Below are 60,948 nucleotides of genomic sequence, written 5' to 3' on the forward strand. Positions count from 1 at the left end.
ATGCATGCATGTATGCAAGCATAATCGTTATGGTATAGATGGATATGACTCCCCCAAAGTCAAATCTCTGGTTTCTCCACTATCTTCCAAGCCAAAGAACGGTTAAATAGCAGTTTTAACTTTATAATTCCTCCTAGTTGAAGTTGTAATTTCTATCAAATATTTGATAGCGTTCGACTACCACAAGCTTGGTGGAGTTCTATAAGAAAGTCCGTTGGTCTAGGAAGAATGACAAATTCGTGACATCGACGACATAAGATCTTTATGTGAGAATATTAATAAAAACATGATCCCTTCTTTAGTCTTCAGAACTGTAGTAATGTTTCTGTCCAACTGAATACACTCTCATTGTGCTAAATAGGAAGTTTTTGTGCAGATGCAAATGGTTGGCAAGATGGATGTAATAGAACTCGAGCAACGTAATGAAATGACAGCAGCTTCTGTATTTTGGGAGGTCTAGGACATAGAGTAGGGTGTTTCTGGGCATGGTAACTTTTTTGGGAGATGAAACAGGATGTTTAAAGCAGTGCATGAAGTAGTTATAATGTACAGTATGTGGTTGTGTGTAACATATTTCTATAGGTGGTTACGTGAATCTGTGCAATTCTGTTGGTGTTTGGAGTTGTCTGAAAAATTACATGATCACATTAAACATTGGTAACATATACTGCAAACCACATATGGTCGGACTACCCTTGTAGGTAATGATGCCAGTCATATCTATTATTTTCATAGTTTAGAAATATCTGTACCTCTTATTTACTAACACTCATTGCATCGATGTTTGGTATCCACCTTACAGGTTGAAGCAGTTTCTTAGTGTTTATGTGGACAACTCTGAGAATAGCCACTTGTTGACACAACATGCTGTTTGGGATGAGGGTCGAGACAAGGTTCTGGCTTTAGCTTACTTAACGTAGGTTTCAGTTAGTTTAGGACTAAAAAGTGCACCATATTTTCCTTCTAGTCCTTGCTCAAAAATCTATATGATCTTTGCTTATTTTTGGACTATTAGCTACTGCATGATCATTACAATTTTTGTTTGTACTAACGGCATGAGCTTATATAGGGGAAAGTACGGGTGGCAGAGAATGAGATTTGGTTTTTGATTTATGTTAGTGTAGCTACATGCATTGATGAAAAATATATGTACGTTTAGATAAGGTTTAAGTGGGTTAGAACAGATTACGGGTTTCTAGTTGATATTTGTGATGCATGCTGATGTGTATGTCGAATGGGTTTTCCCTCTTGCTCTTTAGTTAAAGTCTGTGGCAGTGTGTTAGTTATAAGACAAAGGCGTATGGTCGTGTGTTTATTCCATAGGGCTTGTAATGCCCATCCTTGTGGTGAGATTTTTTATAAAATATTTTTATAAAGGACGACGTGAATTACTGTTCGATTTAAAACTTTTTACTTGCATACCTAAGGTACAAGACTCTACATTTATAACATAAAAATATGTTTTTAGAATAAAAGAGGTTTACAGCGAAAAACATTAATCTTACAATAAAATGGTCTCTCGTACGATTAAAACTCGTGCCTAGACTTCTGTGCTCTTCCCTATGGGCCTTGTCCGTCCTGATCATTCAGTTCCTCTGAGAGGGAGGGATATGCATAAAAACTAAAATGAGTTGATGACTCGTAAGCATTACTTCATATAGTTAAAATATAACAACATAGGTTTTCATTCATACATTCATCATTCATACATACTATATGTACATGCGTACATGCATACGTGTGTTCATTTGAAAACATCACTAGATGAGATTTTCTTTTAAAAGGGGCTTTCTTTTCGTAAAACATATCCCCCGTCAGTGCCTTCATTTCTTAAAAGTCCGTGCGTTCATGCATACGTGCGTTCATACATTATTTCTTATCACTTTCATAGGCCAGTACACAATGTTACGCCCCGTGTATTGGGGTTAGCGGTCTTCCTTTGGACCCAAACTTCGCCCGTAGCCACGGGTTGGTAATCCAATTTCAGTCAGGGGGCAACACTGGGTTCACTTCCAGTACTACTTACCCGGCATTGCAATATGCCCATTCATTGATACCCTTTTTATTCATTCATGTGGCCATTACGTATCTTCATATATTTCATGCTTTCATGTCTTTCTTTGCTTTTCATTCATTCATGCCAGCTCTAAAGAGCTGAAGCTTTCATTCTTTTCTTTTCTTTCATTTAACATTCATTTCATGAGAAAACTTCATTTTCATGAGAAAAACATCGTTTGGGACGTAAGCCCAAAAATCGTCTTTCTTTTTTCAATTCATTTCAGTTCTATCCTTCATTTAACAGTCCATTCATGGAAAACGTCATTTTAAAACATACATGGGCTTAAACGTCAACTTTCATGGCATCCATAAGCGTCACCTTAAACGTCATCTTTCACGGCATCCATGAGCATCACCTTATGGCACGCATGAAAGCGTCGGTTCGTAGGATCCATAACAGCGTCCGTTTTCATGCCTTTCATGCAGTTCATGGATTTTCTTAGAAAATACATACAATAGATATAACGTATAGTCATCTATTCACATGCGTACAATTAATACTTTCGTTGCGTAAAATGGGGCTGCCAAGGAGGGTCGTACATACGTATACCTTTGAACACTTAGCATTTTATACCTTTGAACACTTAGCATTTTCTTTCGTAAAACGTCTTTTGCGTCTTTTCGTAAGGCATCGTGAGGAAAAACGTTTCTTTTCGTTTCTTTATATTTTAAGAAGACTCTAGAAGAGTATGAACGTAACACTTACCTAGACTCCATGCTACTTGCATATCATGCAGTCCATTCATGTGCATGTCAGATGGAAACCTACATGCATACACATAACCTTAACGTCATTCTCTGTCTAATGCATAAGTAACTTAAACTAGAAATAGAGCTACACATCACTTGGAACACTATCCTTCTATCTCATGCTCTTACGTGCCCTTTATTATGTTAAACCCTTCAGAGACCACTTACGGTCACCACATCTTCCAACTCATGGTCTTGCCTCGAGTGCTCATCCACTAAAGTGAACCCATGATTTACCTTAGGATTAAGACACTAAGACCTTTGTTTTACTTTTCTTACTAACCACATTCGACGCATGATTCCAACCAATGGAATCACGCGTCCCAATCCTAACAATACACCCGTCACTACCTTCATGCACCTTAGCCCACACTAAATCCTCATTCCCATCCATACAAGTCATACGGCTCTAAGCCAACTCTAAGGCTTAAGCACTATGTAACTGTGCTCAGGACAGATTACCCATTAGATACGGTGAATCCATCCGGCATATGTGTCTAGTCAGATTACACATGTACCTTACCCCTTTATCACCTGAGACCAACATATAACATGTTGATCACCTAGTCGTAGGGACAAGGACTATAATCCAATACCAATCTTCTCTTAACCCGGCTAGCATGACTCTTCATGCTACCCGTCCCTTTTGACAGTTCATCCCAACACTTAACACGATAAGACTTCATTTACAACCACGCCTTATGTCATGTCATATAGCTCGAGACTACACCCAAGCTACACCGTGACCTTGTCTCGTCACCTGACATCCCGTTACATCATTTCTACGCCAACTCCTAACTCATCACTAGTACGGTTCCTTACGTACTCCTGTCATATCGTGACATCTCGTCACGTTCTTGCTACATCATTTCTATACTAACTCCTCACCCATCATATGTAACACCCCATATTTTAGTGTATTTTCACTGAAAGATTATTTTTAATAATTTAAAATTTTATTCTCTTATTTTATAATTATCGGATATTTTAAATGGGTTATTTTATGATCTTTAAATTGTGAAAATCAAATTGTTATGTTTTCTTAATATTTATTTATTGTTGTACATTTAAATTGTTCTTCTTTTAAATTAATTGATTGTTGGATTTAATTATTTTATTTTCATTTTATCATTACTTTTAAATTATTTTAATTGATTTGCTATTTTAAAATCATTTTCGTTGGATCATTTTTGTGACCTAAGAGGTGAGGATTGGACCTCATTTCTTTTCCCCACTTTTCTTTTTCTCTTTTTCTTTTCTTTTTTCTTCTCTTTTCTGCTGCATCCCCTTTCCCTCCCCCGCGCGACACCCTTCTCTCCCTCTCTCCCCGTGCGTTGCTTCTTCCTCACCCAACCTACCGCCGTCGCGCCGCCGTGCGCGACACCTCCCCTCCCATCAGCTTCCCCACCGGCCGGCAACCACCACCCTTCAATCTCAGCCCCTATCTCGCCGCTATTAGCCTCCACGAGCCCTCCAAGCCGTTGCGCATCTTGAGCTCCAGCGCCGCCGTCGCGCCACCACCGGCCACCATATCTTCACCACTTCATGCTTGACCTCCTAGCAACCCAATGGACCCAACCCCAGCTCCGATCCATCACCGGTGAAACACATCCAACCCCATTTCCGATTTGGATATTTTTGGCCTAAAACCATCATTTACACCGCCACCCACGGCAAACCACTACCACCATTGGCTTCACCGACCTCTCTATGCCCTACCCTATCAATTTCGGGTCTTAGTTTGTCTCCATTGAAAATGAGTTTTTGAGACCCACGGCCACAGTGTATTTTACACTGTTACGTTGCTAAGTCACCACTTCTTGCACCACCGTGATCCTTCAAAAATCATATAATAGCGTTGTAAGTATTTTTCCAAATAACTATCGTGATTTAAATATATTATTGCACTAACCCATATTATTGTGAACTGGTTGGACATGCCGGACTGAGTCCGAGGAGTTCGGGAGTCGGATAGATTGTGGACGGAGTTGTGTGTTTGGTTAGTATTGTGAATTGTTGGTTGTTGGTTTTGGTGTTGTTCTTGTACATGGCATATTGCACACATGATCATGTTTGTAAAGGAAACTGGATTTTCGTGTACATGCATTCATGTTCAAGTGTTTCATGAAAACTGGGTTTTCCTGTGTTAAAGGATTTTGGATGCGTGTGTATCACGACCTCAAGCCGAGATGGGGCATTATCTCGGTGGAGCTCCTCTGGTCACTCGGGAGCGGAATATACTGAGTGACGTCCCCTGGATTGTCGCTGGGCGACGATGGGATCTGATGAGATGGTGTCGTGTCGACTCCATGGCCCCTCTGCTGGCGGGGGCTAGAGGATGCTTGGCCACGAACGCGCTAGTCGCAGAACTGGGCATCGCTCATTGGGTAGTGGGTGCTTGGCCACGAACGCGCTGGGCAGGGAACTGAGCATCGGTACGAAGCCAGGACGTGCGGATGATCCCTAGGGGAGATCATGGTGCATTGGTTAATGGAATAATGAGCTGTTTTATGAGAAAATAGCGTGTGTTGATTAAAAGGATTTTTATGTGATTCATTTTCTGGAAAAATGATGGAGTATTCTTTTTGGGCCAAATGGGATTTTGGCGTGTGTTGGAAAATATCTATTTTCTGAAAAAATAGTATTTTTGGATTTATTGCATATTTCATCATATGCATGCATGTTGGTCACATTAATGTATTTTTATCTCGTAGTTGTTTAGTTTATACTTACCTGCGGTACCGTTCTATGGTAACGCAGATTTCGATACAGATGATGCTGAGGGTGAGCCTGAGGAGTCGGCTTCGCCCGAGGAGTGATTGGATCACTCGCATTCTGGTTTGGGACTTGTAAAATATTTATTTCGGTTGACTGTATAATATTTAAACCTTTTTACTGATTGTTTAAATTGTATTAACAATTCTGGTACTTAGTTGTATTAATTATCCGCTACGTTGTTTATTGTACACTGTTGCATGTACACACACTTGGCACTAACGTTGGGATGTGTGACCCTGTTGTTATCATCCCGGCGTCTCGATTCCCGTGTCTCCTTACATGGGGGTCGTGGGCGCCCATTTCTTTTCCCCACTTTTCTTTTTCCTTTTTTCTTTCCTTTTGTCTTCTCTTTTCCGCTGCGTCCCCTTTCCCTCCCCCGCGCGACACCCTTCTCTCCCTCTCTCCCTGTGCGTTGCTTCTTCCTCACCCAACCTACCGCCGTCGCTCAGCCGTGCGCGACACCACCCTTCCCATCAGTTTCTCCACCGGTCGGCGACCACCACCCTTCTATCTCAGCCCCTATCTCGCCGCCGTTAGCCTCCACGAGCCCTCCAAGCCGCGGCGCATCTTGAGCTCCAGCGCCGCCATCGCGCCACCCCCGGCCACCATTTCTTCACCACTTCATCCTTGACTTCCTAGCAACCCAATGGACCCAACCCCAGCTCTAATCCGTCACCAGTGAAACACATCCAACCTCATTTCCGATTTGGGTATTTTCGGCCTAAAACCACCATTTGCGCCGCCACCCACGGCAAACCACCACCACCATTGGCTTCACCGACCTCTCTAGGCCCTACCCTATCAATTTCGGGTCTTAGTTTGTCTCCATTGAAAGTGAGTTTTTGAGACCCACGGCCACAGTGTATTTTGCACTGTTACGTTGCTGAGTCACCACTTCTTGCACCACCGTAATCCTTCGAAAATCATATTATAGCACTGTAAGTATTTTTCCAAATAACTATCGTGATTTAAATATATTTTTGCACTAATCCATATTATTGTGAACTGGTTAGACATGTCAGACTGAGTCCGAGGAGTTCGGGGGTCTGATGGATTGTGGACGGAGTTGTGTGTTTGGTTGGTATTGTGAATTGTTGGTTGTTGGTTTTGGTGTTGTTCATGTACATGGCATATTGCACACATGATCATGTTTGTAAAGGAAACTGGGTTTTCGTGTACATGCATTCATGTTCATGTGTTTCATGAAAACTGGGTTTTCATGTGTTAAAAGATTTTGGGTGCGTGTGTATCACGACCCCAAGCCGAGATGAGGCATTATCTCGGTGATGCTCCTCTGGTCAGTCGGGAGTGGAATATACTGAGTGACGTCCCCTGGATTGTCGCTGGGTGACGATGGGATCGGACGAGATGATCTCGTGCTGACTCCGTGGCCCCCTCTACTGGCAGGGGCTAGAGGATGCTTGGCCATGAACGCGATGGGCGCGGAACTGGGCATCGCTCGTTGCGTAGTGGGTGCTTGGCCATGAACGTGCTGGGTGCGAAACTGAGCATCGCTACGAAGCCAGGACGTGCGGATGATCCCTAGGGGAGATTATGGTTGCATTGGTTAATGGAATAATGAGTTGTTTTCTGGGAAAATAGCGTGTATTGATTAAAAGGATTTTTATGTGATTCATTTTCTGGGAAAATGAGGTTTTATTGATTTGGGTTATTTTCTGGGAAAATGATGGAGTATTCTTTTTGGGCCAAATGAGATTTTGGCGTGTGTTGGAAAATATCTATTTTCGGAGAAAATAGTATTTTTGGATTTAATGCATATTTCATCATATGCATGCATGTTGGTTGTATTAATGTATTTTTATTTTGTAGTTGTTTGGTTTATACTTACCTGCGGTACCGTTCTATGGTAATGCAGATTTCGATACAGATGAGGCTGAGGGTGAGCCTGAGGAGTCGGCTCCACCCGAGGAGTGATTGGATCACTCGCATTCTGGTTTGGGACTTGTAAAATATTTATTTTGGATGACTGTATAATATTTAAACCTTTTTACTGATTGTTTAAATTGTATTAACAATTCTGGTACTTAGTTGTATTAATTATCCGCTGCGTTGTTTATTGTATACTGTTGCATGTACACACACTTGGCACTAACGTTGGGATGTGTGACCCTATTGTCATCATCCTGGCGTCTCGATTCTCGTGTCTCTTTACATGGGGGTCATGGGCGCCACATCATAAGCATGACTGTCAGTAACCATGTCACTTAATGACGTTGCCCAGTCATGCTTCCGCTGCGTGCTCTTACACTTGTCCTGCTACTTCATGCATACTCCTAGCCATAAGTCCATCACAGTGACACTTGTCACCTCAGACTACAGGCTACGCCATAACTATTTCGGGACACTGTCTCACCATTCCCGATACTACTCATCATGTTTCACGCCTATCAATTGCAGAATCATCCTTACCTCTGCGACATGCCACACGGAATGTCGCTGCCTCGTGGAGTACACTCCATGTATACTCCATTTTCACACGCTACGACCCATCACCATTATGGCATATGCACTGCATGGTGCATTGCTCCATTACATGGAGTACACTTCTCGTGTACTCCCTTCACACACGTTATGCTACATCACCATTATGGTATATCCGCCATATGGTGCATCACTCCATCACATGGAGTACACTCCGCGTGTACTCCCTTCACACACACACTACGCCACATCACCATTATGACATACCAACCATATGGTGCATCACTCCACCACATGGAGTACACTTTGCGTGTACTCCCTTCATACACACTATGCCACATCACTATTATAGCATACCCGCCATATGGTACATCACTCCCCCACATTGAGTACACTCCTCGTGTACTCCCTTTAGACACACTAGGCCACGTCAGCATTATGGCATACCCGTCATACGCTGCATCACTCCACCACATGGAGTACACTCCCCGTGCACTCCATTCGTACACTACGCCACATCACTATTATGGCATACCCACCATATGGTGCATCACTCCACCATATGGAATACACTCCTCGTGTACTCCCTTTAGACACATTACGCCACGTCATCATTATGGCATACTCGCCATACGATGCATCACTCCACCACATGGAGTACACTCCTTGTGCACTCCCTTCATACACTACGCCACGTCACCATTATGGCATACTCGCCATATGGTGCATCACTACACCACATGGAGTACACTCCACGTGTACTCTTCTCATTCCACATACGGCAGGAGGGTATATTTTACATATACTCTCCTTATCCCACACTATGCCACACACAGAGTACACTCAGCGTGTACTGTTCCCAATCCACAAGCCACAATACCAATACAACACATACTCCCCAGTCATACTACACAGCATAGTCCACAACACTTCACAGCACACTTCCCAACTACATTCCACACTTCACAGCACACTACAAAGATATGCCCAATACTTCACTACACAGCACATCACAATACAACGAACTCCACAATACTAACAGCACTGTCCACAACCTAATCCACTAATCAATATCTAACATAAATAACGAGGGATAAAGGGTTATACCATCGATGGGATAACCCGTGCGTTGCTTGCTGGTCATCACAGCCGATGATGTCGGAAGGGTCATACATGGCGGCTAACCCACGTACGGTGGTTGTTTAGGTGTTTGGATAGCTAAGTGTGGTCTTGGAAGGGCTCGTGGTGGCTATGTGATGGTGGCAAGGAGCGTAACACGATGGATCTAGTCGTGTACAGTGGCACTCAGCCACATGCAGTGGCTGTCCATCACGTGTAGTGGCTGCCCACCACATAAAGTGGTGGTTTGGGCTTAGGGTTAGACCAAGGGAGGCTAAGGGAGGTTGAGGGTGGTCTCATGGTGGCCTCGAGGTGGCGGTGAGGGGGGGAACATGGCGGAGTCGTGGGTTTCCCTTGGAAACCCGTGTGTCTCAAAGCATGGAATTGGAAGGGGAAGGCTTGGATGGTCGTGGCTGGCCATGGAGAGACTTAGGGGTTGCTGGTGGAGCTCGTGGTGGCGCTGGGGTGGCACCATGGTGGCCTACTACGGCAGATCTAGCTTGGGAAGGAGGGAGAGTCCGTGGGAGAATGAGGAAGAGTGTGCATGCATGGGTGGCAGATCAGGGTCATGGGTGGTCAGGATATGTTGGTGGTGGCTAGAGGAGGCTAGAGATGGTGGTTATACACCGTGGGTGGCGGCGTACAGTGGTTGAGGGAGGAGAACCCTTGCATTGGAGAGGGGAGAAGCCCGTGCGGCGGAGGGAGACTATGGACCTCGGGTCACGTGGAGGAGGAATGGGGAGACCAGGAGGAACTCGTGGTGGTGTCCAGTGGCCAAGGTGGTCTCGCACGGCGGCGCTAGAGAGATGCACAGTGAACCCGTGCATGGAGGAGGCCACGTACGTGCATGGGAGGAAGGTGGCCGTGAGGTGGAGGCTGAGCTTGCTGGAGGATGATGGCCTGTGGGAGGGGAAGCTGCCATGGAAGTGGTAGCGCCGTTGGGCGGCACACGGTGGTGCAGTGAGCACCAAGCCCATTCGGGCTGTGCACTGCCAAGAGAGAGGAAGAGAGAGCGTGAGAGAGGGAGACCGGCATGGGAGGACTCGCCGAAGTGAGAGGAGGTCGATGGTGGTGGAGGTGAGACTCACCGGCGCACGGTGGCGCCGGGCTGGGCAGTGGAAGACATGGCTTGGAGAGGAACAACGTATTGTGTATGCGAGCTGAGGGAGGGAGGAGAGAGAGAGAGCTGGGGGAAAAGTGAGAGAGAAGGAAGACCTTCGTTTTGGGATTTTCAAAACGATCTAACGATGAGAGATTAAAATACTGATTTGAAAATGCGTAAACATTAACTTAATTAAAAACATTTAGAGGAATTAAGGTAGAATATTATTTAAATTAATTTTAGTTTATAAAATAATATTCTTCATCATTAATAAATGATGAAGTCTTATTTCATATATTTAAAAGGATAAAACCATTTAATTAATTAAAGCTTTCAACATAATTTAAATTTCATAATATTTTAAATAACTGAAATCATTTTAATAATAAAATATTAAAATAATTTCCAACAATTATAATATTTTTAGAGCTCTTAAAAAATATTATAATTGTCGTATTTAAAATCAAACTTAGTTCAATAACACTGAAAATACTCCCTATAAATATTTTCAGTACATTTAAAACACTGGACGTGCCTTAGAAGTCACATAATATCTTTAGGAACACGTCATCGAGGTTTTCCACAAATAACGAGGCTCGCAGTCGTTAGAGATGAGGATAGACTGTTGCATAATCCCGTCCTCGAATTTGCTTACGTTAGAAGGAAGGTACGTATGTCAGAAAGAAGAAACTTACGTAAGAAGGAAGGAACATAGTATTACAGGGCTGGTATGTAAAGGATTCACAAAGATCAATAATATTTTGGAGTCTAATGTTGTCAGGTTTATTGCACTAACTCATGAGTACACTTCCTACTAGGTGGTTGTTTATCCAGCTACTAAAATGGTTGTTTATCCAGCTACTAAAATAAAATAGCTGTCACGCTGCCTTGTTTGTTTTCACAGTTCATCTTAACTCATCTCATCTTATTATTACAATTTTCTCAAATTTTCACGTAAAATAAAATAAAGAATTCAACTTTTTCAAATTCTAAAACAAAAATAATATTAAAAAAATATATTCTAACAATATTTTATTTAACTTTTTAACTTTAATATCAACTCATCTCATCTCTAAACGAGTCTCGACCAAAATGTATGTGTGAGGACTGGATGAAGGTTCAGGGATATTGAACCTGGATGCATGTTAGAGATGACTCTGTTTCATTAGGCAGTTTTTTGTTGGGATACAATTCAACATGAACAATTTCATGGTGGTAGATAAATTGTGAAGTGGAGCACTGTCGTGCATGTGAAATGATTTGATCCTGTCTCACCCACTCCTGCCAAGCTAGTGGATATTGCTGCCTATAAGTTTTATGGACCATTTTGGATTTAGTTGATTATGTTAATATTGTATTACATTTGGAATTTGCTAAGGCTTGAGATTCAAGTTTGTAAATCTGAGATTTGGAATGTAATAGTTAAAAATCCTTGATCAATTCCTGGAAAACTGATCAAGGATTTTTAACAGTTTATAAATGAATGTTCATGTTTAGCACAAGAGGATCTTATTTAGGATAATTTGGTAATATTTCTTATTAGATGAGATTGTGATATAAGAATGTTTATATTCAAGATAGGAGTAGTCAATATAACTGGGTCACAATTAAAGGATACATGCAATATTGCATAAATCTTTTGTCCATATTATGGTAATTAATTTGTAAGGTTCCTTAATGCACATTCAAAGTATAGTTGGACTTCGAAAAAGCTCAATGCCCTAACACACCTTTGCTCTCTCCCTTTTCTCTCTAGAGCAGCCCCCCCTCAAAAAACTCAGACCAGAGGAGTGGGGTTGGAGCTTCGGCTCCTCCCTCCCTCATCCCTCATTCCTCTTCTCTCTAGTTTTTCTTTTATTTTTTCTGGTTTTGTGTATTTTTTCTTTCAAAGTAGGGCGAAATGCCAATCTGTTGTTCTCCGGAGCTAGATGACCACAATGTGCCCCACGTAAGATTCCCAAGGCACCAATCCTTCAGACGGGCAAACAATCTCGTCGAATAGAGTGGCACGTTAGCCACACACACGGTCCAAAGTGCACATGTGACATCCACGCACCACTGCAAGGGGAGCTCTATCATCGCCATACGTGACATTTTTGGGACCAGGGCCATCGGTTTCTTCAGACTCGACTATCTACTGTACTTCTAGGGTGGCGCGTGTCCCTCATGCGCCACCACTGTCTTTGTGTTGGCTTTTTTTTATTTCCTCTAAGGTTGAAAATGTGGATCTATAGCTTTCTAAGCTGTATTTCGTTATTTTCTCATGTATCATGTATCATTTATGTTTTATGTTATTTCATTTCTTTTAGGTTAATAATAGAAAAGAAATAGTCACTTGGACATTCTGGTCATAGAGTGAAAGTCCTCTCCTCCACTGGAGGATGGGGTTTGAAATCTCTGTTTTAGGCAAAGTGTGATCTCTCAGATAATTTGTCTGTAAAGAGTTCTAGAAATTAAGACCATACCAGTCACAAAGAAATTTGTGTACTAGTGGAGCCCTAATCGTGAGTAGTTGGATTGTAATATGGGTTTTTACCTTGTATATATCAGTCACAACTATAACTTCGCTTTCATAAACGAATGAACTCTATTTCCTACAAAAAAAAAAAAAAAAAAAAATATAGTTGGATGCAATTTGCAATAGTTTTCCATTGGACCTCTAATTATTCCAACAATGAGTATATGCATTTCATCTCCAATAATGCGTATTTCAGTTCATCGTGTAGACATTATTTGCAGCGATTTTGCAAAATCGGTGGGTAGCATTGGCATTGGCTTCATAAAAAACTTGGCCAAATGTAAAATATTATGAATTTCATCAAAAGATTGGATTAGCCAAATAGATAAATGAGAAGTTTTGAGTTACAGTAAATAGATGTGTTTCTTCAAATTTGAAGGGCTACTGTTCACCCATTAAATATATTTTTATTCACTTTTAATCTCCAACGGTCTTTTTTATTCATGTTTAATTTCCAACCGTCTTGTAATAATAATATAATAATCAAATTAAATTATTAATTAACATATGATTAGTGTAATTATAAAATATGAAAAAATAATATTATTATTAAAAAAATAATATTATATTATTATTTTGATGAATTCAATAACTAATCCAACGTGGAGTTATGGAGAATGAGGTTTTAGATATATGAAAAGCATGTACTTTTCATCAAAATTTGAAGACGAATTTGATGAGTCCATTACTAATGCTCAGGCAGCCTATTGCATGTAAGTGAATCATTTCTTGGCGATCAAAAACATGTCAAATATGCTTCTTTTGCAACTAATCACATTAGCATTGGAAATGTTGAAAACCTATAGCGGCACTTTTAGTAGCCTATTATGTCGAATTTGGTCGACAAAAATGGAATAAAGTGCCCACGATTTTGTGATGGACGCAATACTACATATTCAATAGCGGCGAAAGTTTTCATATTTGCAGCGACTATATAATGTCGAGATAGAGCATTTCCATTAGTCTATATATATGTGGCACATTGTTTGCAACGAAAAATTATCAAATTTTTGCATCAACATGGCTGGCGTCGCTAAAATTATTATTAGCGATGATAATGAGAAATCAATGGTAAAAAGAAATTCCATCCAATTTTTGGCAACCATTGTGCGGCGAGGAAAAAGGCATTGAATAAATCATTTGCAACGATTTTATGACTTATTGCGGCATTTTCACAGTGCCGGAAAAGGCATAATTCCTTCTTCACTTAGACCACTTATTATTCGTTCGAATTCCACTAATTAAGGTGGAAGAAGATGCAAGCCACCTTAGTCAATATTAATTAAGGAAACTTGCATACGGTTTCTTGACCAATCTAGAAGGAAGAATTTAATTTGAGGCGATTATATATGGACTAGCTAGGTGGTCATGTTGCAGCCATATAAATTAATTACTGTATGGAAGAAAATTCATGCCATGCAACAAATAAATAAGTTATAAGACTATGAATTTTGTCCATTCCATAGATCACAAGACCAAGAAGGTGTAAATCAATGCAGTTTGACTTGTCTCCAAAATTAACTCAAAGCTTTTAATTTTCTGCAGTATAAAGTCATTACAAGAAAATTACTTATTTACGATCAGTTATTTTCAATGAAATAATTATCTCCAACTAAAATGAATCTATTTTCACTGCAAATAGTCATTTTCGTTGCAAGAAAATGGTCACAAATGACATTTTTCTTGTAGTTATGAGTACAGCTTGTCACGCAATAATATTACTGGTTGAAAATTAGACACGGTGAGCCATAACACTAAAACATTGACAAACATGAATTTGTTAGGGAGGAATTTCTCTTCAAGTTCTTGTCCGATAGTCCGGACCTAATTATACTATTCGGCCTAAACGAAGAAAACTGAGACTTCCGTGTATGAGCGAATTAACCTCCCTATATATGTGTATATATATAGCACCAACGTAGTACGTAGTACGTAGCAGTAGTACTACCACACAGGCCCAGCTCTGCATATTATATACACTGAGATCATCAAATTAATTACTTCGCCTATCTATCATCATGAAGACCCTTTCACTCATGATGATGATCTCCTGCCTTGTCTTGACCTCCTTTTTTCTCTCTGGTATATATGTCGTCGATCTCATGATCGATCATCGGTGCAAATGGGTTTTATATATATAATATATATAATATATATATATATATGTGTGTGTGTGTGTATTTTAGATATATGTATGATCACATTTTAATTTTTTTTTTTTTCAATTGAACAATCTCTCATTCTCTCTCTCGTATGGTACTTGTCCTAGCTAGGCTTATGATGAATACTTATTAGTTAGTACTGTTGAAGAACACACATGTGGTATACTTATCCTATCATAAAATGACATGCCTACCAAAATTTGTTGTTTACATAAGTACTATATGTCATATATGCACATGTATCATGGTGATAAGCATGCATGTGTGATTTGCGATCGAATTCATTTGCTGAGATGGATTTGTTGGCTTTCATGTTCGACATATATACATGGTGACAAGGAATTATTTTGTTTGATGCTGCATATATATGAATATTGCAGGTGCTCAATCCGCTAGAATAACTTTCACAAACAACTGTCCCAATACCGTCTGGCCGGGAACCCTAACCGCTGATCAGAAACCTCAACTATCAACAACAGGATTTGAGTTAGCATCCAAAGCATCCACATCAATAGATGTCCAAGCTCCATGGATAGGCCGTTTTTGGGCACGAACTGATTGCACCACGGACACCTCAGGAAGGTTCTCTTGCGCTACTGCAGATTGCGCCTCTGGACAGGTTGCATGCAATGGTTGCATGCAATGGTAATGGTGCGATCCCGCCAGCATCTTTGGTAGAAATCAACATAGCAGCAAATAGTGGGCAAGACTTTTATGATGTTAGCCTTGTCGATGGCTTCAACCTGCCTGTTTCAGTGAGCACAGAAGGCGGGAGCGGTGATTGCCAGACCTCGAGTTGCCCAGCCAATGTGAACGCAGTTTGCCCAGCAGAACTGCAATTGAAAGCCGCCGATGGGAGCGTGATCGCATGCAAGAGCGCATGCACAGCGTTAAATCAACCACAATACTGTTGCACTGGCGATTTCAGCACTCCAGAAACATGTCCTCCAACGAAGTATTCCTTGATCTTCGAGAACCAGTGCCCTCAAGCTTATAGCTACGCTTATGATGATGTGAACAGCACCTTCACCTGCTCTGGTGCACCTAATTACGTTATCACTTTCTGCCCAAGTACTTGATCATGAGATGAGATGATCAAGAATTATGCATGTATGCATATTACATGCGTTCTGAGCTTCTCTCTATAATAATTATAACAATAATCGACTGTGTAACAAATAATAATGAATTACTACATATAGAAAATTCATAAATAAATGGGAAAATTATATAAATTTCTTGTGATTTTGGTCTGTATGCAGCTACGTACTCCATCTTCACCAGAATCTCTATGTTTGCATCGATCAAAATTAACCCATAACACGAGGCCGTTTCTATCATTCTTACATTTAAAGGTTCACATACGTACAACATGACTTGATGCAACACTGGCTTTCATGGTTTACAGGCCAAATGACTCACTCAAAATTGGATTTTTTTTTTTTAATTATTTGTGAGCAAAGATGCGCGCCAGCGTGCACGCAAATATATGCGTCGCATACTCATACAAAATTACAAATGGTTGTTAACTAAGGCTTTGTTTGGATTGAGAAACACTTTTAACCTATCTCATATCATCATTATAATTTTTATAAATTTTTACATAAAATACAATAAACAATTCAACTTTTTCAAATCTTAAAATAATAATAATATTAAAAAATAATATTCTAATAATATTTTATTCAACTTTTAATTTTTATCTCAACTTACTATTCAAACCTAACCAAATCATTTTAAGTGAAAATTACTTTTCAAGTCTACGGTTTCACTTTTTCAAAATTGGTACATATCATTTAAGAATAAAAAATGCTATTTACAATTTTACAGTCATGAAGTGTGTAAGCACTGCATAATTTTTTTTAAAAAATAAAATTTTTTAATTTTTTAAAAATAAACTCTACTTTTATTAAAAAAAAAAATTTGTACAAAACGTATAAACTCTAAGAGCATCGTCATTGGTTTTTTCAAATCCATCTTTAAAATTTAGTGAATATTACATTTTTTCACATTTGCCTATTCCATTTAAATTTAATCCCCCCATTGGATTATCCACTCTCTATTAAATAATAAAATATTATTAATTTAATAATTTTTTTATTTAATTTATTTTTATCACATTTTGTAGCTCTACCAATTAAATGTTAATAATAATTATATTCTAATTAAATTAGTATTAAAAAAATCATATTTTCAAAAGTCACTTAATGCTAAAAACAAAAAATATTTTATTAAACTCATCTAAAATTTTATCTAAATTTCTTAATTACAAACCAAATATAATTTTTGTTTGGAGTGATAAACTAATATTTTAATGTTTGTTTAGAGTGAGAAATTAATATTTTAATATTTAATAAATCAATTGTAATTTTCTATCTTTAACCAACTACTATAGCAATAATCTAAATTATTTTAGATTTATCTAATTTAATATAAAATATTTTTTACATTAATTATAAAAATTTTAATCAATCTTCTTGTTTAGTCAAGCTAATGAGATATTTTTTACATTAATTATAGAAATTTTTTGGTTACCGTAAAGTTTCAAATGGGGCCCTTTGTCAGGATTCCAGTACTCTCCTTTTGAAAAGGCTCACATGGACTTTGACTCGCACTTAAGCACCGGTCTGAAAAGGACACGTGGAATAATATGTACAATCAACATTTAAGAGTTTTAAAAATTTGCTTAAAAAAAAAGCGTTTTAAAAATTAATGCAACGTTAGCATGAATTGTAAAAAACAAGAAAACTTTTAAAACATCAATAAAATATTAAAAAATTAATAAAATTAAAAATTTTAAAAAATAATTAATTTTAAGAAAAACAATACCACCAATTTAACCATAACTATAGGTGATTGTTCTAAGCCAGAGATACTAATTTCGAAAAAGTTAAAGCCACAACAGATATAATGAACGCCAATTCTCTCCTATTTTAATTGCAATAATTTTAAAAAAATGATAATAAAAAAGGTGAAAGAAATTATGAAAGATTTGGACATTTTTCTATATCTGGGCTTGAAAGAACCCAGATTTGGGTTCGCAAGCTTAACCTAATTTTCCTTTGGGAATAGCTTAATTGTCACACTCTTTTCTAAATTGTGATAACATCTTATCAGTGTTTGTATCACAAAAAATAAAAATAAATAAATAATAATAAATAAATAAAGGGCTTTTGAGTTCTCCATAGACAAGAATACAATGTGAGGATAATGGGCTTTGAGCTCGCCATCAGAATTTGAAAGATAAATAAATAAATAAATTGATCTGAAAAAATTTCAAAAAGTCTTGAAATCTTTCTAAAATACGAAAATCTTCTTCTAATTAACCCCATCTGTAATTCTTGAGTTTTCTTAAAAGTATGAAAAAACAAGTTTCTATATTTTCTTTAATTAATGAATCACTCTTTTACATAATGAAAAATACATAAACAAAAATATAAAGTGGGATTCCTTATTTTATTTAAATTAAAATTTTTAACATGACCAATTATCAAGTTCCTTAAAAAAGTATTTGTTATAGATTGAAGGAATATGAAATGAAATTGCATCTACAATTTATATTTTATAATTATAAACAACAAGGTGTATAATATATAAATACACATACGCATGCATGTATGCAAGCATAATCATCATCGCATAGATCGATACGTCTATATTCCGAGCCAGATGTGTTGAAACTCATATTCCAAAGTCAAAATCTCAGATTTCGACACGTCTATCTTCCGAGCTAGATGTGTTGAAACCCGTGCCTTGTCTTGGCCTTCTTAAGGATGATGATCATTTTAGCATGAACAAAAATATATCTTTTATTTTCTCATCAAGCATTTATTTTTCCAGACTCATGGATATGTTGGCTTTCTGTGTTGGACATGCTGCATGCAGGTACTGCTCAATCTGCTAGATCAATAGCTTTCAGAAAGAAAAGTAAACTATCAACAATAGAGTTTGAGTTAGCATCCAAAGCATCCACACTAACGTGTTTGGTGAAAATGAACATAGGTAGCAGAGAATGGTGGGAAAGGATTTTACGATGCCAATCTTGTAGATGGCTTCAACATAGCTAGCAGAGAATGGTGACCATAGAAGATGTAAGAATTCCCAGAAATCAAGGATGAAGGTATAGAGATTCAGAGAGCATGATGGATGGAGGAAAAGCTGTATATTCCACTGAAAGAATAATCAATTACAAAAGAAAGGAAAGAGGCCTCATATACACTCTGTGACTCTCTAACAACTAATTGAATCTATATCAAGTAATAGCCAGCTAAGCAACAAAAAATATGTACCAAGAATAAATAATAATGAATTCGAAATACAAGTAAAACAAAAATAGTAGAAAAGTCATCCTTTCCCACATTTCAATTTTGCTCGTGGATGTTCTACTAGACGACTAGTAGTTGTTGTGTGACTAACACCAGAAGATGAATGACTTGCAAGTTTAGCTTCATCTTTATTATATAATAGCCCCTCGCAAGATGGAAAATAGAGATTCACTATTCTCATCTTGGATAAGTGTGAGTGAAGGAGATAAAAGGGTAAAGCCTTGCTAAAAATGTCTGCTAGTTGAGATTGTGAAGCACATGAGCTGTGGTGATGCTGCCTTCTTGAATCTTATCTTTGATCAAGTAACAATCCAACTCAATGTGCTCAGTGCGTTTGTAGAAAACAAGATTGACAGCGATGTGAAGGGCTACCTGGTTGTCACAGTAGAGGAGAATAGCTTGGGGGGTGTGAGATTCTTATATCAGTGAGCAAGTAGCGGAGCCAGGTGAACTCAGAACAAGTTGCTGCCATGGATCTATACTCAGCTTCAGCTGAGGAACGGGTGGCCACAGATTGTTTCTTGGATTTTCAAGAAACAAGGAAGTTGGCAAGGAAAATGCAATAGCCAGTAACAGATCGATGGGTATTAGGAAATGAGGCCCAATCAGAATTGTAATAGGCTTTGAGCAGCAACTGAGATGTAGAAGACAAGAGAATGCCCTTTCCAAGGGCTGCTTTGATATACTAGAGAACCTTGTGAGCAGCAGCTAAATGAGTTGTGGTAGGCCGATCCATAAATTGGCTCAAAAGTTGAATAGCATAGCAGATGTCAGGTCTGGTGATAGTGAGATACAAGAAACGACCAATCAGCCTACGATAGACACTTGGATCTAGAAGGGGATCACCAGAATCATTGCTGATTTTGAAGTTTTGATCTAGAGGCAGTTTGATGGGCTTACTGCCAGGTGTACCTAAATTAGCTAATGTGACACCGTCAACCTCTGCTTGTGATAGAACAGAGACTTAGAGTGTCGGGACAAGTAACACAAGGTTACGTACCCCCGTACATGACAGTAAATATGCAATGAATCCTATAAGTGGAACTAGCAGAATGTAATATTCGTAGTAGATTAAGGGTGAAAATAAAACTTATGCCAGAATAACTAAAAACATCGTAATTCATTAATAATCATTATAAGTTCAAACCAAATTGTAGCATAATCTTAGTACAGTTAATCATCAAAAAATGTTTCCAAAGCTAGATCAACTGCTTCATGCGTTCTAAAGCATGAATGGCTAGTGCTATAAACATTAGGAGAAGGTCCAGTCTTTTCTTGAGGTTTGGCTACTCCTTAATCACTTGGATCCACCCTTCCATCCAGTTCGTCCTCCTCAAGTCCTGACACAACTTATATCATTCCGAGCTGAATGATAGTGGGTCCATAAGGGATGAGATTTACTTAAAATCTTAGTAAGTTAAACAACCCTAATTATGCATGATGAATGATAAATATGCAATGCATGTAATGCAGAAATTCAGTGTGTGTCACCGATCCAGATTCCTCAACATTTTCAAAAAATTGAGACACATTTTCATATAGAAAACATTTTTTACTTTACTAGCAGAAATAATCACAACGTTTCGCATTATTAGCAATTCATACTTAATCACAGTTTTCCATATGCACTATGAGTACTTACTGGTGACCGTAGTACAACTCACATTGAAACTACGTTGTCTGTAGACTCATTTTCAATACATTAGTAATATAACATAACATCATAACATGTACACCCATTAGGCTTAGATGTCATAACATTTGATTTCACTCCGGCGTTCTTTGAAAAGAACCCATTCGAAGCTCATTGACTATTCTTTGCCAACCCAAGGGTTACCACAAAGTTCTTAAACACTCCATAGTGGACAGAGGAGTTCTACTAAGATAATTCCTCATTCTAGCCTTTGGGGTCGTGACAAAATTCATTTTCATACTTATGCTTGAAAAATGTATTTCATGACATGTGCATATATGGCAAGCTTTCTTGTGAAAATAATATTTATAGATGCAATATGCTAAAATGGTGAAAATATCACATTTCATGTAAGTATGCACTCAATGTATCATATAACATGATATTTTATGTTCAAAATGAAAATTATAACATGAATGTGGCATTTATCAATAAATCATAAATAACTTATCAAAATGTAAGTTACAGGCCAACTTACAAACTTTCTGAGTTTGGAAATTCGTAGTGGTTGAAATCAAATTCATACTAAGTTAGGATTTATACCATTATAGAAGATGTTAATTATAGAAGATGTTCATAATCAAAAGTTTCAAAAATAAGTATTTACAAAAATACACCTAAACTCTTAAAAATTTCAGGAAATTTTTTACTATTTGCAAACAAACCTCAAATTTAACAAACTCCATGGACCTCATATTTTTGATATTATAAAACCATCTATACCCTTAGAATTGTAAAATTCAAAGTGTAATTAGCTCAAACATTCCCAACCCATGGCATGCACTCTAGTTGATGCCTTAGTGTGATTTCAACTGTTGATCCCTATGAATGCATGCTTATGCAAATTTTCTTTAGTCACAAATAATCACTATATTCCTTAATGATATGATAAAGGCCAATTCTTGGGTGAGCAAGCTCATCCCAACACTTAATCATGGCTAAAAATCTTAATTTTCATTAATCCTTCATTATTCAAGTTTGTTGCTCCTAGTGTAAATCACAAAGGCATGCTTTCAAAACTCACCCAAAATATGTATTTTCATTCTTATCTCAATAAGAAGGTTTTCTAAAGGCTTAATCATCACGCCTAGGTGGAATAAATCAAACTTCATGCATTAATCACAAACTTACTTAAAACCCATGCATATTTTGATGATCAACACAAGATAGAATTAAAACCTATCATGGCATGCTTCTAATAAAAAATCAAACCTTCCATGATCATTCTTCTAATACATTAATAAATCATATCAAAATATGCTTAGACATGCCATAGCTAAAATTTTTATTTAAAATAATTTAAACACTTAAACCATTCTTAACGAACCCGATTTTGAATTACGCACGGTAACATTTTCTAAATTCATCTAAAAATTACTCCAACACTTAAAATCACAACTTGACATGTAAATTAAGATCTAGGGCAAGAGAACATACAAATTTCGTAGCCCACTCAAGCTTCTAGCATAAGAACATACAAGACCTTCAAGAATACTCAAGCGCACACACACACAGACACACCTCTTTCGGTTTCTCTCAAAACTAAGGGGGAAGATGGCTTTTAATGCTCAAGTGGAGCTAGAGATGAGGCATGCTTTTCGAGGAGCCGAGGCCAGGTACCCCCTGAACAGAGATGTTGGCATTCAGGTTAGTCATCACTGCAAGATGACTGGGGCCACATTTCCAAGCTCACCCGATGAAGGCACTCATGGATGTCCCTTTCAGGAAAATATTGTAGAAGCCCGAAATGTCTGGCTGGATGACGAATTGGGAGATCAAGTTGAGTGAATTTGACATTGAGTACCTGCCCCGCATAGCGATCAAAGGGCAAGTGCTGGCAGACTTCATGGCTGAGTTCTCAAACTTCCCTAAAGAGATAATCGTTGCACCCCAAGGCAAACCTTGGAAAGTCTACATCGACGACTTGTCCTGCTTGGCTTGGGGGGGGGGGGGGGCGGGGGCATAGGGTGCACATAGTCATAGAGTTTGGAGAAGAACATAACTACGCAGTTTCAAAACAACCAATAATGAGGCCAAGTATGAGGTGCTACTTGCTGGAATGACGGTAGCTAGGTCGTTGGGAGCTACCGAGGTCGAAGTAAGGGTCGACTCGCAGGTGGTGGTTGGTCAAGTAATGGGGCAGTTTGCCACTAAAGGAGAAAAATTGAATAAGAACCTCCAACAAGTAGGAGATGCGCGCAACCTCTTCAAGTACTTCCACATCCAACAAATCCCAAGGGGAGAAAATCACAAGGCCGACCGTTTGGCAAAGATCACCTCAGGCAAACAAGAGGCACCCCTTTCGGATCACACCATAGCTCGAACGATTGACTTACGGGCCATCGGGATCGACGTGTCCGCAGTCGAGTTGTCATAGCCAGTTTGGGCTGTCGACATCATAAAGTTCCTTGACGAGGGCTTGGTCCTGAACGACTAGGAGGAAGCATGGAAAATCAAGAATAGAGTGGCATGCTTCGCATAGGTGGAAGGAGTCCTATATAGGAGAGGTTTTCCTAAGCCCCTCCTGAGATGCATCTCACCCGAAGAAGCTCAGTACATGCTAGTTGAGATACATGAAGGAGTCTGCGAAAATCATTCTGGTGGAAGAGCACTAGTCGCATGGGTCACACATAAGAGATACTACTGGCCCAACTCACTCCGGAATGCAGAGGACTTCATGAAGAAATGCTCTAAGTGCCAAGAGCATGCATCGATCCCTCATTGTCCACCAAAAGAATTGACCTCCATTGTCTCTCCCTGACCCTTTGCACAATGGGGACTCGACCTTATCGGTCCATTTCTAGGGGGCAAAGGAGGAGTGAGATTTGTAGTAGTGGTAGTCGACTACTTTACGAAATGGGTGGAAGCAGAGGCACTAGCAACGATCACAGCCCGGACCATCACAAGATTCCTTTGGAAATCCATAGTCTGTCAGTTCGGCATCCCTTAAAGCTTCATATCGAATAACGACAAGTAGTTTGATTGCTCCCATTATCGGAAATGGTGCGCAAAACTCAGAATCAAGGCCATGTACTCATCTCTAGGCCACCCATAGGCAAATATACAAGTAGAGGCCACCAACAATACAATGTTGAATATTTTGAAGAAGAAGTTGGGAGATCAGAATGGGAGATGGGCCGAAGAGCTTCCTAGTGTGCTATGGGCCTACTGAACATTAGTCAAGATCCCCACGGGAGAAACATCCTTCGCGTTTGTCTACAGAATCGAAGTTGTTATCCCAGCAAAGATAGGAATGCCCACGTACCAGATCCAACACTTCGATCCAGACCACAATGATGAAGGATTAAAAGAGAACTTGGACTTCCCCGGAAGAAGACGAGAAGGAGTAGTGAGTCGGGCGGTGAGGAACAAGTGGAAGGTCGAACGATACTTCAACAAACAAGTCTGACCCTGGGCGTTCAAGGCAGGAGACATGGTTCTAAAGCAAACAAGCATCACCACTCAGGAAAAAGGAAAGCTTGGACCCCAATGGGAAAGGCCGTTTGTGGTAACTGCAAGCGAAAGACCCAGCTCTTATCGTCTGAAGGACCAAGAAGGTTGCGAACTGCCACGATGTAATTAACAACTTATCAATGAAAAGTGCCTACGAGCTCATTTCCATTCTCCTATGAGGAAAAGCCTCAATGCAACAAGCCTAGTCTCTAGATTGGCCGTGATGCATTGGCTAAGGTCCAGAGCTTCCCAAGCTCTGCCCTGCTTACAGTCAGTCGGAACACAAGTCCCTTGACTTGCCGACCTTCGCGCTACAAGCCCAGTCTCCGGACAGGCTGCGATGCATTGGCTAAGGGCCAGAGCCTCCCACTTTGCCCCGCTAACATCCAGTTGGAACACAAGTCCCTTGACTTGTCGACCTTAAACTACAAGCCCAGTCTCTGGACTGGCCTCGATGCATTGGCTAAGGGCAAGAGCCTCTTGACTTGTTAGAATACAAGTCCAGTCAGAATACAAGTTTTTTGACTTGCTGACCTTCGCTCTACAAGCCCAGTCTCTGGATTGGCCTCGATGCATTGACTAAGGGCCAGAGCCTCCCGAGCTTTACCCACGAACCACCAGCTAGAATACAAGTCCCTTGACTTTCTGACCTTTACGCTACAAGCCTAGTCTCTAGACTGGCCTCGATGCATTGGCTAAGGGCCAGAGCCTCCCAAGCTCTACCCCACTAACCGCTAGTCATAATACAAGTCATTTGACTTGCCGACCTTCGCGCTACAAGCTCAGTCTCTAGATTGGCCGCAATGCATTGGCTAAGGGCCAGAGCCTCTCGAGCTCTGCTCTCCACTAACAGCTAGTCAGAACACAAGTCCCTTGACTTGCTGATTTTCGCCCTGTAAGCCCAGGCCTTAGACTTGCCATGGTTGTGAGGTAGAGCTCGGTAGGCCCTATCGTCAATAGGTTCTTGTACTTTGGGGGAGTCCGGCTTAGGCTCCTCGTGATGAGTATGGGTCGAAAGCATTGGGGAAGAGGGGGAATTCATCTCCCTGGTTGGGGGCATAGCATGGGCAACTTCCTCCGAGGCAAGAGCCACTTCAAAGGACGACAGGGGCTCAACTAGTGGGTTGCCCCCGAGGGGGGCAGGCTTGAAGAAGGCGTTGAGGAACACGACATTGAGGGCAATGTCGTCCTCCTTATTTTCATTGGCTCCAAAGGAGGCTACCAGCGGTGGGACCAGGGGCCGCCGGGGTGAAAGGAGGGCACTATCGGAGGTGGGGACCTGGCAAGAAGTGCGGGGCCAACCTTGCTGAGAGTAGCTCGCAAGAGTTGGAGAAAAGGTGCTACCAAAGGTACTGTGGGTGGGCCCCGACGGCATAGTGAGGAGGGCCCAACTGAACATGACGGGGAGCAGCACCAAACTCACTGAAGGGAGATCGCGGTGAAGGCCATCGTGAGGAACTTGTTGTGGCCCCACGGGAGGAGGAACATGGAATAGAGCATGAAGATTTGGGGTGCGAACGAGGTCCTTGAGCCCCCGACCTGGGGGTTGTTCACATAAAAAATATATCTGCAAGTGCATAGAATCGTAACAAGTAGCAAAGTATTTTAAAGAAAATGGATATTGAACCCATAGGAAATAATTATGCTATTGGGTATTGAAATTAACTAAATTAATTACTATTTGGAAAATGAAAATTTGAAGAATGGTTTATCTAAATTAAACTGAAGAAAAGAACATTAAAACTAAGATTTTAAAAATAATAAGAATAGATGTAGAGCATTTGACTTTACCTAGCAAATCCCACATAATTTATCATTCCTTGTTATAGAATCCCAATTATTCCAAGTTGATGATAAAAATCCCTTAACTATTCAATATTTTCTCTCAAACAATACCAAAAATATCTCCAACTAATAACTTCATATCTCTATGTGAATTTAATTAATGGAGACTTATTTTTTTCTTAAAAATCACACTAGTCGTGGTAAAGCATATATGCTTTCACTCAACTAATGGTGTTTAATCCTAGAGTTTTAATCACATATCACCTCTCGGTCTCATTGCAATCCAAAAGATCGAACAATAGTTAGCTAGAAAATTGCAAGCATTAAGAACAAGGAATAAACACTAAATCATGAAAATATTGAAAATAAAATAACTTGCAATATAAACTGTGTGTTTAGTGCTAGGCTACATCAAAGCTCTAGAAAATAAAATTAGTTTATAATGAAATTTAAAAGAAAAAGAATAAAACTTGTGTTCTTTGTTGAAGTCGGTTGATGAAGCATTCAGCTCTCGCCTCTGCGCTCCAGTTCCACATTGTAGAAAGAACACTTCAAAAATAAAAACTGAAACTCTAAACCTAAGCTCAAACTCAGAAACATAAAACTCTCCATCTCCAATTCAGAACTCCCACCCTCATCCCACAAGATGAGATTAAATAAATGTCAAAATTCAAATCTGGAAACAAGATAACTACGGCTACCATCTCCCCTAAAAGTCTGGAAAATAATTTCTAAACATAGATGTTAATATAAAAGAAAATTATCCCAAAAATAACATGATTATCTAAAATGGAAGATTTAGTGATATGCGGCTTGAATTGTGGATTCGGGAGGATTTAGTAGCCAATAGATTGATTTCGGAACCTGAATTTGGTGGTCAGTAGTAGATTGATCCCTGTCGAGATGAATTATCCCACTGAGTAGATGCAGTGTGAGCTGAATATAACTGGCATGGAGGTCACAAAGACCACACTATCCTCTCCTCCCCTACCGAGTAGAAAACCTATCAACCAGGATGAAAGACTCCTCTCACCTTTCCTAGTTGTTGCCCACGATATTGTTTAGGTTGGTCATTTAAACTAGTTGTCCAATCTAACCACCTAGAGCCTTGTCACGAAGTTTTTATGCCTTCAACTCGCGAGTCTCTTTGCCTACCGAGAGGTAAGCCTTCTCGCCTTTGGGCTAGAGATATCTCTTTGTTGCCTACGAGACAAGTCTCCTCGCCCCAATCTCATCGACTCTCTTCAGATATCGCTGCCTCTCATTGGGCTGGATCCATAGTCTCTTCTTTTGTACCAAAATGCTCTCCTTTTGTATTAAATCTTTTCATTCATTCAAATCTAATAAAATAAATAAAAATATGTAGAAATAAAATAAAATCAATAATATTGAAGAGAAAATGACACTTTTCATAAATGAAGGAGTGATAAAAATTACATAAAAATAGCACTTATCAAATGCCCCCAAACTTAAGCTTTGCTCGCCCTTAAGCAAAGAAAAAAAGAAAAGATAATTAAAACTAGCCTTGGTTTTATTCAAAAAATTTATTGTCTAAAGGTTGTAATGCAAGGCTAGGGTGAGGGCTACAAAGAAAAGGTAGGATTCAAATAAAGCAAGGGAACTTAAATTTGAACTCTAATAGAAAAAATAGAACATTCTCACTTCTAACACAAACATCTATTCTCAATCTTTGTAAATCTCCCCACATACCTCTCTTTATTGCACTTTCAAGTATATCTCTCTTTACCCCTCTATTCAATAGGCCAGACAGTTTTTTTTTGGAGTTATTCCATACTTTTTCGACTGCCTTTGTGGATGACTCTTGTCGACCTTTTCTTGTTGGCCACACAATAGACTAGTTAACTCATCCACCCCCAAACTTATGATTTGATAATATTGTTATAAGTACATTACTTGTAGACCTTCTACCTCTTTCGTCTTTCATGCTCTTGTGAATCTGTGACTTTGTGTATAGTTCTCTTGAAAGGTAAGTGTAATACCCGAGTCCTACTACGTAGGTCCTTACGTCATTTTTATTAATTCTTTAAGTTAAATATTTTGAAATAAAATTTTTTATTACTTTTTATTATTTTATTTTAAGATGAATATGCTTTATTTTTTAAAATATGATTTATTAAAATAAATCAAGGGTATTATTTTTAAGACCTTATAATATTTTTCTTCAAGCCCTCTACTTTTTATCTAATTAAGAAGTGACCCAAACCCTCTCTACCATAGTATGGGTAGGTGAGAAAATAACTTCCTATGCTTGAATCCCCACCATCCATCCCTTAGCTTATGAGATTAGCCTTGACTAATCAACTTACCTTTCTCTCCTTTGAAACTGTCGGCTTCCTCAACAAGCCATTGGACTTCTTACTCCCTCCTCTTGCACATCGGTTCTAATCTCTAAGATAAGCCAAGAAAGAAATTTCCTACAAGCCCTAAGTGCAGCCCCATCATCTACACGAAAACACCCTCTTGGTTTCTCCTAGCCGAACAACTTCTCCTTTATTCTTCCAGCCGATTCTTCCTTTCCCTTCTAAGCTTAAGATTCGATCGAAGCCTCTTCAAGGAGGACGATTTTTGTGGCCTCAAATCTTTAGTTTTCCTCTCCTCTTCTTGTTTGTTGTTTGCTCGTGTCTTGAATGAAAAGCTAAGTTAGATAATACTCTATTCTTCAGATTTCTTGTGAATTGAAACCATGCTAAGTGAGTTCATGCCATGTATTTGGGGGTTTTCGGATTTTATGTGCAGACCGACTGTTGTATAGTAATTTCTAGGTTGATTTGTCTTTTGTTCCCTCTAATATATGTTTTAGTTAGGTAGTAATCAAAACCCCTGTTTTTTGGGTGGACCAAGTGTCTTGAGGTGGCTTTGTCATGTGTTTCTTATCATTTGAGATGGCATATTTTCTGGTTTAAGTTTGTTAGTCACAAGTGATGACTATTTTATCTATTGTGTATATATATATATATGAAGAAGCCGTGGTTTTATGCCCTATTTTGGTGTGTTCCAGCCTTGTGTTTGCAAGGCAGATTTTTGTAGTTCTTTCTTGTGTTTTCTTGAGTTAAGCCATGTTTTAATTATGCCTTTATGTGTTAAATTAATAAAGTTAAGGTTTACAATTTTTAAACATTTCCTTCCTCAAGTTATGGCCTAAGTAAGCCACTAAGAGTTTTAAATCTAAACTAGTAAGCTTACTTAGGAATTTTAAGTTGCCAAGAGTTTGTATCCTTTTTGTTGGTGCTGTGTTTCAGAAAATATATGAGGTTTTTCTTGTATTTCCTACCACTCTTGTATTATTTAATTGTATGGTTGAGATTTGGTTAAGTGAGAGATATTTAAGACCATGAATGTGCTAAGATTGCTAGCTGTCCATGTACTACAGAAATTCTGAAAATGTTATGTTTTGAAGCCTAAATCAGCCCATTCCATACCTTGCTCAACTTCACCCTTTTGTTTAATCAAAGATAAACTTTAGTATGAAAAACCCTTGAAGAACAAGTGACAAAAACCAACCTCTTGTAAGCATTGTCTTTTGTCGGAATTACTTTCCACATGATGTTACAAGCTGTCAAAATGCCCTTTTTATAAAGGAAAAAGCTCACAACCGGTTGGCTGAGTTCGTCATTTTTACACTAGCCATTAAGGATTTGTCATGTAAGAGACTTAGCAAACTATACTTTACACCCACATTCACTAGATTACACTTTTGGATCTATTCTCTCTCCCTACCCGATTCTTGTTGCCTGCAAGCCCCCCCTCTCTCTCTCTCTCTCTCTCTCTCTCTCTAAAATCCACTAAAAGCTCAACGTTTGCTTTCTCTTCGAGTTCAAGGCCCCGAATCCACTGTGCCCTTGGAGTGATTTCTCTCCCTTTGATTACCGCATGTTATTCTTTTGGTTTTCGAAGAAATTTTTGGGATTAAAATTTTAGTTTTCTTCAGTATTTTCTTTTCGTTTTTGGTAATACTGGAGTGTGCTACTGATCATGCAAAAATAGTTTTGTCGTTTTTTGTACTTTCTTGGCAACCAAAATGTGGTTAATGCTCTTGTAACTTGTAATTCGTAGACCAGATCTTGTACATGGAACTTGATAGATATTAATTAAAATTGTAATGTCGGGAATTTACTTTAAAACAGACATTTTCATGTTGGGTTGGCTATGGTTATTCTGAAAAGATTTAAACTTGTGTTTGCGAAGAAAAGGAAACCGTGAAAGGGAAAACATGAAAGAGAAGAGGGATTGGAGAGAGAGAGAGAGCGAGGGGGAAAAGATATTGGAAAGCAAATATAAAAATGTAATCTACTGTATGCGGGTATAAATTTGTGATTGCTGCAATGCTTACGTGGTAGATCCTTAGTGGCTGGTGTAAAAATGGTGAACTCACCCGAACTGGCTGGGAGCATCACTCTTTTATAAAATTTCTAGATTGGGTGATACCTCCTTGTTCCCTACCTTACTTAAATAAATCCCTACCATCCCATACATTTTAACTTATGATTTCTACCTATCCCTTGTATAGAAAATAATAGCCTTTAAAGAGGGACAACAAGCAAGCTACATACTTTCATGGGTTTCTTTAAATGTTAGAATAAGGATTTAAATGTTTTGGCCTAGCGCCATGTATGGTGGGTAGCTAAATGGGTTAAGGGAAAACACTTTAATTCTAATTTGGAATTAAAGTGAGCGTGTAAGGGTGTCCGTTAATAAGGCTTAAAGTAAGATGGATATTAATATATTTATTTCATTTCATTGAATAGGAGTGTATTTTCAAGTTCAAAGGAACTCACTAGTAAAGCTCCCAGGTAAGTAGCTATGACCATGTTTCTACACCAAGTTCTCGTTATAAAAGAATGTCTCTCTCTCTCTTATTGCAAATGTTCTTCTAAAGAAAATAGTAAATGAATATAGTATGTACAAGCCATTTCTTGATAACCCCTGTTAAGCACTCTATCGATTATAATTGTGTGTATGTGTATAAGGTAATGCATACACGTAGATTCTAAGCCATGAGGTTTCCATACATGCTCTTGCAATAAATTTATTGATTATTTCTATATGTAGTATAGCATCAAAATGTATATTTTCCATAAAAATGCATGTGCATTGAAGTAAGAAAGATGATGAAAATGTTTTGATTGTAAATGAAAGAAAATGAATGTCTCATGCCTTATGCTTCAAGTGATGCTTTAAATGAGTTTTAAAATGTTCCTATGAACTGATACTTTAAATGACGTGAATGAACGTTTTAAGATGTCCCTATGAACTGATGTTAAATTGTCCTATGAACTGACGCTTTATAGATGCCACGAAAAATGATGTCTAAGCTCATGCTTTTAAAATGATGTTTTTTCATGAATGCACAGTTAAATAAAAAGATGATGTTTAAATCCATGCTTTTAAATTACATTTTCTACAAATGAATGAACTGAAAGGACTGAAATGAATAAAAAAAATGACTGAATGAATGAATGCTTTAATGTATGAAAATACGTAACGGCCATATAAATGAATGAAAATGGTACTAATGAATGGGCAGATTGGAATGCCAGGTAAGTAGTACTGGTAGTGCACCCAGTGCTACCCCTTGACTGAAAAGAGATTCTCAACTTGTGGCCACAGGCGGAATCCAGGTCTAAAGGAAGATCACTAACCCCAGTACATGGGGTGTAATAGTGTGTACCAGCTAAAAAAAGTGAAATATGAAAGTATAGTTATTTCTTAAAATTTTATGCATGAAAGTATGGCTTAATTCTTAAACTGTTATGCATGAAAGCATTGTCAAGAATTAGTAAAAATGTTTATATATGCATGTTTTCAAAAGAAAAGAATTAATGCCTAGTATGTTCACTGTATGATGTACTACTTACTGAGTATTTGACTCACTTTTATTTTAAATGTTTTAAATGTCTAGGTAATGATGAAAAGGCTGGGAAGCAAGGCATTACTGTTGTGGCGCCCTCAATCCCCCTTATATAAATACACAGGGATCGAGACGCCAGGATGGTGACAATACGGTCACACATCCCAACGAAGTGCCAGTGTGTGTACATGCAACAGTGTACAAATAAAATAACGAAGCGGATAGTCAACTAAGTACCAGAATTTATTTACAATCAAACATCAGTAAAAATTTAAATAGCAGTTATACAGTCATCCATAAAAATATAATACAATAGTTTTCAAATAAACAAATGAGTGATCCCAGATCACTCCTCAGGCAGAGCCGTCTCTCAGGCTCGCCCTCCTCCTCCTCATCTGCATCAAAATCCGCCTTACCACAAAATGGTATCGCAGGTAAGTATAACCAAAATAATCCTCAAGAATAAAATGCATTTAATGCAACCAACATGCATGCATATGATGAAATATGCATTTTTCCTCAAAACATCATTTTCTCCGAAAATGATAATTTTCCAACACATGCCAAAATCCCATTTGGCCCAAAAATAATCCGTAAAACATTTTCCCAGAAAATGATTTACACAATATCCAACGCACACTATTTTCCCAGAAAATAGCCAATTAATCCGTTATTATCCTATGCACCATGGCCTCCCTATGGACCATCCGCACGTCCTGGCTTCGTAGCGGTGGTAGTTCCGCGCCCGGCGCGTACATGGCCAAGCACCCACACTACGCAATGAGCGATGCCCAGTTCCGCGCCCAGTGCGTACGTGGCCAGACATCCTCTAGTCCCCGCTAGCAGAAGGACCACGAGTCGGCACGAATCTCTCGTCCGATCCCATTGTCGCCCGGCGACAATCCAGGAGACGTTACTCAGTATATTCCGCTCCCGAGTAACCAGAGGAGCTCCACCGAGATAATGTCCCATCTCGGCTTGGGGTCGTGATACACACGCACCCAAATTTCATACTCACATGAAAACCCAGTTTTCATAAACACATGAACATGAATGCAATACACGAAAACCCAGTTTTCCTTTACAAACATGATCATGCGTGCCAAATTTAATGTACATGAACCAACACAATATCCAAACCAACAATTACCAATCCAATCAAATCCAACTAAACAACTCCATTCACCAAACCATCCGACCCCGTACTCCTCGGACTCAGTCCGGCAAATCCAATCAACAGTTAAATACAGTGAAATGTGTTAGTGCAAAAATACATTAAATTCACAAGAATTCTTTGAAAAATACTTACAGCGCTATATAGCAATTTCTGAAGGATCACGAAGCTGAAAAAGGCGACGTCTGAGCAACACCACAGTGTAAAATACAATGTGGCCGTGGGTCACAATATCCAACTTTTCAACGGGTGCAAACGAAAACTCAAGATTGATAGGGTAGGGCCTAAGGAGGTCGGTGAAGCTAGTGGTAGTGAAGGTTGGCCGTGGGTGGCAGCGCAATGGGCGGTAGAAGACCAAAATACTCAAATCGGAAATGTAGATGGTGGAGCTTCACCGGTGGCGGATCGGAACTGGGGTTGGGTCCAATGGGTTACCAAGAGGTCGAGGATGATGTGGTGAGAAGATGGTGGCCAATGGTGGTGCGACGGCGGCTCAGCGGCGGAAAGAATGCTGCGGCTTCAGTGGGCTCGTGGTGGCTAACGGCAGCGCGAATGGAGTTGAGATCGGAGGGGTAGCGTCGCCGGTGGTTGGGGAAGCTTGGGAGCCATGCAGTGTCGACCACCGCCGGCACACGGCGGCGGGCTGGGCGGACGAAGAATGACGCACAGGAGCGAGGGGGGTTGGGTCGCGCGGGAGGGGAAGGAAGAAGAAGAAAGAAAAAGGAAAGAAGAAGAAAAGAAAAAGAAAAGGAAAAAAAAAAGAGGAAAAAAAAATGCAGAGAAAGAAATGAGGTCTAATCCTCATAACTTGGGTCACAAAAATGATCCAACGGAAAAGATTTTAAAACAGCAAGTTAAATAAAATAATTTAAACATAATGGTAAAGTCAAATTGAAATAATTAAATCCCACAGTAATTAATTTAATATGAAAAGCAATTTAAATGTACAACAATAAATAAATAATAACAAAACACATAAAAATTAATTTTCACCAAATTAAAATCATAAAAATAAACTCACTAAAAATCCAACCAATTTTAAAATACGAGAATAAATGTTTAAATAAATAAAAATAATCCTTTAGTAAAAATACACTAAAATGCGGGGTGTTACAACTGTAGAGGGAGAGCAAAAGCTTAGGATCTTCCCTAACTAGAATAGTTATGTTTATGGATGACGGGTTATGTTTTTATGAACGTATGGACCCTGAGAGTCTTTTATGATAAATGTTCGAACATAATGTCTATCAGGTGTTCCCTTTATTAAATGAAAAATTTAGAGTACACATGTGTTATGTCCATGTCGATTGCATGTTATTAGAAAAAAAAAAAGAGAAAATGAAAGAAAAGAAAAGGACAGGTATGTACGTCGCGATCCTGTCCTTCACGGGGCAGGGTAGTGACAGTAAAGAAATAAGTGTTTAAGCTCAAATAGGGTAGGGAATATGAGATTTACAAGAAATAAAAATATAAGGCTAAAATATATTTCAACAAAGCTTAAAGGGGCGACTAGAGATAAAGAGAATAAACAGGTAAGCTTGAAAGACTCAATCGATCCAAAGATTGCCTTAATCATTTCCCCAGTAATATTCTGTCTAGGATTTCACCTTGAGTGTAATCAAATAAGTTCTAGAGTAAGTTGAAACCATATAAATTCACAAAATTCACATAAAAATTTTCTAGGTACTCAAAACAATTAATGATCATAAGAAGCATTCATTGAACATAGAAAATATCAAATTAAGTAAGATCAAGTAAAGAATTAACAATTAGACTTAAGCAATGTGAATTTTTCCTAAAAATTATAATCAATTTCAATCATATTCTTATCATAAGCTTTTTATTCATCAAACCATATTGATTTTATCATTATTATTATTATTATTATTATTGTTATTGTTATTATTATTTTCTTTTCTAGAAAATAATATCCTTTCCCCAATTTCCCCCTAAACATAAATATCACATTGTTCTCAATGGGAAAAAAGAAGATAAACTAAAGCAAAGAATGAGAGAAGGTAAGAGATGCTCCCCTGATTTTATCTAGTTCTAGCATTTGAATATTTTCCTTGAGGGCGCAACCGTGTACTTCTTAGAGATGTCATCGCCTCTTTGTTCCTGCAAAATGAAAGAAAATGAATAATATTAAGCAAAAATAAAAATTAATAAAAAAAAAACTTGGGTTGCCTCTCAAAAGCGCTTTATTTAAAGTCTGTAACTAGACATTTTCCGCTCGTCATTTATTAATAGCGAGATCAATGGAGCACTTTTCCGAGTTAAAGTCTCCATCCATATAGGGTTTTAATCTCTGTCCTTTACTTTAAATATGCCTTTTGTTTCGTGATGGATTTCGACCGCCCCATATGGAAGGACATGGGTTACCACAAACGGTCTCGAAGATCGAGAGCGCCACTTTCCTGGGAAGAGTCGAAGTCTTGAGCTCAATAATAGAACTCTTTGCCTGACTTCGAATTCCCTTCTCAGAATATGCTTATCGTGCTATCTTTTAGTTTTATCTTTGTAAATTCGAGCATTCTCATAAGCATCATTGCGGAACTCATCCATCCTGTTGATCTGTAGTATTCTCTTCTCCCCAGCCGCTTGTAAATCAAAGTTCAGTGTCCTTGTCGCCCAATAGGCTCTGTGTTCTAGCTCCATGGGTAGATGGCAGGCTTTTCCATAAACGAGCCGGTAAGGTGACATCCCGATCGGCATTTTGAATGTTGTCCGGTAGGCTCATAACGCATCATCTAACCTTCTCGCCCAGTCTGTACGAGAGACACTCACAGTCTTCTCTAGTATGCGCTTCAGCTCTCGATTAGACACCTCGATCTGGCCGCTCGTTTGAGGATGGTATGGTGTCGCCACGTGATGGGTAACTCCACACTTAGTCAGTAGCACTTCAAATAGGCAATTGCAAATATGCTTTCCACCACCACTAATGGAAAAATGTTCTTCCGCAGGAAATTCACCACAACCCTCGCATCATTGGTTCGCAAGGCGACCGCTTCCACCCATTTCGAGACATAATCTACAGCCACCAGAATAAATTTATTAAAATATGAGGATGGAAAAGGACCCAAGAAATCTATACACATCAAAAAATTAAATCACTAAAATATTGTTTAAAGAGATCTCTTGTTTTCTAGAAATGTTGTCAACCCTTTGACAATGATCACATAAAATAACAAAATCAAAAGAGTCTTTAAAAATAGTCGGCCAATAAAAGCCGCATTGTAAGACTTTTGTTGTTGTTTTCGCTCCACCAAAGTGGCCGCCCACTTCCAAAGAGTGGCAGCGTCTGAGTATGCTCTCCATCTCTTCCTCGGACACACATCTACTGATTATCTGATCCATGCAGTGCCAATGTAGAAAAAGTTCCTCCCGAAAATTTTATTTCAAGTCGAAGAAGAACTTCTTCTTTTGTTGTATGTCATCTCGATCGGGAAAATTTTGGACACCAAATAATTTATCATGTTGGCATACCATGGAACATCTTTTATAACCATTAATTGCTTATCCATGAAGGTCTTATTAATTGGAAAATTCTCCTCACCAGCCGCCTCTTTTAGCTCAAGGAGAGATATGGTCGGCCATGACATTCTCGGTACCTTTCTTATCTCTTATTTCCAAATCAAACTCCTGTAGTAGCAGAATCCATTGTAACAGTAATTTATCAAAGGCAAACACAACTGCTAACAATTATTTTTTAGTAGTAGCATAATTCGGTTGAGCTTCTGCTAAGGTCCGACTTGCATAATAAATAAAATGAAACTTTTTCTCTGCCCCAAAACAGCTCCTATAGCATAATCGCTAGCATCACATATTAATTCAAAAGGTAAATTCCACAATGGTGAAACAATGATATGTGCTAAAATTAATTTCTTTTTCAATGTTGCAAAAGTATGCAATTAATCAGTTGAAAATTCAAACTGAGTATCTTTAATCAACAGAGTGCAGAGAGGTTTAGTAATTTGGAAAAAATCCTTGATAAATTGACGATAGAACCCGACGTGACCCAAGAAGCTCCTCACGCCTTTAACATTGGTCAGTGGTAGGAATTTGTTAATAAATTTTATCTTTGCTCGGTCGACTTCAATTCCCTTGAAGGAAATGCGGTGGCCAAGCACTATTCCCTCATCGACCATGAAGTGACATTTTTTCCAATTTAAAACAAGATTTGTCTCCTTACATCTCTGTAAACCAAAGATAAATTATATAAGCAGTTATCAAAAGAGTGACAAAAAGCCGAGAAGTCATCCATGAAGACTTCTAAAACGTTTTCCACCATTTTTGAGAAAATGGAGATCATGCATCTTTGAAAAGTGGCTGGTGCATTGCAAAGACCAGAAGGCATGCGCCTATATGCAAAAGCGCCTTAAGGACAGGTGAAAGTGGTCTACTCTTGATCCTCGGGTGCAATGGCTATTTGATTGTACCCGAAATATCCATATAGAAAACAGTAGTAGGCACGGTCGACTAGTCTTTCTAGCATTTGATTAATAAATGGTAAGGGAAAATGGTCTTTCTGAGTTGCATCATTCAATCTTCAAAAGTCTATGCATACTCGCCATCCTGTGACCGTCCTCGTCGGTATGAGTTCATTATTGTCATCTTTTATTACGGTTATCCCTCATTTCTTTGGGACGACTTGCATTGGACCTACCCATGCCCTATCTGAGATTGGATAAATGATCCCGGCATCTAAAAGCTTCAATACCTCTTTATGCACCACTTCTTGCATTGATGGATTCAATCTCCTCTGGAGTTGGACGATCGATTTAAAATTATCCTCCATTAAAATATTGTGCATGCAAATTGAAGGACTAATTCCTTTGATGTCCGAGATGGTCCAACCCAAAGCTGTTTTGTGCTCCCCAAGACTTTCAGCAACTTCTCTTCCTCTTCATCACTTAATGAACTGTTAATAATAACTAGAAAAGTAGAGTCCTGACCCAAGAACGCGTACCTTAAATTTGATGGAAGTGGCATGAGTTCAGGCTTGGTGACGTCGGTTTAGATGAGTGTAGCCCTTCCACTTTCGGTTTTATTGAATGAGAAAGGGAAGGTGTAGCTTTCATCTTTGGATTCAATAGATGTAGACTGAATAAGACATACCTCAAGTGGTAGTTTTGGAAATTCGGCTCCATAAGTCTCGTCGGACTTGACCATGTCTCGGTTGCTCATTTGAAAACAGGAATGTACCTCGGACTGGAATTCCATTGATTTAAATACGTAAAATGTGACTTGCTCCTTGCCAATCCTCAAAACGAGTTTCCCTTTCTGGACATCAATTAAAGTTCTCCCCGTCGCCAGGGAAGGTTGGCCCAATATCGTAGAGATCTCCTCGTCCTCCTCCATATCAAGTACAATGAAGTCGGTGGGGAAGATGAACTTATCAACTTTCATCAGTACGTCCTCAATGAGTCCTCTCAAATATTTAATAGATCTGTCCGCCAACTATAGAGAGATGGTGGTCGGCTTTACTTCTCCAAGACCCAGTTTCCTAAAAATAGAGAGAGACATTAGATTAATACTTGCCCCTAAGTCACAGAAAGCTTTATCAAAATAGGAATTTCCTATAGTGCAAGGGATCATGAAACTCCTTGGATCTTTCAACTTAGGCGGAAGCTTCTTTTGTAAAATAACACTACTCTCCACAGTCAGCATCACAGTCTCATGCTCCTCCAACTCCCACCTGTTTGATAATACATCCTTAAAAAATTTTGCATATTTAGGCATTTGCTCTAAGGCTTCAATGACAGGAATATTAATATGCAATTGCTTAATATAGACTTAGAAATTTACAGAACTGATTATCAATTTTATTTTTCTTTAATCTTTGCGGAAAAGGAATTGGTGGATCATAAATTGAATTAGAATAAGTTTCAGAAGTAAACTACCTAGATTTCTTGGATTTTTCAGCCCCTTTTATTCTCTCTAGTCTTCACAGCTTGCTAGTCGGTCACCTCCCGATCAATTTCTTTCACCTCGTCCTCGGTTTCCTTCTTCTCGGTCTCCACATTTTCAGCTTCTGCATCTCACTCGGTACTTACTGTTTGTGGCTGATCATATGTCCACCCACTTCGCAATGTTATGGCTTTGACATGCTCCTTTGAATTAGTTACAATGTTGCTCGGTAAAGTTCCTGCTGTCTAAAACAATTCAGCATCCATCCGCAAGTTCCTATTATGGCTTTGACATGCTCCTTCGGATTAGTCACATTACGGATGGATGCCGAGTTGTTTTGGATCACCATATCAATCTTGCACGTACTTCACAAACATATCCTCAAGTGCCGACTTCTTCTCTTGATGTGGAAACTGTTGAGGTGGTCTAATCGGCCCTTGGTTATTGCTCCATGAAAAGTTTGGGTGGTTTCTTCATCCAGGATTGAACGTGTTTGAATAAAGATTGTTTTGATGTTAGAAATTGGACACGTAGTGGGCTTGATCTTGACTCGGTTGGAGAAAAGTATTCCCAACTTGGCAATCTACACTTGAATGATTTCTTGCCCAATGATCACAAACAAAATTAGTTTGAATAGCATGAACGTTGATGTTACATAGTTGTTGTCCGCCAGTGTGCTAATAGAATCAAGTTCAAAGACTCCAGTCGCCTTTCCAAGAAACTTGCAATATAGACATTAGGATCCTCTTGTGACAGCCCCCGAACTGGACGGTTTGTTGGATCATTTGAATGATGGCCGGCTTGATCTCAAAGTTATTGGCTTGTATAGATGGTCGCCTTATACTGGACATCGCCCCACTGACCGAGGGCATTGTATAGTCTCTTAACGCCTTGTGCTCCTGGTCGGCCATCTTAACTTTACATGCGGTGACCTCTTTCTTTTTCTCTTTATTGATCCGACGTAAGGTCCTTTCAATCTCGAGATTGAAAAGCGTATGCTCTAACAATCTAGATCGGCACATGCACTTTTGATTCCTGAAAAGAAAAAAAATCAAATTGAGATCAAATTAAATATTTTTTTAAATAAATAAAACAAAACAAAATCCAAAATAGTAAAAATCAAGCTGGTATCAATATCAATAACAAATAATTATTCCTCTGCAATGGTGCCAAAAACTTATTCGGGTAAAAAATATATCTGTAAGTGCACAAAATCGTAACAAGTAGTAAAGTGTTTTAAAGAAAACAGATATTGAACCCACAAGAAATAATTATGTTGAGTATTGAAATTGACTAAATTAATTATTATTTGGAAAACCAAAATTTGAATAATTATTTATCTAATTTAAACTGAAGAAAAGAACAGTAAAATTAAGATTTTAAAAATAATAAGAATATATCTAGAGAGTTTGACTTCACCTAGCAAATCCCACAAAATTTATTCTTCCTTGTTATAGAATCCCAATTATCCCAAGTTGATGATAAAAATCCCTTAACTATTCAATATTTTCTCTCGAACAATACCAAAAATATCTCCAACTAATAACTTCATATCTCTATGTGAGTTTAACTAATCGGAGACTCATTAAGTTTTTTGAATTTTTCTTGAAAATCACACTAGTGGTGGTAAAGTATCTCTACTTTCGCTCAACTAATGGTGTTTAATCCTAGAGTTTTAATCACAAATTACCTCTCGGTCGTATTGTAATCCAAAAGATTAAACAATAGTTGGCTAGAAAATTGTAAGCATTAAGAATAAGGAATAAACACTTAATCATGAAAATATTGAAAATAAAATAACTTGGAATATAAACTATGTGTTTAGTGCTAGACTACATCAAAGCTCTAGAAAATAAAATTAGTTTATAATGAAATTTAAAAGTAAAAGAATAAAGCTGGTGTTCTTTATTGAAATCGGTTGATGAAACATTCGACTCTCGACTCTGCCCTCCAGTTCCACCTTCTCAAAAGAACACGTCAAAAATAAAAACTGGAACTCTAAACCTAAACTCAGGCTTAGAAACATAAAACTCTCAATTTTAATGTTCACGAAGGATTGTTCGAGAAGGAGCAGGTGAAGCCTGATGTTCACGTCTGTGAGCAGTAAGTCCGTCTCGAATGTGGTGGGGTGGGCAGCCACCTAAGATAGAACAGTAGCCATTTGGAACTCTTCTCTCTTAGACAGTTTGATTGAGAGAGCCTGACGCTTCGACACATTGGCCCAAACGGCCCACATGGGAAGTTTCAGGTGAATTTTCTATCCCTGGGGATACTCCTAGCCCAAGCTGGAGACAAAGAAAAAGTGTCGTTGCCATTCCTTAATGGAAGAAAAGCGTCTCTCTAGTGTGACGAAGCGCTTCTCGGTAGCTCGAGCTTGGAAACTGCACAGGCTCCCATTGAGTTAGAGGATTCTGTAGAACGACAAGAATTTCTAAGCAGTCAGGTCGGGATAGTCATTAGAGCCCTCACCCAGCACCTGGTAGAAAACTTTGCAGCTTGCCACCATGATTTGCTAGGCGTTGGGGTGGAGTTGTGCGGGGGCCAACTTCAGGAAATCTAGGATGTCCCAGATCAAACTTCAAAATGGAAGGTGTAACCTGTTGGGAAATATCAACTGGAACAGAGCCATGCGTGTTGCCATCTCGTCCGCATCCACGACAGGAACACAGCGGCTAGGGATCTCCATGACCACCTCAGTGGGGATGTTGTAGGATCTCCACCACGCTCGTAGGTCATTGGCAGTGACAGATGACTCCTAGTTCCTCTCGGCGAAGGAAAGGAGGCAGCCCTTGTGCTCCTTGGAAGCAGCCATGAAGGGAGTTGCGAAGGAAATGGGGAAGAACAGAAACACTAAGAAACTCAAGGAAATCTTGAAGAAAAGAGAACGAGAGATTTTCGGGAGCTTGGATGTAGAAATGGAAGAATTGAAGGAGGAAGAAGGGTTTAAATAGGGGATAGGGGATGATTGGTACTAGGCGGACAGTGACTCGACAATGGCTCAGAAGATGAAGGGATATGACAGTCCTAGGTAAGTGAAATGGATTGATAGGATGACGCCAGCAGCTGCCAGGAGGGCTTGTGAATGGCACAGCACACAGAAATCGAGGTGTCGCGGGGTCGTTTTGAGCATCTTCAATTGTTGCTCCCTCGTGAAGTTAAACCGTCCAGTTCAACCAACGAGAGTTTTAAATGCCATAGAAATCAAGGTGATGTTGGCCTTGAATGATGTGGGTTGGTGGCTTAAGGGATCCCAAAAGGCACAAGGCTGCGCAAACAAGGGGGAAGTCATGTTGGGACCGTGACAGGCATGAGCCAATGAGTGGCTCAGGATGAAAAAGGCTCCTTTGGGATCCAACAATTGAGAAGTTGGGGAGACAACATGACATAAGACTCCATGCGCATTAATGGCAGGAGAAGAAGGGATCTTTTAAATTTCCACCACACACATGCGCTAGGAATTCACGGGGTACTGTGAGGGAAATAATCCCCTAGGCCTGAGCTCGGGTTTAAGCATAAAGCCTGGGTTGGGCCGAGCCGGTTGGGCTTGGGTCCAAGGGTAAGGCCTAGGCTAGGCCGAGCCGGCCCAGGAAGCCCAATAAGAGAAGTAATAAGATGGAGTACACTGACAAGAGGATGAAAGGCAGGACAGTCTGATACCATTACTGGCTGACAGTCAGGGACATCCCTTGACCCTGAATCTTGACGCACAGGCTAGTCAGAGAGTTGGATGTGCCTGACCGAGATCACACTGCATTTAATACATCCAGGGGCTCGGCACGCCACGACGTGCCTCCTGGGGTGTAAGAGACGGCTGTAACCAGGTCTGACTAGTCTGGATGACAACAGGTAACTGGAAGGAACACCCGACCCCAAAACGGAATGATACGCCCACTACCCCGACCATGTGGGCTAGCCAGCCAGGTATAAATACCCCTCTCCCACGACAAGGGAGAGGGTTAACACTCTTGAATAATTCTACTCTCATTCTCTTTGATCGATTATTTGTTTATCTCTTACACTGAAACTAACTCAAGCATCAGAGGTAGCACGGCCCCCGAGCCCCCCATTCTTTTTAACCAGATCCGAGCCCAGCAACGTGGAGTTGCCCAGGTCGCGAAATACAACATCAACAAGGGGCTAAAGTTATTCATCCTCGTTAATGACATTCTTAAAACAACCAAAAATCCTATGACAAAATGTAAGTCTATATAACCCACCCCAATGGCAAAATTAGTTTCATTCTATACCGCCATTAGCAACATCTTGAGTGGATTTTACACTCTTCTATTGTGGGTACCAATTGGATTCGAAGTTGTAATCATCACCATCATAGAGTCTCTTAGAAACTTGAATACAAGTCACTGAGGCCACTGAATCTTCAATCTTGACATCAACATTATTAGGGAGCGCACTTGGATGAACTTTAACATTTTCTTCGAGTTTGTTTATCAGATGCAACTCGCAACTTTTAAAGAACACCGTCTTTGATTCACAATAAAACTTAACTCGCAAATTGTTCTCCTTTTGGTTAGAAGATTCTAGAAAGGAGTACTCTAGCCATACATGATTCGTTGAATGAATTGTTCTTTCTCTAAGGAACCTTTTGACTCAATTGCCAATGATCTTAGCACTAATATCAGGAGGGGGGTGTGTATGCTGTGATCCTAATAATGGGTCCAATAATGGCACACAAAGCAATTCCTTTAATATGATCTAGATACAAGGGTCCATTAATTTGTATTTCACTAGATTCACTGTTTGAAACCTCCTAGTGATGGGTAAACCAGTCTGGAATCCTATTCCCCGAAAATATAATTCCACCTGAAAGTGCCTCCTCAAGTTGTCCCTGTTGAATGATTATCATTATAACTTTCAGTAATACAACCCATAAACATTAATGGCATACACAAATACGTATAAGAGAGAGAGAGGGAGGGAGGGAGAGAGAGAGAGAGAGAGAGAGAGAGAGAGAGAGAGAGAGAGAGAGAGAGAGAACCAATATAGGATTTGTGACATGATTCCTGATATTCACAAGCATTTAATTGCATGCAGACAAGTCAATCCAATGTAGCGCTGGTAAGGTGCTTGTATTGAACTCAATTTTTTATATACTTTCGGAAAGGTTTCAAATGTATCCACTAGCAAACACTTCTTCTATATTTGGTGGAAGTTCTAGAATTTGTTCAAGCTGCTTGCAATCCAACAACATAAGGCACCTCAATCCAACAAATCTTTTCATGCTTGCAACAAAAATAGCAATATCATTCCTTGACAGTTCTAAAGTTTCAAAAGTGGATGAGAAATTAAATGCTATAAAGAAGTCAGACTTTGATAGGACACAATCGCTGAGATTCAAATATTCTAGTGCTAGCAATGGAGGTGGCAACCTTAAGAGCAATTCTTCATTTGATGAAATTTCACATTCTTCTGTTGACATGACACAGGGCGTGGAACATCTTTTCTCCTTCTTTGGAAGCTTAACAAGTTTTGAAAAACTTTCGACACAAAGATTGCGTAAATGCTACAACTCAACAATGTTAGTTGGGAGATGCATAAGGTTTTTGAATCCTTTTATGTATACATCTTGAAGGCTAGTGAGATACCCCTAGATGAAGGCAGTTCTTTTATAGGAGCTTGGTCGAATTTAATAAATCTTAAGCATTCCATCTCACACTCAATATCAAGAAAACTTTGAAGGCTTGAACAATCTTCAAGGACAAGAGATTCTAGAGATCTCATCTTGGGGCTTCTTGGAAAACTTTTAAGGCTAGAGCATTCGAAGAATGATAAAGAGGTCAGATGATCATGGGACCCAACAGAATCATGAACCTCAATTAAACTTTCACAATTACAAAGATACAATTCCTCTAAATTTGGAATCCTTGAGATATCAGGAATTTCTGTTAGGAATTTACAATCAGAAAAACTCATAAACTTCAGGTTTTGAAAATTCTGAAGATGAGGAAAAAAAAAAGTGAAATTAGATTAAAAGAAGTTCAAAACTAAATTGAAAAGAAAAATATTGAGAACATAGTTTTACCTTGATTCCCTCCCCCAATTCTTTTATGTGGCTTCTACGCATCTGAAAGTCGATGAGTTTTTTTTCCATGAAAATTGGATGGCAAAGATTGCAAAGGACATTCACCCAAATTAAGCAAGCTTAACTCATTATAAAGGTAATTAGGTGCTCCAGATAAACATGCATTGTGATTTATAAACATTCTTCATGAATGCTTTGGAACCTAAGCATATCGAGTCTTGCAAATCTATCACATACTCCCCAGTCATACTACACAGCACAGTCCACAACACTTCACAGCACACTTCCCAACTACATTCCACACTTCACAGCACACTACAAAGATATGCCCAATACTTCACTACACAGCACATCACAATACAACGAACTCCACAATACTAATAGCACTGTCCACAACCTAATCCACTAATCAATATCTAACATAAATAACGAGGGATAAAGGGTTATACTATCGATGGGATAACCCGTGCGTTGCTTGCTGGTCATCACAGCCGATGACGGAAGGGTCATACATGGCGGCTAACCCACGTACGGTGGTTGTTTAGGCGTTTGGATAGCTAAGTGTGGTCTTGGAAGGGCTCGTGGTGGCTATGTGATGGTGGCAAGGAGCGTAACACGATGGATCTAGTCGTGTACAGTGGCACTCAGCCACATGCAGTGGCTGTCCATCACGTGTAGTGGCTGCCCACCACATAAAGTGGTGGTTTGGGCTTAGGGTTAGAACAAGGGAGGCTAAGGGAGGTTGAGGGTGGTCTCATGGTGGCCTCGAGGTGGCGGTGAGGGGGGGAACATGGCGGAGTCGTGGGTTTCCCTTGGAAACTCGTGTGTCTTAAAGCATGGAATTGGAAGGGGAAGGCTTGGATGGTCGTGGCTGGCCATGGAGAGACTTAGGGGTTGCTGGTGGAGCTCGTGGTGGCGCTGGGGTGGCACCATGGTGGCCTACTACGGCAGATCTAGCTTGGGAAGGAGGGAGAGTCCGTGGGAGAATGAGGAAGAGTGTGCATGCATGGGTGGCAGATTGGGGTCATGGGTGGTCAGGATATGTTGGTGGTGGCTAGAGGAGGCTGGAGATGGTGGTTATACACCGTGGGTGGCGGCGTACAGTGGTTGAGGGAGGAGAACCCTTGCATTGGAGAGGGGAGAAGCCCGTGCGGCGGAGGGAGACTATGGACCTCGGGTCACGTGGAGGAGGAAGGGGGAGACCAGGAGGAACTCGTGGTGGTGTCCGGTGGCCAAGGTGGTCTCGCACGGCGGCGCTAGAGACATGCACAGTGAACCCGTGCATGGAGGAGGCCATGTACGTGCATGGGAGGAAGGTGGCCGTGAGGTGGAGGCTGAGCTTGCTGGAGGATGATGGCCTGTGGGAGGGGAAGCTGCTGTGGACGTGGTAGCGCCGTTGGGCGGCACACGGTGGTGCAGTGAGCACCAAGCCCATTCGGGCTGTGCACTGCCAAGAGAGAGGAAGAGAGAGCGTGAGAGAGGGAGACCGGCATGGGAGGACTCGCCGAAGTGAGAGGAGGTCGATGGTGGTGGAGGTGAGACTCACCGGCGCACGGTGGCGCCGGGCTGGGCAGTGGAAGACACGGCTTGGAGAGGAACAACGTATTGTGTATGCGAGCTGAGGGAGGGAGGAGAGAGAGAGAGCTGGGGGAAAAGTGAGAAAGAAGGAAGACCTTCGTTTTGGGATTTTCAAAACGATCTAACGATGAGAGATTAAAATACTGATTTGAAAATGCGTAAACATTAACTTAATTAAAAGCATTTAGAGGAATTAAGGTAGAATATTATTTAAATTAATTTTAGTTTATAAAATAATATTCTTCATCATTAATAAATGATGAAGTCTTATTTCATATATTTAAAAGGATAAAACCATTTAATTAATTAAAGCTTTCAACATAATTTAAATTTCATAATATTTTAAATAACTGAAATCATTTTAATAATAAAATATTAAAATGATTTCCAACAATTATAATATTTTTAGAGCTCTTAAAAAATATTATAATTGTCGTATTTAAAATCAAACTTAGTTCAATAACACTGAAAATACTCCCTATAAATATTTTCAGTACATTTAAAACACTGGACGTGCCTTAGAAGTCACATAATATCTTTAGGAACACGTCATCGAGGTTTTCCACAAATAACGAGGCTCGCAGTCGTTAGAGATGAGGATAGACTGTTGCATAATCCCGTCCTCGAATTTGCTTACGTTAGAAGGAAGGTACGTATGTCAGAAAGAAGAAACTTACGTAAGAAGGAAGGAACATAGTATTACAGGGCTGGTATGTAAAGGATTCACAAAGATCAATAATATTTTGGAGTCTAATGTTGTCAGGTTTATTGCACTAACTCATGAGTACACTTCCTACTAGGTGGTTGTTTATCCAGCTACTAAAATAAAATAGCTGTCACGCTGCCTTGTTTGTTTTCACAGTTCATCTTAACTCATCTCATCTTATTATTACAATTTTCTCAAATTTTCACGTAAAATAAAATAAAGAATTCAACTTTTTCAAATTCTAAAACAAAAATAATATTAAAAAAATATATTCTAACAATATTTTATTTAACTTTTTAACTTTAATATCAACTCATCTCATCTCTAAACGAGTCTCGACCAAAATGTATGTGTGAGGACTGGATGAAGGTTCAGGGATATTGAACCTGGATGCATGTTAGAGATGACTCTGGTTCATTGGGCAGTTTTTTGTTGGGATACAATTCAACATGAACAATTTCATGGTGGTAGATAAATTGTGAAGTGGAGCACTGCCGTGCGTGTGAAATGATTTGATCCTGTCTCACCCACTCCTGCCAAGCTAGTGGATATTGCTGCCTATAATTTTTATGGACCATTTTGGATTTAGTTGATTATGTTAATATTGTATTACATTTGGAATTTGCTAAGGCTTGAGATTTAAGTTTGTAAATCTGAGATTTGGAATGTAATAGTTAAAAATCCTTGATCAATTCCTGGAAAACTGATCAAGGATTTTTAACAGTTTATAAATGAATGTTCATTTTTAGCACAAGAGGATCTTATTTAGGATAATTTGGTAATATTTCTTATCAGATGAGATTGTGATATAAGAATGTTTATATTCAAGATAGGAGTAGTCAATATAACTGGGTCACAATTAAAGGATACATGCAATATTGCATAAATCCTTTGTCCATATTATGGTAATTAATTTGTAAGGTTCCTTAATGCACATTCAAAGTATAGTTGGACTTCGAAAAAGCTCAATGCCCTAACACACCTCTGCTCTCACCCTTTTCTCTCTAGAGCAGCCCCCCCTCAAAAAACTCAGACCAGAGGAGTGGGGTTGGAGCTTCGGCTCCTCCCTCCCTCATCCCTTATTCCTCTTCTCTCTAGTTTTTTTTTTTATTTTTTCTGGTTTTGTGTATTTTTTCTTTTAAAGTAGGGCGAAATGCCAATCTGCTGTTCTCCGGAGCTAGATGACCACAATGTGCCCCACGTAAGATTCCCAAGGCACCAATCCTTCAGATGGGCGAAGAATCTCGTCGAATAGAGCGGCACGTTAGCCACACACACGGTCCAAAGTGCACATGTGACATCCACGCACCACTGCAAGGGGAGCTCTATCATCGCCATACGTGACATTTTTGGGACCAGGGCCATCGGTTTCTTCAGACTCGACTATCTACTGTACTTCTAGGGTGGCGCGTGTCCCTCATGCGCCACCACTGTCTTTGTGTTGGCTTTTTTTATTTCCTCTAAGGTTTAAAATGTGGATCTATAGCTTTCCAAGCTGTATTTCGTTATTTTCTCATGTATCATGTATCATTTATGTTTTATGTTATTTCATTTCTTTTTGGTTAATAATAGAACAGAAATAGTCACTTGGACATTCTGGTCATAGAGTGAAAGTCCTCTCCTCCTCTGGAGGATGGGGTTTGAAATCTCTGTTTTAGGCAGAGTGTGATCTCTCAGATGAGTTGTCTGTAAAGAGTTCTAGAAATTAAGACCATACCAGTCACAAAGAAATTTGTGTACTAGTGGAGCCCTAATCGTGAGTAGTTGGATTGTAATATGGGTTTTTACCTTGTATATATCAGTCACAACTATAACTTTACTTTCATAAACGAATGAACTCTATTTCCTACAAAAAAAAAAAAAAAAAGTATAGTTGGATGCAATTTGCAACAGTTTTCCATTGGACCTCTAATTATTCCAACAATGAGTATATGCATTTCATCTCCAATAATGCGTATTTCAGTTCATCGTGTAGACATTATTTGCAGCGATTTTGCAAAATCGGTAGGTAGCATTGGCATTGGCTTCATCAAAAACTTGGCCAAATGTAAAATATTATGAATTTCATCAAAAGAGTGTTGCATTGGATTAGCCAAATAGATAAATGAGAAGTTTTGAGTTACAGTAAATAGATGTGTTTCTTCAAATTTGAAGGGCTACTGTTCACCCATTAAATATATTTTTATTCACTTTTAATCTCCAACAGTCTTTTTTATTCAAGTTTAATTTCCAACCGTCTTGTAATAATAATGTAATAATCAAATTAAATTATTAATTAACATATGATTAGTGTAATTATAAAATATGAAAAAATAATATTATATTATTATTAAAAAAATAATATTATATTATTATTAAAAAAATAATATTATATTATCATTTTGATGAATTCAATAATTAATCCAACGTGGAGTTATGGAGAATGAGGTTTTAGATATATGAAAAGCATGTACTTTTCATCAAAATTTGAAGACGAATTTGATGAGTCCAGTACTAATGCTCAGGCAGCCTATTGCATGTAAGTTAATCATTTCTTGGCGATCAAAAACATGTCAAATATGCTTCTTTTGCAACTAATCACATTAGCATTGGAAATGTTGAAAACCTATAGCGGCAGTTTTAGTAGCCTATTATGTCGAATTTGGTCGACAAAAATGGAATAAAGTGCCGACGATTTTGTGATGGACGCAATACTACATATTCAATAGCGGCAAAAGTTTTCATATTTGCAGCGACTATATAATGTCGAGATAGAGCATTTCCATTAGTCTATATATATGTGGCACATTGTTTGCAACGAAAAATTATCAAATTTTTGCATCAACATGGCTGGCGTCGCTAAAATTATTATTAGCGATGATAATGAGAAATCAATGGTAAAAAGAAATTCCATCCAATTTTTGGCAACCATTGTGCGGCGAGGAAAAAGGCATTGAATAAATCATTTGCAACGATTTTATGACTTATTGCGGCATTTTCACAGTGCCGGAAAAGGCATAATTCCTTCTTCACTTAGACCACTTATTATTCGTTCGAATTCCACTAATTAAGGTGGAAGAAGATGCAAGCCACCTTAGTCAATATTAATTAAGGAAACTTGCATACGGTTTCTTGACCAATCTAGAAGGAAGAATTTAATTTGAGGCGATTATATATGGACTAGCTAGGTGGTCATGTTGCAGCCATATAAATTAATTACTGTATGGAAGAAAATTCATGCCATGCAACAAATAAATAAGTTATAAGACTATGAATTTTGTCCATTCCATAGATCACAAGACCAAGAAGGTGTAAATCAATGCAGTTTGACTTGTCTCCAAAATTAACTCAAAGCTTTTAATTTTCTGCAGTATAAAGTCATTACAAGAAAATTACTTATTTACGATCAGTTATTTTCAATGAAATAATTATCTCCAACTAAAATGAATCTATTTTCACTGCAAATAGTCATTTTCGTTGCAAGAAAATGGTCACAAATGACATTTTTCTTGTAGTTATGAGTACAGCTTGTCACGCAATAATATTACTGGTTGAAAATTAGACACGGTGAGCCATAACACTAAAACATTGACAAACATGAATTTGTTAGGGAGGAATTTCTCTTCAAGTTCTTGTCCGATAGTCCGGACCTAATTATACTATTCGGCCTAAACGAAGAAAACTGAGACTTCCGTGTATGAGCGAATTAACCTCCCTATATATGTGTATATATATAGCACCAACGTAGTACGTAGCAGTAGTACTACCACACAGGCCCAGCTCTGCATATTATATACACTGAGATCATCAAATTAATTACTTCGCCTATCTATCATCATGAAGACCCTTTCACTCATGATGATGATCTCCTGCCTTGTCTTGACCTCCTTTTTTCTCTCTGGTATATATGTCGTCGATCTCATGATCGATCATCGGTGCAAATGGGTTTTATATATATAATATATATATATGTGTGTGTGTGTGTATTTTAGATATATGTATGATCACATTTTAATTTTTTTTTTTTTTTTTCAATTGAACAATCTCTCATTCTCTCTCTCGTATTAGTTAGTACTGTTGAAGAACACACATGTGGTATACTTATCCTATCATAAAATGACATGCCTACCAAAATTTGTTGTTTACATAAGTACTATATGTCATATATGCACATGTATCATGGTGATAAGCATGCATGTGTGATTTGCGATCGAATTCATTTGCTGAGATGGATTTGTTGGCTTTCATGTTCGACATATATACATGGTGACAAGGAATTATTTTGTTTGATGCTGCATATATATGAATATTGCAGGTGCTCAATCCGCTAGAATAACTTTCACAAACAACTGTCCCAATACCGTCTGGCCGGGAACCCTAACCGCTGATCAGAAACCTCAACTATCAACAACAGGATTTGAGTTAGCATCCAAAGCATCCACATCAATAGATGTCCAAGCTCCATGGATAGGCCGTTTTTGGGCACGAACTGATTGCACCACGGACACCTCAGGAAGGTTCTCTTGCGCTACTGCAGATTGCGCCTCTGGACAGGTTGCATGCAATGGTTGCATGCAATGGTAATGGTGCGATCCCGCCAGCATCTTTGGTAGAAATCAACATAGCAGCAAATAGTGGGCAAGACTTTTATGATGTTAGCCTTGTCGATGGCTTCAACCTGCCTGTTTCAGTGAGCACAGAAGGCGGGAGCGGTGATTGCCAGACCTCGAGTTGCCCAGCCAATGTGAACGCAGTTTGCCCAGCAGAACTGCAATTGAAAGCCGCCGATGGGAGCGTGATCGCATGCAAGAGCGCATGCACAGCGTTAAATCAACCACAATACTGTTGCACTGGCGATTTCAGCACTCCAGAAACATGTCCTCCAACGAAGTATTCCTTGATCTTCGAGAACCAGTGCCCTCAAGCTTATAGCTACGCTTATGATGATGTGAACAGCACCTTCACCTGCTCTGGTGCACCTAATTACGTTATCACTTTCTGCCCAAGTACTTGATCATGAGATGAGATGAGCAAGAATTATGCATGTATGCATATTACATGCGTTCTGAGCTTCTCTCTATAATAATTATAACAATAATCGACTGTGTAACAAATAATAATGAATTACTACATATAGAAAATTCATAAATAAATGGGAAAATTATATAAATTTCTTGTGATTTTGGTCTGTATGCAGCTACGTACTCCATCTTCACCAGAATCTCTATGTTTGCATCGATCAAAATTAACCCATAACACGAGGCCGTTTCTATCATTCTTACATTTAAAGGTTCACATACGTACAACATGACTTGATGCAACACTGGCTTTCATGGTTTACAGGCCAAATGACTCACTCAAAATTGGATTTTTTTTTTTTAATTATTTGTGAGCAAAGATGCGCGCCAGCGTGCACGCAAATATATGCGTCGCATACTCATACAAAATTACAAATGGTTGTTAACTAAGGCTTTGTTTGGATTGAGAAATACTTTTAACCTATCTCATATCATCATTATAATTTTTATAAATTTTTACATAAAATACAATAAACAATTCAACTTTTTCAAATCTTAAAATAATAATAATATTAAAAAATAATATTCTAATAATATTTTATTCAACTTTTAATTTTTATCTCAACTTACTATTCAAACCTAACCAAATCATTTTAAGTGAAAATTACTTTTCAAGTCTGCGGTTTCACTTTTTCAAAATTGGTACATATCATTTAAGAATAAAAAATGCTATTTACAGTTTTACAGTCATGAAGTGTGTAAGCACTGCATAATTTTTTTAAAAAAATAAAATTTTTTAATTTTTTAAAAATAAACTCTACTTTTATTAAAAAAAAAATTTGTACAAAACTTATAAACTCTAAGAGCATCGTCATTGGTTTTTTCAAATCCATCTTTAAAATTTAGTGAATATTACATTTTTTTACATTTGCCTATTCCATTTAAATTTAATCCCCCCATTGGATTATCCACTCTCTATTAAATAATAAAATATTATTAATTTAATAATTTTTTTATTTAATTTATTTTTATCACATTTTGTAGCTTTACCAATTAAATGTTAATAATAATTATATTCTAATTAAATTAGTATTAAAAAAATCATATTTTCAAAAGTCACTTAATGCTAACAACAAAAAATATTTTATTAAACTCATCTAAAATTTTATCTAAATTTCTTAATTACAAACCAAATAGAATTTTTGTTTGGAGTGATAAACTAATATTTTAATGTTTATTTAGAGTGAGAAATTAATATTTTAATATTTAATAAATCAATTGTAATTTTCTATCTTTAACTAACTACATTAATTATTTTAGATTTATCTAATTCAATATAAAATACTTTTTACATTAATTATAAAAATTTTAATCAATCTTCTTGTTTAGTCAAGCTAATGAGATATTTTTTACGTTAATTATGGAAATTTTTTGGTTACCGTAAAGTTTCAAATGGGGCCCTTTGTCAGGATTCCAGTACTCTCCTTTTGAAAAGGCTCACATGGACTTTGACTCGCACTTAAGCACCGGTCTGAAAAGGACACGTGGAATAATATGTACAATCAACATTTAAGAGTTTTAAAAATTTGCTTAAAAAAAAAGCGTTTTAAAAATTAATGCAACGTTAGCATGAATTGTAAAAAACAAGAAAACTTTTAAAACATCAATAAAATATTAAAAAATTAATAAAATTAAAAATTTTAAAAAATAATTAATTTTAAGAAAAACAATACCACCAATTTAACCATAACTATAGGTGATTGTTCTAAGCCAGAGATACTAATTTCGAAAAAGTTAAAGCCACAACAGATATAATGAACGCCAATTCTCTCCTATTTTAATTGCAATAATTTTAAAAAAATGATAATAAAAAAGGTGAAAGAAATTATGAAAGATTTGGACATTTTTCTATATCTGGGCTTGAAAGAACCCAGATTTGGGTTCGCAAGCTTAACCTAATTTTCCTTTGGGAATAGCTTAATTGTCACACTCTTTTCTAAATTGTGATAACATCTTATCAGTGTTTGTATCACAAAAAATAAAAATAAATAAATAATAATAAATAAATAAAGGGCTTTTGAGTTCTCCATAGACAAGAATACAATGTGAGGATAATGGGCTTTGAGCTCGCCATCAGAATTTGAAAGATAAATAAATAAATAAATTGATCTGAAAAAATTTCAAAAAGTCTTGAAATCTTTCTAAAATACGAAAATCTTCTTCTAATTAACCCCATCTGTAATTCTTGAGTTTTCTTAAAAGTATGAAAAAACAAGTTTCTATATTTTCTTTAATTAATGAATCACTCTTTTACATGATGAAAAATACATAAACAAAAATATGCAGTGGGATTCCTTATTTTATTTAAATTAAAAATTTTAACATGACCAATTATAAAGTTCCATAAAAAAAATATTTGTTATAAATTGAAGGAATATGAAATGAAATTGCATCTACAATTTATATTTTATGATTATAAACAACAAAGTGTATAATATATATATATATATATATATACATACGCATGCATGTATGCAAACATAATCATTATCGTATAGATCGATATGACTCTCCCAAAGTCAAATCTCTGGTTTTGCCACTATCTTCCAAGTTAGATGTGTTGAAACCCGTGCCTTGTCTTGGCCTTCTTATTCCTCTCCGGTATGCGTCATTATCATTATCCAAATTTCATCATCGTTTTAGCATGAACAAAAATATTGCTTTTATTTTGTAATCAAGCTTTTAATTTTCCAGACTCATGGATATGTTAGCTTTCTATGTTGGACAAGCATGCAGGTACTGCTCAATCTGCTAGAATAACTTTCACAAAGAAACCTCAACTATCAACAGAGTTTGAGTTAGCATCCAAAGCATCCACGCCCGCGTCTTTGGTGAAAATCAACATAGCTAGCAGAGAATGGTGGGAAAGATTTTTACGATGCCAGTCTTGTAGACGACTTCAACCTACCAATTTCGATGACTACAAAATATGTAAGAATTCCCAGAAATTAAGGAAGAAGGTACAGATATTCAGAGAACATAATGTATGGAGGAAAAGCCGTATATTCCACTGAATGAATAATCAATTACAAAAGAACGGAAAGAGGCCTCTTATACACTCTGTGACTCTCTCACAGCTAATTGAATCTATATCAAGTAGCAGCCAGCTAAGCAACAAAAAATATATACCAAGAATAAAGAATAATGAGCTCAAAATACAAGTAAAACAAAAATAGCAGAAAATTTATCCTTTCCCACAATTCAGTTTTGCTCGTGGATGTTCTACTAGTTGACTTGTAGCTGTTGTGTGACTAACACCAGGAGATGAACTACCTACAGCTTTAGCTTCATCTTCATTGTGTAATAGCCCCATGCAAAATGGAGAATAGAGATTCACTATTCCCATCTTGGATAAGTGTGAGTGAAGGAGATAAGAGGGTAAAGCCTTGGTAGAATGTTTGCTGTGACGCCTCGACTCTCACGTACAAAAAACAAGAGAATCGTGACGTTAGGATGGTGACAACACGGTCACACATCCCAATGAAGTGCCAGTGTGTGTGCATGCAACAGTGTACAAATAAAATAACGCAGCGGATAGTATAAATAAGTCAACTAAGTACCAGAAATTTAAATATAAATATTCAACACAATTTATCTTTAAAAATTATACAGTCATCCCAAATATAATACAAAAGGTAAATACATAAATTGATAAAAACATAACTTACTAAACAGGAGCAATCCCAGATCACTCCTCCAACGGAGCCAAGCTAAGGCTCGTCATCATCATCTGCATCAAAATCTGCGATACCATAAAATGGTACCACAGGTAAGTATAAACCAAACAACTCTCGGGATAAAAATACATTAATGCAACCAACAATATAGCAAAATACATTTAGCCATAAAATACCAATTTTTTCCAGAAAAATGATTATTTCCAACACACACCAAAAATCCCATTTTGGCCCAAAATATCCGTAAAACATTTTCCCATAAAATGATTCACACAAACAACCCACTTATCGGACACTGTAGGCAGGAATCACAGGCGGGACTCTACCACCGTCCCAGCTTACCACCATCCCTACCGCGTGCACCGTAGGCGGGAATCACAGGCGGGACACAACCACCATCCCTGCTTACCACCATCCCTATCGCGTGCACCGTAGGCGGGAATCGCAGGCGGGACTCTACCACCATCCCTGCTTACCACCATCCCTACAGTTCCTTTACACACAATGAATACTTAGCAGAGCACTGTAGGCGGGAATCACAGGCGGGACACAACCACCATCCCTGCTTACCACCATCCCTACAGTCTCTTTTCCTTTTACTCACATGAGAATCCAATTCCAATAAACACATGAACATGTATGCAATCATGCGAAAACCCAGTTTTCTTTACAAACATGATCATGCATGCAATATGCGGTGTACATGAACAAGCCATAACCAACAACCAACAACCACAATTCACAATGCAAACAAACACACAACTCCGTCCACAATCCATCCGACCCCCGAAACTCCTCGGACTCAGTCCGGCAAAACAAACCAATTCACAGATAATATGTGTTAGTGCAAAAATATATTTAAATCACGAAAGTTCTTTAAGGAAAATACTTACAGTGCAATATAACAATTTCCGAAGGATCACGAAGTTGCAAGTGGTGATGTCTGAGCAACACCACAGTGTAAAATACACTGTGGCCGTGGGTCACAGATACCCACTTTTCAACGAGGACAAACGAAGACCCAAAAATGGTAGGGTAGGGCCTAGAGAGGTCGGTGAAGCCAATGGTGGTGGTGGTTTGCCGTGGGTGGCGGCGAAATGGGCGGTAGAAGACCAAAATGCCCAAATCGGGAATGTAGATGGTGGAGCTTCACCGGTGACGGATCGGAGCTGGGGTTGGGTCCAATGGGTTGCCAAGAGGTCGGGGATGAAGTGGTAGGAAGATGGTGGCCAATGGTGGTGCGACGGCGGCGCAACGGCGGAAAGAGTGTCGCGGCTTCATAGGGGCTTCGTGGGCTTCGTGGGGGCTAACGGCGGCACGAACGGATGTGATATTGGTGGGGTGAGGTCGCCGGCAGCTGGGGAAGCTAGCGGGCCAGGCGGTGAAGGCCACTGCTGGCTCATGGCGGCGCTGGCGTGAAAGTGGCCCGCAGCTTCGTGGGGTGCGTGTGGGCTACCGGCGGCGAGGTAGGGGCTGAGATTTGGGGGGTGAGGTCGCCGGAGGGAGGGGGAGCTGGTCGGTCGGGTGGTGTCGCGCACGGCGGCGCGACGGCGGCGGGCTGGGGGAGAGGAAGAACGGACGGAGAGAGAGGGAGGGAGAGGGAGTTGCGCGCGGGGAGTGGAGAAATAAAGAAGAAAAAGAAAAGAAAGAAAAGAAAATGAAGGAAAGAAAAATGGAGGGAAAAGAAATGAGGTCCAATACTCATAACTTGGGTCACAAAAATGATCCAACGGAGATGATTTTAAAACCACAAGTTAAATAAAATAATTTAAACGTAATGGTAAAGTCAAATTGAAATAATTAAATCCCATAGTAATTAATTTAAATATTAAAAGTAATTTAAATGCATAACAATAAATAAATATTTGGAAAGCACATAAAAATAATTTTCACCAAATTAAAATCATAGAAATAAACTTACTAAAAATCCAACCAATTTTAAAATAAGAGGATAAATTTTTGAACAATCAAAAATAATCCTTCAGTAAAAATACACTGGAATACGGGGTGTTACATCCTCCCCCCTTAAAATAAAATTTCGTCCTCGAAATTTGTAGGGCCAAACATCACTCTAAAGCAGGATACCCAATACAACCAGAACACTCTTAAGAAAATCACACAACCTCCAACACCCAACGGGCATGGGTACAGCTTGCATAACTTTCCAAAACTCAAGAATAAACCACACATGGCATCCATTACGAAAGGTAAGATTAGACCCATACCTGCCATAATTCCAGCGTCCTGAGTCCCTGGAATCTCGTCGCCAGCACTACCAGGAGTCACCGCATACACCCGAGCCTGAACTAGTTGCCTCTGATTAGTCCTACCACCGCGATGACCACCCTGATTTCCTTGGGTCCAATTAGGGCACTCACGAGCAAAGTGTCCTGTCTGACCACACTCAAAGCACTGGTTCCAACCCTGACGACACTCGCCCTCGTGGGCTCTTTTACATCTACCACAAACTGGAGCTCAGCCCCCAATACGTATACCGGAAGCTACCTGCGCTCTGGCCCCGATCCTTTACACAAACTTCTGTGGCGACCCGGAGCTGCTCCCTTCACCATCAATGTTCAGTCGCTTCTTACCCGGAGGGGAACCTACCACAGCACCTCGCTCTCGCTCAGCAATTGAGGCCACATTGACCAACCTCTGAAAGTTCTGGATTTCCAGGCATGCGACCTGCCTGCGGATTTGAGGGTGCAACCCTTCTTGGACACGTTCAGCCCGCATCTCTTCAGTAGCAATGAGGTGAGGAGCGAACCGTCCAAGCTCCATAAATTTCCTTGCATACTGCTCGACAGTCATGTCTCCCTGAACCAAATTATTGAAATCCCGAGCCATTTGTCGTCTCACCGAAACAGGAAAGAATCGATCATCAAATTCTTTCTTAAAACGCTGCCAAGACACAGCAGCCAAGGATCCCAACTCCATCTCTAAAAGTGACCGCTTGGTCTCCCACCAATTCGCCGCTTCACCTTGCAGCATATAGCTCCCATATAATACCCTCTGGGCCTCAGTGCATCCACAGACTTCAAACGTTCTTTCCAGATCTTGAATCCACCTTCTAGCCCGTAACGGATCCTCTTCACCAGAAAAAGCAGGGGTCCTATGCGCTAAGAAGCGCTCATAGGTGCACCCGGCCTGCATCGCCCTGTACTGCTCTCCTTGCTGTGGACGAAAATTCTGCTGAAAAAACTCCGTCATCCTATTCAACGCCCTCGCCATGGCATAATTTCCATCACCCCTCGGTAATTCATCCCCAGACTCATTAGCTTGCCTTCTTGGTCGTACCATTTTCCTGCCATAGCGTAACCCTTAACCCCACTATCAGCTTAAAACAAACTAAAAATATAATTATAGTAAAATAAATTAAAATACAACAATATCACATAAAATAAAATAAAATAAAACCAACAAAATAAAATATCATAAGACAAAAGGAATAAAACAAATGAAATAGTACACAAGAAAATAATTGAAACAAGTAAAATTGCCTGCCATATAATAAAATAACTAAATAAACTAAAATAACAAAAATAAGATAAATAAACAAACAATTAACGTACAATTAAAATAAATAAAATAAATTAAAATAATATACTCCCAACAAAATAATTTCAAATCAAAATTTTAAAATTTTCTGGTACTACACCTATGGGACATGTGGTTTTACCCAGAGCCGAACTGCTCTGATACCACCTGTGACGCCCCGACTCTCACGTACAAAAAACAAGGGAATCGTGACGTCAGGATGGTGACAACACGGTCACACATCCCAACGAAGTGCTAGTGTGTGTGCATGCAACATTGCACAAATAAAATAACGCAGTGGATAGTATAAATAAGTCAACTAAGTACCAGAAATTTAAATACAAATATTCAACACTATTTATCTTTAAAAATTATACGGTCATCCCAAATATAATACAAAAGGTAAATACATAAATTGATAAAAACATAACTCACTAAACAGGAGCAATCCCAGATCACTCCTCCAACGGAGCCAAGCTAAAGCTCGTCATCATCATCTGTATCAAAATCTGCGATACCATAAAATGGTACCACAGGTAAGTATAAACCAAACAACTCTCGGGATAAAAATACATTAATGCAACCAACAATATAGCAAAATACATTTAGTCATAAAATACCAATTTTTCCCAGAAAAATGATTATTTCCAACACACATCAAAAATCCCATTTTGGCCCAAAATATCCGTAAAACATTTTCCCATAAAATGATTCACACAAACAACCCACTTATCGGACACTGTAGGCGGGAATCACAGGCGGGACTCTACCACCGTCCCTGCTTACCACCATCCCTACCGCGTGCACCGTAGGCGAGAATCACAGGCGGGACACAACCACCATCCCTGCTTACCACCATCCCTATCACGTGCACCGTAGGCGGGAATCGCAAGCGGGACTCTACCACCATCCCTGCTTACCACCATCCCTACAGTTCCTTTACACACAATGAATACTTAGCAGAGCACTGTAGGCGGGAATCACAGGCGGGACACAACCACCATCCCTACTTACCACCATCCCTACAGTCTCTTTTCCTTTTACTCACATGAGAATCCAATTCCAATAAACACATGAACATGTATGCAATCATGCGAAAACCCAGTTTTCTTTACAAACATGATCATGCATGCAATATGCGATGTACATGAACAAGCCATAACCAACAACCAACAACCACAATTCACAATGCAAACAAACACACAACTCCGTCCA

At 38.9% G+C, this 60,948-nt stretch overlaps 1 long non-coding RNA gene and 2 pseudogenes across 1 annotated transcript; all 3 read left to right on the top strand.

Moving 5' to 3' along the window:
• The first annotated feature begins 14,711 nt into the window (after window positions 1-14,711).
• On the top strand, window positions 14,712-16,164 carry LOC121245226 (annotated as a pseudogene).
• Window positions 16,165-30,632: 14,468 nt separating this feature from the next.
• Window positions 30,633-47,409, top strand: LOC121245227. Its single transcript, XR_005936591.1, has 3 exons — window positions 30,633-30,776; window positions 39,598-39,602; window positions 47,399-47,409. It is a non-coding gene; the product is annotated as an uncharacterized LOC121245227 (long non-coding RNA).
• A 3,783-nt stretch (window positions 47,410-51,192) lies between these two features.
• Window positions 51,193-52,611, top strand: LOC121245229 (annotated as a pseudogene).
• Window positions 52,612-60,948: the final 8,337 nt, after the last annotated feature.

This window comes from Juglans microcarpa x Juglans regia, unplaced genomic scaffold (assembly GCF_004785595.1).
Source record: "Juglans microcarpa x Juglans regia isolate MS1-56 unplaced genomic scaffold, Jm3101_v1.0 JmScfU0002, whole genome shotgun sequence".
NCBI classification, from domain to species: Eukaryota; Viridiplantae; Streptophyta; class Magnoliopsida; order Fagales; family Juglandaceae; genus Juglans; species Juglans microcarpa x Juglans regia.